This window comes from Lonchura striata, chromosome 27 (genome assembly GCF_050655825.1).
Source record: "Lonchura striata isolate lonStrDom1 chromosome 27, ASM5065582v1, whole genome shotgun sequence".
Lineage (NCBI taxonomy): Eukaryota > Metazoa > Chordata > Aves > Passeriformes > Estrildidae > Lonchura > Lonchura striata.
In genome coordinates, this window is record NC_140729.1 from 8,822,296 (window position 1) to 8,894,189 (window position 71,894).

Here is a 71,894-nt window from a genome sequence, read left to right on the forward strand (position 1 = left end):
AGCCCTTTATTTAGCTCTTAGCATTTTTCACATTTTGTGTGAAAAATGAATTAACTTTTAGGTAGATATTTTTAAAGAGGAAAAATGTATTTGTGCCTATTGATGCTGCAGTGATTTGTGGTTTTGAGACCCATCTTGCAAAATACCACATGCTGAGGCTGATTGTCATAGCTCTGAAGCCAGCCCTGGGTATGGAATGCTTTTCATTCTTTGGAGTGTTCATTCCAGGCAGTTCTGTGTAACGAGATCTTTACAGAGCATGGAAGATGCCTCTAGGGGAAGTCTCCATTTTGATTGCTGTGCCTAGACTAATTCTGATACTCCTGAGTTTGCTGTCAGGTTTTTACGATGCTGAAATGTGTGTTTTCCAGGTTCCTGTGTGGGCTATTTTTCACTAAGAATCTAGAAAATATCTTGGCTTTTCGTGGGGTTTAGTGCAAAATAGGTTTGACTGTAGGAACCACATTGTTGCAAAGATGAAGCATGCAATTAAAGTTCTTTCTAATAATTTGAGATGATTTAAATATATGTCAAATGAAATGCCATAGTCAAGGAACCAAAGCAGTCGAATGAATTGCCTATAAATTCCTTTGGCATGAAGCGTGTTGAGTGAAATGTTTATTTCTTCTAAGCAATAGGTCATAAGAGTGTTTAAATAAAGGTATAGTATATATAATGCACTGGAGCACAATCCATGGATTAGAGTGAAATTTCAACACTCAGTTCCTTTACTTAGAGAAGTCCACCTATGCCCAGATGGATTAATTAATTGTAGTGGTAGAAAATACAGGGTGTAAAACACAGCTGACTGTTGAGCTTAGTATATCACTATGTTGTAGAGAAACTCAAGAATCAAGAAAATTCTAAATAAGTAAATGCTAATTTGTCATGCAGTACTATGGTATTTTCAGGCAGCTAATCAAGAAAATTTGAATTGGAAGACCGTCAAACTTGTTTCATACAATAAAACTCTGAGAGACTTATCTACAAATAGAAACACAAGGAGCATCCTTTTTTGTACTCAGCAAAGAGCTGGAGTATGTTGTGCTGTTACGGAGGTTTATTTTTATAAACTACTCCAATGAATTTTATAAGCATGTAAAAGATTGTAAGTGCCCTGAAACATGTTTATTCTTGGACTGGCAATTACATACATGGATTCAGTTTTGATTTTCTTTAAAATAAAAATAAAAATATTTCTCTGGAGTAATTTGCTCTCGGTAACAAGAGTCATCTGCAAGAGAAATATCCAAACCAATTTCTGGGCAGTGGAAGTAGCTTTATTTTTTATAACATTCTTAGTACCTGTGACCAGGGTTGGTAGAGTGCCAGTCCTGCCAGCTTTAAGGAGCTGCATGTAAGTGTACCCTCGTTTCCTCAGAATCCCAGGGATGTGGACATTTCTTTGAGATGAGCTTTTAGGAAGCCCCAGAACATCTGGTGGTGTGACATCTTCCTGCATGCTCTGTTTCTGCACGTGATGTTTTCCAGTGCTTTCAAACATCCCTTCCCTTCTGTTTTTTCAGATGGTTATTTAGACCTATCTTGAGAGCTACTCTCTTCAGCCTCAGCTTTATCCAAGATACAATATGGTTATTATATAACCTAGTATTTTTTCATTTTACTTACATTTCATTACATAACCTAGTATTTTACATTGTTACTTGCACAGCAGAATAACTGCAGAACTCTGCTCGATCCAGGTTATACTGAAAACTAAAAAAAATGCTATTTTTACATGCCTGACATTTTTCTTGCATATTTGAGCTTAGGTATTATGTTTGCTCATTTCAGGAGTGCTTCTGAACCACAGTCCAGAAAGAAGAAAAATCTTCTTGGTTGAAGTTGAACATTTGTCTCTAAGAGTAAGAACAAAGCCATGCCAGTGCTTTCAGAAGACTCAGGTAATTCAGCTGCATGCTTTCAACAGAGCAGTGACTGAAATCTTGTCATACCTGTTTCACACATAAAAATAATTTAAATAGGAGTAAAATGTAATAGAATTAAGATAATTCAACTGAAGTTTCTGAGCAATTACCTACAAGAAGGAAGGTGGAATGTAAAAGGTGAAAATTAATAAAGTTTGTCAGGATCAGTTTCCTACTAACCCTAGAGCACCCAAATATACTCTGATAGACCTGAATATACTCTGATAGACTTGAATATATTCTGATAGATCTGAATATATTCTGATAGACCTGAATATATTCTGATAGGCAGAATTGGACCCCTCAGTGTAACAGTGCCTTCTACATGTGCTTACTAAAGATCAGCCCATATATCTCTGCTGCTTGCTGTGTCATTTCTTAATATTTTCTGAACAGGGGTTGATAAACATTGTAAATATCCTTCCTTTTAACTTAAAATAAGTGTCTTTGTTCAAGGCTACTTTACTAGCTTCTCCAGTATGCTGCCCAGGAGAAGTCACAGATAATAAATGATGCTTAGGCTTAAAGCAGGAGTGAGTTTGAGTCTCCTGGATCAAAATCCACTCTAAGGTTCGTGGAGAGAATAGCCACAGGAATAGATTTGAACCCCCTCCACCTTTTTATATTTCCTGTTTTGTTTTGGTCCTGTGTTCCCAGACATGGTTCACCGGGAAAAATCTGGCCTTTGTCTGGCTCTGTGTGTTGCAAAATTGGGATATTTAAATATTTTTTTAGAAAACTAGCCACAAGCTTTGATTCCACCACAATGGAAATCTACACTTTATCCTTTCTTCCTCTGGTCAGGCCTGGCTTTTTATAGGTGCCTCAGAGTGGAAGGGGCAGGATAACACTTGTAAGCAAAGCTGCTGGGGAGGTAGAGCTGCTACCTGTGCAAAAAAAGGTCATTCAATCAGTTTGAGAGTCTGCTGTGGTACTAAAATTTCAAATTTGTAAGAGGGGAAACAAAGGGTTCTGGAAACAAGGAGTAATAAACATGAAGTGTTAAATGTGAAAGATAATTTCTTAAGAAATATATATTGCTTTGTTAGATTTTGCCTTAATATGATGGTGTGCTTGACACTTATGAGGGGAGTGTTGCAAAATGAGCTGTGGATAAACACGAGATAATCACAAGTCTCTGCAAATGTGATGATCATCAATGTGATACCCAAATAAATGTAGTGACTGTTAAGACTGCAGTAGAAGGTCCTGTGAGAAATGCTGTGTAGAATGTTTTTGTTCTGTCCTGAATCTAAATTTAGGGTTGCATGAAACTTTGGCCCTTTTGACATCTCAGCTAAGACCTGATTCAAATCATAAAGAGGAAATGGGATTCCTTAGGGATGTCTTCAGTGAAAGAAGTCTCAGCTACCTGATGAAGGTAAAAGTTTGTATTTATTTATGTACATTCTCCTTACAGTTTACTTTTTCTCTGTTCCCTTGATTTATCAACCATTTACTTTGCCAAACCTTTTTTTTAAGAATTCTGTACTGACCAAAGCATATGTGTGCTTAAGAACAAACACTAATAATGTTTGACAATTAATATGTTGAACATATTAAAACCGAGATCAAGGAGTAGAATGTTGCTGGCAGAGGTTCCAAAAAGTGCAAGAGGCTCCAGGGAATGGGGAAAATATGCAGATGGGATAGAAAACCTAATATCCCATTGAGTATGGGATAGAAAACTTCATATATGGGATAGAAAACCTCACATGCCATTGAATATGGGACAGAAACCCTCACATATGGGATAGAAAACCTCACATTCCATTGCATATGGGATAGAAAACCTAACACCCAACCTATAATAAAATCCCCTAATATAACTTTAGTTGCCAAGTATTGGTTATGCAAAAGCCAGATGATGCCTCTTCACAGAGATAATCTAGTTTATGAATGTATGGGAAATTAATTCAATAGTCCAGTTTTAATTTTTTAATGTGGAGGTGGGTTTTTTTGGGGGTGTTATTTGGTGGGGGTGTTTTGTTTTAATTTTGGTTCTGAGTTTCTTTGGGGTGGGTGTGCTAGGGAAGAAGTAAAGGGTTTGGGTTTGGGTGTTTGCTTTCCAGCCTTAGCACAGGGATGTGGCTTCCTCAGAGAGGGTGGTAAGGATGCTCAGTAGGGGAACATGAGGCACTTTGCCAAAATATTCCTTATGTCTTTGACAGATGTGGAGTCAGTCTGAGTGCCAGCAGTGTCTGCAGGGGAGCTGTGGACAGTTCATCTATCACAACACTGGGGGTGGCACAAAGCTCTTCTGGTCTGCCCACTGCTCAGAAATCCTTGCTCCTGGCTGTGGAACTTCTGGCTGTGGAACTCCTCCTCAGCCTGTGTCCGGCCAATCTTCAGCCTTGAGACTTTCTAGAACGGTGTTCCCTGAGTCATGAGAGTTGAGTTTCAAGTCCCGCACCCAGGGATTCCACTGCTGGGCAGCATAAAACAGTGTTCCCAACTGCTGTCCTCAAGAGCTGTAGCCCCCTGTGACCTGTGTCCCTTCTCCCATCAGAGCTTTGTTTTGCTGGTGCCTGGCTTGGGAGTCCTTGCCTTGCACAGGAGACTGGACTGGACTACAAACACATGCTAACAGTGGTAACAGGCAACTTTATTTACACAACTAAATAAATTTCAGCATTTGTGCATGCAGAGGAGGAAGATTGGCAGGACAGAGGACGCCTTTGACCTGAGGCTGCCTTTGGACGAGCAGGCACTGCCCCAGTATGTAATGGTCATGGTCCACTGCAGCCTGCAGTGGATCCTGTTCATCCTGCTGCCCATGTCTTTTTTCTCATGAGGCCCAGCAGTATCTGGTGCACCCGAGTTAAGAATTTCACCACTATCTGGTATGGATGTGGAGCAGGCAAGAGAGGTTGCATTGACATTGGCTCCTCAGAGGGGTTTGAGGTCGACTCTGGCTCTGGTGTGGCTGTTGCAGTTGAGTGATCAGGAGTGGGAGTACAGCAGCCTGACTCTGTTGGTGCTGACTCTGGCTGCTCCAAGGGGGCTGAGCTGAAGGTTGGCTCTGGTCTTGGAGTAGCTGTTTCAGCTGACTCAGGATATGGAGTGGGAGTAGAGCAGCCTGACTCTGTTGGTGTTGGCTCTGGCTGCTCAAAAGAGGTTGAGCTGAAGGTTGGCTCTGGTGCTGGAGTGGCTGTTTCAGCTGACTCTGGACATGGAGTGGGAGTAGAGCAGCCTGACTCTGTTGGTGTTGGCTCTGGCTGCTCAAAAGGGGTTGAGCTGAAGGTTGGCTCTGGTGCTGGAGTGGCTGTTTCAGCTGACTCTGGACATGGAGTGGGAGTGGAGCAGCCTGACTCTGTTGGTGTTGGCTCTGGCTGCTCAAAAGAGGTTGAGCTGAAGGTTGGCTCTGGTGCTGGAGTGGCTGTTTCAGCTGACTCTGGACATGGAGTGGGAGTAGAGCAGCCTGACTCTGTTGGTGCTGACTCTGGCTGCTCCAAGGGGGCTGAGCTGAAGGTTGGCTCTGGTCTTGGAGTAGCTGTTTCAGCTGACTCAGGATATGGAGTGGGAGTAGAGCAGTTTGACTCTGTCAGTGTTGGCTCTGGCTGCTCAAGAGGGGTTGAGATGTAGGTTGTCTCTGGTGCTAGAGTGTCTGTTCCAGGTGGACGCATGCCCATCTGAATCAGGATCCAGTTGTAGAAGTACTGAGTGGAGGTGTAGACTCCCGGGCGTTTTGTTCTGACACAGCCTTTTCCCCAGCTGGTCACTCCAACAAGCCAAAAGTAGCCAGCATGGTTATCTTTGCACACCAGAGGCCCTCCACTGTCACCCTGCAACAGAGGAAAGAGGATTAGGGTGCTGTTGGGTGGCTGCTGTCAGCACTAGAGGCCTGTTTCTCTCTTGCAGCCCCTGCCACAGCTGTATTCATGGTACAAAAAGGCTTTGCTCAGGTGCTGGAGTCTCAAGAACCTTAGCTGGGAACAGGGTGGGTGTCTGTGAAGGCCCCCTTTTGTATCTGCACAGTGATCCTGGATGGGCAGAGCATAGATCATCCAGAATCTGGATCTGTGGGCTGCTGAGAACACTGGATGGGCTTTCTGGGCAGAGGGGCAGGCCTGGGGAACACGGTCACTTGGCAAGGAAACTCCAGCAGTGGAGGAAAAGTGGTTTGCCAGACAAAGCCCATGGTGACGGGGTACCTTCGCTGCTGGCTCCCAGCACTCATACCTGGCAGGTGTCCATGCCACCCCGTGGGTAGCCAGCACACAGGTTGTGGGTGTGGATGGCCCCAGCGTACCGACGGCTGCTGTTAACCAGCCGGATATCCAGGAGACGGACCTTGGCTTCCTGCAGGACATCACTCGGACCCTGAGCTGCAAGCACAGGAAGGAATGGGCACCCAGCAGCTCTTTGCCAGTTCCACTCCCCTGTCTGGGGGTGAACTCATTCCCTAGGGCTTGGCTTTGCCTCTGGAGCAGTTGTTGAAGCGCTGTGTCCTTTCTGTCTGCCTTTGGGGAGCAGGCCAGGCCCAGCTCTCCAGAGGCATACATCCTACAGCCTGACTTTGGTTTGTGCTGTCAGGAAGCCAAACCCATCTTGCTGGTGTGCCCAGCTCACCCTCAGGGCCCTTTTTGGGAACTCACCTTTTGCAGTGGCAGAACCCCAGCCAGCAATGTAGCAGGTTTTCAGCTCTGACACTGTGAGCGAGGCGTTGGGCACGCAGGCAAGCTGGACGTAGTCACTGCACTCCACGGGCTTGTCCAGCTCCAGCAGGGCGATGTCGTTCTGCTGGGAATCAGCCGTGTACTCCTGGTGGGCCAGGAGCCGCTTGATGTGGCGCACCTGAGTTTCAGGGCCCAGATGGGTCAGCTTGGTGGCCCCGATCAGCACACGCCACATGGTGACATTCCTGCAAGGCAGAGAGGGGTCTGAGGAAGAGCAGAGCCGTGTGCTGTTGATGCCTTAGGATTTTAGCTTTTGTATTTTTCATCCATTTGTAATCCTGCAGTTTTTTACTGTATAACTAAATTCTGCACACAGTGTGAGCTGCTGCTGCTTTCCCATTCTGGTCACAAAAATTCCTCTCCAGGCCTGGCAATCAAGGATACCTCACTGCCTCAGGCCTCGAGAGATGGAAACAAAAGTGAGTTGAGGGGAGCAAACTGGGGGTAAATGACTTCATTACCTGAAGCTGTAATTAGAAGATTAACCCTAAATATGCAAATGGACCAAATTTATAGGTGTGAAAACCTTTGACCCGTGGTCAATTTTGGGTTGTAGCACTTGGGGGGGGTCTTTTGTTTTGCCTAAAATGGACCTGGAGGCCCTTCAATAAATATAATCACTTTTTATTCCTTGTCTGGCCTGTTTTTAGGTAGTCCTGAAAAGGCATCACTGTGGCAGCTCAGCACTTCCCTTCCTTCTGCTTCTCAAGGCAGAGAGGAAAGCAGGGCAATGAGGAGTGTGACTGCCCTAGCATGCCTTAGGCTCCAGGAATGCCACACTGGAGGCTGCTGGGCAGCAGTGGCACGAGCCCAGCCTTCTGAGCAGTCCCTCAGTTGGGCCCCGTAGTATTGAGGTGCTGCAGGCTGGGCAACTGTTTGTGTGGTGAGGATACCCTCATTCCCTGCTCCTCCTTACCTGGCCTGGAGGAAGCAATGGGCTGCTGTGAGGACCCACTGTGGGCTGATGAGGGACCCTCCACATGTATGGCCGGTGCCTATTTTCCTGGGGTCCTGGATGCTGACAATCCAGGGCCAGGCCCCTGGCAGGGCACCTGTGCCAGTCACAATTCGGTAGTCAGCATCTATGGAGTTGTAGTCAGAAGCCATGGGCCGGAGCCCACAGGTCCCTCTGGAAGCACAAAATCATTACTGCCCTTCTGTTCCAGTACCTGGGTGCTGGCAAGGAGGCTCCCACATGGGGTTTGGGGTGTGGCAATGGGGGACAAGCACCCTCCTAGAGCCTGGGGCCATACCTGCAGTTGCCCCAGGTACCATGTGCAGGTCTGTACACAGCCAGCAGGATGAAGAGGTACAGGTACAGAAGATTCATCGCTGTCAGCAGCATCTGTCAGCTGAAAGAGACAAAAGCTTGTCTCTTCCAGTGCAGTCTCTGACGAGTGCTGCAGCAACTGCACTGTCCATGGCACCTGGGGCTGATGTCACAGAGTGGGTGGTTCCAGGTTCTGGGCACAGTGTCCTCAGAGGGCAGGGAAAGGCCACAGCCTCACAGAACCACAGAATGGTTTGGGCTGGAAGGGACCTTGAAGGTTGTGAAAGGCAAAAGGGGTCCCTTGCCTCGCACATGCAAAACGACACCATGGGCAGACAAATCTGGCACAGAGGGAAAGTCACTCCAAAGGCAGTGTTTGGTCAGAGAGGGTGCTCAGAGCCACCACACGATGGAGAAAACTAGCACATCAAAGCTAGAAAGAGGACAGGAAGGAACAATGCCATGTGCAAACTACTTGGGGGGATGCTTCAAGGCACATAAGCCTTAGCTGATGGAACAAACCTGGAAACTCCTGAGTGTTGCAAGAGGAATTGCTGACCATGGCAGAGTGCGAGAAGCTGACAGGAGTTTCAATGCCATGAGGAAGCCCTTCTGAGTCTGTTTATACATTCTCCATGTCTGGAGCAGGGTGAGTACTGCAAATGCCTCAGTGCTGCCTCTTGCTTTGGAGACTGGTGCTGGAGGTCATGGCTGCAGAAAACAAGGGACTGAGATGGAGAGTGCTCATGCACTCACTTTTGTGGTTTGGGAATGGCATTCCCCAGTCTGGTGTTTCCACTGGAACACTGCAAACCACTGCTCCTCACTCCCTTCTCCCTCTCCCCTCCCTTCTCTGGTGGGCTTGAGAATAGAACTGGAAGCACAAAAGTTAAAGACTGTGGGTTGAGACAAGAACAATATAATGGAAACAGCAATGAAACAAGAAAATGAGCAGTAACCGCAACAATATTAATAATGGACTGGGACAATTCACATGCAACCATCCACCCCATAGAGCCTGGCAGTACCCAACCAGGCTGTCATGCATGTTATCCAGCGGAGATTTCTTCCCCTGTCCCTGGAAAATGTTGTGGAGTGGTTCAGAACAACCTCCACGTCCTGGCCATGCCCTGTCCTGGTTATGGCAAAAATTTACCCCATCCTGGCCAGAACCAGGACATTCACCCTCATGATCTGCCCCACAGCTTTGGAATCTGTGCCAGAGGGTCTGGCAGGGCAGGGAGGGCAGTCACCAGGGATTGGCAGACGTTGGAAACTCCTTATCCCTCTCTCTGGCCCCTGGTTTTCCTTGTTTTATGGAATGGAAGAACACATGTCCAACTCCTCCCAGTATCTCCTTCACTGGAAATCCTCCGTGCTTTGATTCCTTCTCTGACATTCTGCTGCACCTGGGGAATGCAGTGGGAAAACCCAAGGCTTTGTGTGAAGGTCACTCCCTCAGCACTTCACCTGAGGTGCACAGGAAGGCTGCCCTGGCTCTACCACACCTCATCCAGAACACCTGGAAGCTCTTCCCTCCCCATTCACACACTCCCCTGCCTTGTCCTCCTCATCCCACAGGGATGCACAGAGGGGCTACCACACTTCACGGTTTGGTAGCCCTGATACCACACTCCTGACTGGAATGGGGTGACCCTGGGGCAGTTTTGGCCTGCATCAGTTCCATGTCCTGCCTCAGCACACCCAGGTTCTCTGTTGGCGTCTGTGCTCATCTCTGCAGCTTTGCTGTCCTGCACCAGGAGTTTGCTGAATAAAATCATCCTCTAGAAAGGACATGTGACACAAGCCCAGGAGTAAGCAGCACCATGGGAGAGTTCAGCAAGGTGCCCTGGGGACAGCCAGGCCAGGCAGGGGAAGGTGGGGGGACCACGGCCTCACTGAAGCAGCCACATTGTACAGCACAAAAAATAAAGCTAAATAAATGCTGGGATGAAATACAGCACTGCTGGGACTGCTCCATTTAGCAAATAACAGTTGTGGGGGAGATTTACAGATGTACTGGGTACATCTGGGAACTGGGGCTCCTGCTGGAAGTCTTCAATCTTGAAGCTCCCAGTTCCCAAAGCTGGTAAATCCTTCCCAGCAATGGCTCCTGAGGCAGGGAGAGGGGTGGAAAGCCAAGGATGGGGCAGAGATCAGAAGGAGCTGGGGAGCTCAGAGAGGTCTTCAAGGGGAAGAGGATTTGTCTGAAAGGCCCTCACTTTTCTGGTCATCTTGGCAACTCTGGCAGGTTTAACAGGAGGTTTGTCTGGAAACAAGACAGGGACATATTGGCATGATGGGTGCTGGCATATTCCAGTCTTAGGCTTTGCAGAGAGAGATTTGCTGTTTCCCCATAGGCCACAGAGGATTTTAATATGAGGTGAACTCCCCAAGCTTGCATCCACCCTGTTCCATGGCCTCTGGCTCTGAGAAATGCTCTCCTGTGCACCCTGCTTCATTCCCTCAGATCAATGGCTGATGTGCCAGCAGCTCCTGCTCCAGAAGGGCAGCACATGATGAAGGTGCCACCCCTGCAGCTGAAAAGAAGGTTCCTTTTGCCATGGCATTCCAGGAGGTCATAAGACACATCATCAATGGAGTCTGAAAAAAAGAAAAATTAGAAGTTGAGGCAGCTGCATTTACCAGTGTGGGCAGTCCAGAGAGAACTGCCTGGACCTGACCCAGTTTGTGGATCAGAGCCAGAAATAGGTTCCCTTAGCTAGAAATGAGACCTCTCTACCCAGAGAGCCAGCTGCTTGCCATTCCATTGCTCCCTGGCCACAAGCAGCACTTCATCCATGAGCTCTCACCCCACAGAGCCCCTAGGTAACCCTGAAAAGACTCCTTCAGTATCAGGGGCTGCAAGAGACCTCTAGATGAGCAGCTAGAGGATTAGGTGAGGAGAAGAACTGAAATAAAATGCGTGTTTTTCCCTGGATTTGTGGAAGACAACAAGAAAGAAATACAGGACCCCAAAAAACAAACCCACTCGATGGGAGAGGCAGGTGAGCACCTCTGGTTCAGGAATTACAGAATGCACTCAACTGCAGCTTGCAGACAAGGATCCTGGCACGTTCCAGCAGCCAGCACTGCCACCTGATCCCAGCATCCCTCTGCCCCATGGATTTACACAGGACCCCAAAGCCCCAGTGGTCAGTGAAAGGAAAACATCCAACTGTCCACACTTGGCAACCTACTCCTGGGTTCTGCAGCCTGTGGAGAAAGACAAATTCCCTCACTAGAAAACTAAGCAGGTTTGAGCTGGGCTTTCTCAAAGCACACTAAAGGCAGAGGTGGGCTTCTCCGTGCTGTTTGGGAAGTGGCACATGAACCACACGGGAATCAGAGAGAGATTATCAACTCCAGAGGCACTGCTGAGCGCAGCCTCTCCTGACTCCAGCTGGGCTCCAGCCCCGAGGTGACCTGTGCCTCCAAACAGAGGGGCCAGAGTGACCTGCACTGACCAGGCCGGCCACAGCTCCGTGTCACACTGACCACTGCAGCGTCCAGCCAGTCCCTCCAGAGGCTCTTCCAATCTCCACCTCCACCTTACAGGGGCATGGAACGCCGCTGATCACACCCGCTGCTCCCTGACCTGCAGCCAGAGGAAGATTTCCTCATTTGCTGCTGTGGCCAGTGGCACCTCTCTGTAGCAGGTTTTGCGTCCTGCTCGGTGCCCCAGTGCTCCAGACAGGCTGGCTCCGTGCTGCTGGGCCTCTCCCGGTCCCTCTGAGCAGGGCTGCAGCCGAGTCTTCAGAACAGCCCCAATTCCCCAAAACAGCCCCCAAAACAGCCCGGCGCTGTCTGTGTGGGGAACATCAAACCCACACCAAGGAATGGCTTTGCCCAGTGCCCCGGGATGGAGCAGCCCCGGCCTGCTCCACCAGAGCCCAGGGCGGCTCTGGGAGCCCTGAGGGCACGAGAGAAGGAAACTTCAGCGTGAGGGTCTGCAGCGGCCAGGGGAACACCAGCGCCTCCGAGCCGCCCTGCCAGACACGTACGGCCCTCCACCACCCTCGCAGTGGTGCGGGAATGTGCTCGCTGCTGAGGGCGGCCTCGCGGCTCGGCGAGCAGCTCGGGCAGGGCCGCCGCTGTCCGCTCCGTGCGGAGCGCAGCCTCCTCCGGACGCGGCCGTGAGGCGGTCTGGGCCCTCGGGTGTCGCCTCCGGCAGAATCAGCGGCTCGGTGGAGCTCACACGAAGCTCTCCCTGGGGCGGGACAGCCCTTGCCCGTGGGGTGTCGGGCGGGCCCCGGGCCGGCCGAGGGTTGCCCGGCTGAGCCCGGGGCCGCCCCTGACGTGGGGCTCTGGGGCAGAGTCCGGCCCGCGGTGCCCAGCAGGGATGCGCGGTTCTGTCTGTGCTCGGGCAGCACCAGAGTAGAGTTTTTCCCTGCTACAGTACCTACGCTACCCCGCGAAAGAGCATCGCTCAGGTTTGACAGGAGGAGAAATCTGTGTGGCCGTCAGCTATCACCTATGGCCCGGTCAGGATACTGATGGATTTTCTGACCTATTCGCTAGGGTCGTGTAAAATGTTAAACTGCAGATGCTTTCTGAAAGCAACTAGTGCTTTGAATGGTACAATCTGGATTACAGAAGCTTTATGTAGTGTTAGGCTGTGAACCACAATAGGTTTATTCTACAAGTTAATAGGGATATGCCAGATCATGTTACACTTCTGTTTTATCTTCTGTTTTGACCCTATGGCAAGCATCAGTTGGGTTTATTTAGCTCTTTATTAGCCCTTTATTTAGCTCTTAGCATTTTTCACATTTTGTGTGAAAAATGAATTAACTTTTAGGTAGATATTTTTAAAGAGGAAAAATGTATTTGTGCCTATTGATGCTGCAGTGATTTGTGGTTTTGAGACCCATCTTGCAAAATACCACATGCTGAGGCTGATTGTCATAGCTCTGAAGCCAGCCCTGGGTATGGAATGCTTTTCATTCTTTGGAGTGTTCATTCCAGGCAGTTCTGTGTAACGAGATCTTTACAGAGCATGGAAGATGCCTCTAGGGGAAGTCTCCATTTTGATTGCTGTGCCTAGACTAATTCTGATACTCCTGAGTTTGCTGTCAGGTTTTTACGATGCTGAAATGTGTGTTTTCCAGGTTCCTGTGTGGGCTATTTTTCACTAAGAATCTAGAAAATATCTTGGCTTTTCGTGGGGTTTAGTGCAAAATAGGTTTGACTGTAGGAACCACATTGTTGCAAAGATGAAGCATGCAATTAAAGTTCTTTCTAATAATTTGAGATGATTTAAATATATGTCAAATGAAATGCCATAGTCAAGGAACCAAAGCAGTCGAATGAATTGCCTATAAATTCCTTTGGCATGAAGCGTGTTGAGTGAAATGTTTATTTCTTCTAAGCAATAGGTCATAAGAGTGTTTAAATAAAGGTATAGTATATATAATGCACTGGAGCACAATCCATGGATTAGAGTGAAATTTCAACACTCAGTTCCTTTACTTAGAGAAGTCCACCTATGCCCAGATGGATTAATTAATTGTAGTGGTAGAAAATACAGGGTGTAAAACACAGCTGACTGTTGAGCTTAGTATATCACTATGTTGTAGAGAAACTCAAGAATCAAGAAAATTCTAAATAAGTAAATGCTAATTTGTCATGCAGTACTATGGTATTTTCAGGCAGCTAATCAAGAAAATTTGAATTGGAAGACCGTCAAACTTGTTTCATACAATAAAACTCTGAGAGACTTATCTACAAATAGAAACACAAGGAGCATCCTTTTTTGTACTCAGCAAAGAGCTGGAGTATGTTGTGCTGTTACGGAGGTTTATTTTTATAAACTACTCCAATGAATTTTATAAGCATGTAAAAGATTGTAAGTGCCCTGAAACATGTTTATTCTTGGACTGGCAATTACATACATGGATTCAGTTTTGATTTTCTTTAAAATAAAAATAAAAATATTTCTCTGGAGTAATTTGCTCTCGGTAACAAGAGTCATCTGCAAGAGAAATATCCAAACCAATTTCTGGGCAGTGGAAGTAGCTTTATTTTTTATAACATTCTTAGTACCTGTGACCAGGGTTGGTAGAGTGCCAGTCCTGCCAGCTTTAAGGAGCTGCATGTAAGTGTACCCTCGTTTCCTCAGAATCCCAGGGATGTGGACATTTCTTTGAGATGAGCTTTTAGGAAGCCCCAGAACATCTGGTGGTGTGACATCTTCCTGCATGCTCTGTTTCTGCACGTGATGTTTTCCAGTGCTTTCAAACATCCCTTCCCTTCTGTTTTTTCAGATGGTTATTTAGACCTATCTTGAGAGCTACTCTCTTCAGCCTCAGCTTTATCCAAGATACAATATGGTTATTATATAACCTAGTATTTTTTCATTTTACTTACATTTCATTACATAACCTAGTATTTTACATTGTTACTTGCACAGCAGAATAACTGCAGAACTCTGCTCGATCCAGGTTATACTGAAAACTAAAAAAAATGCTATTTTTACATGCCTGACATTTTTCTTGCATATTTGAGCTTAGGTATTATGTTTGCTCATTTCAGGAGTGCTTCTGAACCACAGTCCAGAAAGAAGAAAAATCTTCTTGGTTGAAGTTGAACATTTGTCTCTAAGAGTAAGAACAAAGCCATGCCAGTGCTTTCAGAAGACTCAGGTAATTCAGCTGCATGCTTTCAACAGAGCAGTGACTGAAATCTTGTCATACCTGTTTCACACATAAAAATAATTTAAATAGGAGTAAAATGTAATAGAATTAAGATAATTCAACTGAAGTTTCTGAGCAATTACCTACAAGAAGGAAGGTGGAATGTAAAAGGTGAAAATTAATAAAGTTTGTCAGGATCAGTTTCCTACTAACCCTAGAGCACCCAAATATACTCTGATAGACCTGAATATACTCTGATAGACTTGAATATATTCTGATAGATCTGAATATATTCTGATAGACCTGAATATATTCTGATAGGCAGAATTGGACCCCTCAGTGTAACAGTGCCTTCTACATGTGCTTACTAAAGATCAGCCCATATATCTCTGCTGCTTGCTGTGTCATTTCTTAATATTTTCTGAACAGGGGTTGATAAACATTGTAAATATCCTTCCTTTTAACTTAAAATAAGTGTCTTTGTTCAAGGCTACTTTACTAGCTTCTCCAGTATGCTGCCCAGGAGAAGTCACAGATAATAAATGATGCTTAGGATTAAAGCAGGAGTGAGTTTGAGTCTCCTGGATCAAAATCCACTCTAAGGTTCGTGGAGAGAATAGCCACAGGAATAGATTTGAACCCCCTCCACCTTTTTATATTTCCTGTTTTGTTTTGGTCCTGTGTTCCCAGACATGGTTCACCGGGAAAAATCTGGCCTTTGTCTGGCTCTGTGTGTTGCAAAATTGGGATATTTAAATATTTTTTTAGAAAACTAGCCACAAGCTTTGATTCCACCACAATGGAAATCTACACTTTATCCTTTCTTCCTCTGGTCAGGCCTGGCTTTTTATAGGTGCCTCAGAGTGGAAGGGGCAGGATAACACTTGTAAGCAAAGCTGCTGGGGAGGTAGAGCTGCTACCTGTGCAAAAAAAGGTCATTCAATCAGTTTGAGAGTCTGCTGTGGTACTAAAATTTCAAATTTGTAAGAGGGGAAACAAAGGGTTCTGGAAACAAGGAGTAATAAACATGAAGTGTTAAATGTGAAAGATAATTTCTTAAGAAATATATATTGCTTTGTTAGATTTTGCCTTAATATGATGGTGTGCTTGACACTTATGAGGGGAGTGTTGCAAAATGAGCTGTGGATAAACACGAGATAATCACAAGTCTCTGCAAATGTGATGATCATCAATGTGATACCCAAATAAATGTAGTGACTGTTAAGACTGCAGTAGAAGGTCCTGTGAGAAATGCTGTGTAGAATGTTTTTGTTCTGTCCTGAATCTAAATTTAGGGTTGCATGAAACTTTGGCCCTTTTGACATCTCAGCTAAGACCTGATTCAAATCATAAAGAGGAAATGGGATTCCTTAGGGATGTCTTCAGTGAAAGAAGTCTCAGCTACCTGATGAAGGTAAAAGTTTGTATTTATTTATGTACATTCTCCTTACAGTTTACTTTTTCTCTGTTCCCTTGATTTATCAACCATTTACTTTGCCAAACCTTTTTTTTAAGAATTCTGTACTGACCAAAGCATATGTGTGCTTAAGAACAAACACTAATAATGTTTGACAATTAATATGTTGAACATATTAAAACCGAGATCAAGGAGTAGAATGTTGCTGGCAGAGGTTCCAAAAAGTGCAAGAGGCTCCAGGGAATGGGGAAAATATGCAGATGGGATAGAAAACCTAATATCCCATTGAGTATGGGATAGAAAACTTCATATATGGGATAGAAAACCTCACATGCCATTGAATATGGGACAGAAACCCTCACATATGGGATAGAAAACCTCACATTCCATTGCATATGGGATAGAAAACCTAACACCCAACCTATAATAAAATCCCCTAATATAACTTTAGTTGCCAAGTATTGGTTATGCAAAAGCCAGATGATGCCTCTTCACAGAGATAATCTAGTTTATGAATGTATGGGAAATTAATTCAATAGTCCAGTTTTAATTTTTTAATGTGGAGGTGGGTTTTTTTGGGGGTGTTATTTGGTGGGGGTGTTTTGTTTTAATTTTGGTTCTGAGTTTCTTTGGGGTGGGTGTGCTAGGGAAGAAGTAAAGGGTTTGGGTTTGGGTGTTTGCTTTCCAGCCTTAGCACAGGGATGTGGCTTCCTCAGAGAGGGTGGTAAGGATGCTCAGTAGGGGAACATGAGGCACTTTGCCAAAATATTCCTTATGTCTTTGACAGATGTGGAGTCAGTCTGAGTGCCAGCAGTGTCTGCAGGGGAGCTGTGGACAGTTCATCTATCACAACACTGGGGGTGGCACAAAGCTCTTCTGGTCTGCCCACTGCTCAGAAATCCTTGCTCCTGGCTGTGGAACTTCTGGCTGTGGAACTCCTCCTCAGCCTGTGTCCGGCCAATCTTCAGCCTTGAGACTTTCTAGAACGGTGTTCCCTGAGTCATGAGAGTTGAGTTTCAAGTCCCGCACCCAGGGATTCCACTGCTGGGCAGCATAAAACAGTGTTCCCAACTGCTGTCCTCAAGAGCTGTAGCCCCCTGTGACCTGTGTCCCTTCTCCCATCAGAGCTTTGTTTTGCTGGTGCCTGGCTTGGGAGTCCTTGCCTTGCACAGGAGACTGGACTGGACTACAAACACATGCTAACAGTGGTAACAGGCAACTTTATTTACACAACTAAATAAATTTCAGCATTTGTGCATGCAGAGGAGGAAGATTGGCAGGACAGAGGACGCCTTTGACCTGAGGCTGCCTTTGGACGAGCAGGCACTGCCCCAGTATGTAATGGTCATGGTCCACTGCAGCCTGCAGTGGATCCTGTTCATCCTGCTGCCCATGTCTTTTTTCTCATGAGGCCCAGCAGTATCTGGTGCACCCGAGTTAAGAATTTCACCACTATCTCGTATGGATGTGGAGCAGGCAAGAGAGGTTGCATTGACATTGGCTCCTCAGAGGGGTTTGAGGTCGACTCTGGCTCTGGTGTGGCTGTTGCAGTTGAGTGATCAGGAGTGGGAGTACAGCAGCCTGACTCTGTTGGTGTTGGCTCTGGCTGCTCAAAAGGGGTTGAGCTGAAGGTTGGCTCTGGTGCTGGAGTGGCTGTTTCAGCTGACTCTGGACATGGAGTGGGAGTAGAGCAGCCTGACTCTGTTGGTGCTGACTCTGGCTGCTCCAAGGGGGCTGAGCTGAAGGTTGGCTCTGGTGCTGGAGTGGCTGTTTCAGCTGACTCTGGACATGGAGTGGGAGTAGAGCAGCCTGACTCTGTCAGTGTTGGCTCTGGCTGCTCAAGAGGGGTTGAGATGTAGGTTGTCTCTGGTGCTAGAGTGTCTGTTCCAGGTGGACGCATGCCCATCTGAATCAGGATCCAGTTGTAGAAGTACTGAGTGGAGGTGTAGACTCCCGGGCGTTTTGTTCTGACACAGCCTTTTCCCCAGCTGGTCACTCCAACAAGCCAAAAGTAGCCAGCATGGTTATCTTTGCACACCAGAGGCCCTCCACTGTCACCCTGCAACAGAGGAAAGAGGATTAGGGTGCTGTTGGGTGGCTGCTGTCAGCACTAGAGGCCTGTTTCTCTCTTGCAGCCCCTGCCACAGCTGTATTCATGGTACAAAAAGGCTTTGCTCAGGTGCTGGAGTCTCAAGAACCTTAGCTGGGAACAGGGTGGGTGTCTGTGAAGGCCCCCTTTTGTATCTGCACAGTGATCCTGGATGGGCAGAGCATAGATCATCCAGAATCTGGATCTGTGGGCTGCTGAGAACACTGGATGGGCTTTCTGGGCAGAGGGGCAGGCCTGGGGAACACGGTCACTTGGCAAGGAAACTCCAGCAGTGGAGGAAAAGTGGTTTGCCAGACAAAGCCCATGGTGACGGGGTACCTTCGCTGCTGGCTCCCAGCACTCATACCTGGCAGGTGTCCATGCCACCCCGTGGGTAGCCAGCACACAGGTTGTGGGTGTGGATGGCCCCAGCGTACCGACGGCTGCTGTTAACCAGCCGGATATCCAGGAGACGGACCTTGGCTTCCTGCAGGACATCACTCGGACCCTGAGCTGCAAGCACAGGAAGGAATGGGCACCCAGCAGCTCTTTGCCAGTTCCACTCCCCTGTCTGGGGGTGAACTCATTCCCTAGGGCTTGGCTTTGCCTCTGGAGCAGTTGTTGAAGCGCTGTGTCCTTTCTGTCTGCCTTTGGGGAGCAGGCCAGGCCCAGCTCTCCAGAGGCATACATCCTACAGCCTGACTTTGGTTTGTGCTGTCAGGAAGCCAAACCCATCTTGCTGGTGTGCCCAGCTCACCCTCAGGGCCCTTTTTGGGAACTCACCTTTTGCAGTGGCAGAACCCCAGCCAGCAATGTAGCAGGTTTTCAGCTCTGACACTGTGAGCGAGGCGTTGGGCACGCAGGCAAGCTGGACGTAGTCACTGCACTCCACGGGCTTGTCCAGCTCCAGCAGGGCGATGTCGTTCTGCTGGGAATCAGCCGTGTACTCCTGGTGGGCCAGGAGCCGCTTGATGTGGCGCACCTGAGTTTCAGGGCCCAGATGGGTCAGCTTGGTGGCCCCGATCAGCACACGCCACATGGTGACATTCCTGCAAGGCAGAGAGGGGTCTGAGGAAGAGCAGAGCCGTGTGCTGTTGATGCCTTAGGATTTTAGCTTTTGTATTTTTCATCCATTTGTAATCCTGCAGTTTTTTACTGTATAACTAAATTCTGCACACAGTGTGAGCTGCTGCTGCTTTCCCATTCTGGTCACAAAAATTCCTCTCCAGGCCTGGCAATCAAGGATACCTCACTGCCTCAGGCCTCGAGAGATGGAAACAAAAGTTAGTTGAGGGGAGCAAACTGGGGGTAAATGACTTCATTACCTGAAGCTGTAATTAGAAGATTAACCCTAAATATGCAAATGGACCAAATTTATAGGTGTGAAAACCTTTGACCCGTGGTCAATTTTGGGTTGTAGCACTTGGGGGGGTCTTTTGTTTTGCCTAAAATGGACCTGGAGGCCCTTCAATAAATATAATCACTTTTTATTCCTTGTCTGGCCTGTTTTTAGGTAGTCCTGAAAAGGCATCACTGTGGCAGCTCAGCACTTCCCTTCCTTCTGCTTCTCAAGGCAGAGAGGAAAGCAGGGCAATGAGGAGTGTGACTGCCCTAGCATGCCTTAGGCTCCAGGAATGCCACACTGGAGGCTGCTGGGCAGCAGTGGCACGAGCCCAGCCTTCTGAGCAGTCCCTCAGTTGGGCCCCGTAGTATTGAGGTGCTGCAGGCTGGGCAACTGTTTGTGTGGTGAGGATACCCTCATTCCCTGCTCCTCCTTACCTGGCCTGAAGGAAGCAATGGGCTGCTGTGAGGACCCACTGTGGGCTGATGAGGGACCCTCCACATGTATGGCCGGTGCCTATTTTCCTGGGGTCCTGGATGCTGACAATCCAGGGCCAGGCCCCTGGCAGGGCACCTGTGCCAGTCACAATTCGGTAGTCAGCATCTATGGAGTTGTAGTCAGAAGCCATGGGCCGGAGCCCACAGGTCCCTCTGGAAGCACAAAATCATTACTGCCCTTCTGTTCCAGTACCTGGGTGCTGGCAAGGAGGCTCCCACATGGGGTTTGGGGTGTGGCAATGGGGGACAAGCACCCTCCTAGAGCCTGGGGCCATACCTGCAGTTGCCCCAGGTACCATGTGCAGGTCTGTACACAGCCAGCAGGATGAAGAGGTACAGGTACAGAAGATTCATCGCTGTCAGCAGCATCTGTCAGCTGAAAGAGACAAAAGCTTGTCTCTTCCAGTGCAGTCTCTGACGAGTGCTGCAGCAACTGCACTGTCCATGGCACCTGGGGCTGATGTCACAGAGTGGGTGGTTCCAGGTTCTGGGCACAGTGTCCTCAGAGGGCAGGGAAAGGCCACAGCCTCACAGAACCACAGAATGGTTTGGGCTGGAAGGGACCTTGAAGGTTGTGAAAGGCAAAAGGGGTCCCTTGCCTCGCACATGCAAAACGACACCATGGGCAGACAAATCTGGCACAGAGGGAAAGTCACTCCAAAGGCAGTGTTTGGTCAGAGAGGGTGCTCAGAGCCACCACACGATGGAGAAAACTAGCACATCAAAGCTAGAAAGAGGACAGGAAGGAACAATGCCATGTGCAAACTACTTGGGGGGATGCTTCAAGGCACATAAGCCTTAGCTGATGGAACAAACCTGGAAACTCCTGAGTGTTGCAAGAGGAATTGCTGACCATGGCAGAGTGCGAGAAGCTGACAGGAGTTTCAATGCCATGAGGAAGCCCTTCTGAGTCTGTTTATACATTCTCCATGTCTGGAGCAGGGTGAGTACTGCAAATGCCTCAGTGCTGCCTCTTGCTTTGGAGACTGGTGCTGGAGGTCATGGCTGCAGAAAACAAGGGACTGAGATGGAGAGTGCTCATGCACTCACTTTTGTGGTTTGGGAATGGCATTCCCCAGTCTGGTGTTTCCACTGGAACACTGCAAACCACTGCTCCTCACTCCCTTCTCCCTCTCCCCTCCCTTCTCTGGTGGGCTTGAGAATAGAACTGGAAGCACAAAAGTTAAAGACTGTGGGTTGAGACAAGAACAATATAATGGAAACAGCAATGAAACAAGAAAATGAGCAGTAACCGCAACAATATTAATAATGGACTGGGACAATTCACATGCAACCATCCACCCCATAGAGCCTGGCAGTACCCAACCAGGCTGTCATGCATGTTATCCAGCGGAGATTTCTTCCCCTGTCCCTGGAAAATGTTGTGGAGTGGTTCAGAACAACCTCCACGTCCTGGCCATGCCCTGTCCTGGTTATGGCAAAAATTTACCCCATCCTGGCCAGAACCAGGACATTCACCCTCATGATCTGCCCCACAGCTTTGGAATCTGTGCCAGAGGGTCTGGCAGGGCAGGGAGGGCAGTCACCAGGGATTGGCAGACGTTGGAAACTCCTTATCCCTCTCTCTGGCCCCTGGTTTTCCTTGTTTTATGGAATGGAAGAACACATGTCCAACTCCTCCCAGTATCTCCTTCACTGGAAATCCTCCGTGCTTTGATTCCTTCTCTGACATTCTGCTGCACCTGGGGAATGCAGTGGGAAAACCCAAGGCTTTGTGTGAAGGTCACTCCCTCAGCACTTCACCTGAGGTGCACAGGAAGGCTGCCCTGGCTCTACCACACCTCATCCAGAACACCTGGAAGCTCTTCCCTCCCCATTCACACACTCCCCTGCCTTGTCCTCCTCATCCCACAGGGATGCACAGAGGGGCTACCACACTTCACGGTTTGGTAGCCCTGATACCACACTCCTGACTGGAATGGGGTGACCCTGGGGCAGTTTTGGCCTGCATCAGTTCCATGTCCTGCCTCAGCACACCCAGGTTCTCTGTTGGCGTTTGTGCTCATCTCTGCAGCTTTGCTGTCCTGCACCAGGAGTTTGCTGAATAAAATCATCCTCTAGAAAGGACATGTGACACAAGCCCAGGAGTAAGCAGCACCATGGGAGAGTTCAGCAAGGTGCCCTGGGGACAGCCAGGCCAGGCAGGGGAAGGTGGGGGGACCACGGCCTCACTGAAGCAGCCACATTGTACAGCACAAAAAATAAAGCTAAATAAATGCTGGGATGAAATACAGCACTGCTGGGACTGCTCCATTTAGCAAATAACAGTTGTGGGGGAGATTTACAGATGTACTGGGTACATCTGGGAACTGGGGCTCCTGCTGGAAGTCTTCAATCTTGAAGCTCCCAGTTCCCAAAGCTGGTAAATCCTTCCCAGCAATGGCTCCTGAGGCAGGGAGAGGGGTGGAAAGCCAAGGATGGGGCAGAGATCAGAAGGAGCTGGGGAGCTCAGAGAGGTCTTCAAGGGGAAGAGGATTTGTCTGAAAGGCCCTCACTTTTCTGGTCATCTTGGCAACTCTGGCAGGTTTAACAGGAGGTTTGTCTGGAAACAAGACAGGGACATATTGGCATGATGGGTGCTGGCATATTCCAGTCTTAGGCTTTGCAGAGAGAGATTTGCTGTTTCCCCATAGGCCACAGAGGATTTTAATATGAGGTGAACTCCCCAAGCTTGCATCCACCCTGTTCCATGGCCTCTGGCTCTGAGAAATGCTCTCCTGTGCACCCTGCTTCATTCCCTCAGATCAATGGCTGATGTGCCAGCAGCTCCTGCTCCAGAAGGGCAGCACATGATGAAGGTGCCACCCCTGCAGCTGAAAAGAAGGTTCCTTTTGCCATGGCATTCCAGGAGGTCATAAGACACATCATCAATGGAGTCTGAAAAAAAGAAAAATTAGAAGTTGAGGCAGCTGCATTTACCAGTGTGGGCAGTCCAGAGAGAACTGCCTGGACCTGACCCAGTTTGTGGATCAGAGCCAGAAATAGGTTCCCTTAGCTAGAAATGAGACCTCTCTACCCAGAGAGCCAGCTGCTTGCCATTCCATTGCTCCCTGGCCACAAGCAGCACTTCATCCATGAGCTCTCACCCCACAGAGCCCCTAGGTAACCCTGAAAAGACTCCTTCAGTATCAGGGGCTGCAAGAGACCTCTAGATGAGCAGCTAGAGGATTAGGTGAGGAGAAGAACTGAAATAAAATGCGTGTTTTTCCCTGGATTTGTGGAAGACAACAAGAAAGAAATACAGGACCCCAAAAAACAAACCCACTCGATGGGAGAGGCAGGTGAGCACCTCTGGTTCAGGAATTACAGAATGCACTCAACTGCAGCTTGCAGACAAGGATCCTGGCACGTTCCAGCAGCCAGCACTGCCACCTGATCCCAGCATCCCTCTGCCCCATGGATTTACACAGGACCCCAAAGCCCCAGTGGTCAGTGAAAGGAAAACATCCAACTGTCCACACTTGGCAACCTACTCCTGGGTTCTGCAGCCTGTGGAGAAAGACAAATTCCCTCACTAGAAAACTAAGCAGGTTTGAGCTGGGCTTTCTCAAAGCACACTAAAGGCAGAGGTGGGCTTCTCCGTGCTGTTTGGGAAGTGGCACATGAACCACACGGGAATCAGAGAGAGATTATCAACTCCAGAGGCACTGCTGAGCGCAGCCTCTCCTGACTCCAGCTGGGCTCCAGCCCCGAGGTGACCTGTGCCTCCAAACAGAGGGGCCAGAGTGACCTGCACTGACCAGGCCGGCCACAGCTCCGTGTCACACTGACCACTGCAGCGTCCAGCCAGTCCCTCCAGAGGCTCTTCCAATCTCCACCTCCACCTTACAGGGGCATGGAACGCCGCTGATCACACCCGCTGCTCCCTGACCTGCAGCCAGAGGAAGATTTCCTCATTTGCTGCTGTGGCCAGTGGCACCTCTCTGTAGCAGGTTTTGCGTCCTGCTCGGTGCCCCAGTGCTCCAGACAGGCTGGCTCCGTGCTGCTGGGCCTCTCCCGGTCCCTCTGAGCAGGGCTGCAGCCGAGTCTTCAGAACAGCCCCAATTCCCCAAAACAGCCCCCAAAACAGCCCGGCGCTGTCTGTGTGGGGAACATCAAACCCACACCAAGGAATGGCTTTGCCCAGTGCCCCGGGATGGAGCAGCCCCGGCCTGCTCCACCAGAGCCCAGGGCGGCTCTGGGAGCCCTGAGGGCACGAGAGAAGGAAACTTCAGCGTGAGGGTCTGCAGCGGCCAGGGGAACACCAGCGCCTCCGAGCCGCCCTGCCAGACACGTACGGCCCTCCACCACCCTCGCAGTGGTGCGGGAATGTGCTCGCTGCTGAGGGCGGCCTCGCGGCTCGGCGAGCAGCTCGGGCAGGGCCGCCGCTGTCCGCTCCGTGCGGAGCGCAGCCTCCTCCGGACGCGGCCGTGAGGCGGTCTGGGCCCTCGGGTGTCGCCTCCGGCAGAATCAGCGGCTCGGTGGAGCTCACACGAAGCTCTCCCTGGGGCGGGACAGCCCTTGCCCGTGGGGTGTCGGGCGGGCCCCGGGCCGGCCGAGGGTTGCCCGGCTGAGCCCGGGGCCGCCCCTGACGTGGGGCTCTGGGGCAGAGTCCGGCCCGCGGTGCCCAGCAGGGATGCGCGGTTCTGTCTGTGCTCGGGCAGCACCAGAGTAGAGTTTTTCCCTGCTACAGTACCTACGCTACCCCGCGAAAGAGCATCGCTCAGGTTTGACAGGAGGAGAAATCTGTGTGGCCGTCAGCTATCACCTATGGCCCGGTCAGGATACTGATGGATTTTCTGACCTATTCGCTAGGGTCGTGTAAAATGTTAAACTGCAGATGCTTTCTGAAAGCAACTAGTGCTTTGAATGGTACAATCTGGATTACAGAAGCTTTATGTAGTGTTAGGCTGTGAACCACAATAGGTTTATTCTACAAGTTAATAGGGATATGCCAGATCATGTTACACTTCTGTTTTATCTTCTGTTTTGACCCTATGGCAAGCATCAGTTGGGTTTATTTAGCTCTTTATTAGCCCTTTATTTAGCTCTTAGCATTTTTCACATTTTGTGTGAAAAATGAATTAACTTTTAGGTAGATATTTTTAAAGAGGAAAAATGTATTTGTGCCTATTGATGCTGCAGTGATTTGTGGTTTTGAGACCCATCTTGCAAAATACCACATGCTGAGGCTGATTGTCATAGCTCTGAAGCCAGCCCTGGGTATGGAATGCTTTTCATTCTTTGGAGTGTTCATTCCAGGCAGTTCTGTGTAACGAGATCTTTACAGAGCATGGAAGATGCCTCTAGGGGAAGTCTCCATTTTGATTGCTGTGCCTAGACTAATTCTGATACTCCTGAGTTTGCTGTCAGGTTTTTACGATGCTGAAATGTGTGTTTTCCAGGTTCCTGTGTGGGCTATTTTTCACTAAGAATCTAGAAAATATCTTGGCTTTTCGTGGGGTTTAGTGCAAAATAGGTTTGACTGTAGGAACCACATTGTTGCAAAGATGAAGCATGCAATTAAAGTTCTTTCTAATAATTTGAGATGATTTAAATATATGTCAAATGAAATGCCATAGTCAAGGAACCAAAGCAGTCGAATGAATTGCCTATAAATTCCTTTGGCATGAAGCGTGTTGAGTGAAATGTTTATTTCTTCTAAGCAATAGGTCATAAGAGTGTTTAAATAAAGGTATAGTATATATAATGCACTGGAGCACAATCCATGGATTAGAGTGAAATTTCAACACTCAGTTCCTTTACTTAGAGAAGTCCACCTATGCCCAGATGGATTAATTAATTGTAGTGGTAGAAAATACAGGGTGTAAAACACAGCTGACTGTTGAGCTTAGTATATCACTATGTTGTAGAGAAACTCAAGAATCAAGAAAATTCTAAATAAGTAAATGCTAATTTGTCATGCAGTACTATGGTATTTTCAGGCAGCTAATCAAGAAAATTTGAATTGGAAGACCGTCAAACTTGTTTCATACAATAAAACTCTGAGAGACTTATCTACAAATAGAAACACAAGGAGCATCCTTTTTTGTACTCAGCAAAGAGCTGGAGTATGTTGTGCTGTTACGGAGGTTTATTTTTATAAACTACTCCAATGAATTTTATAAGCATGTAAAAGATTGTAAGTGCCCTGAAACATGTTTATTCTTGGACTGGCAATTACATACATGGATTCAGTTTTGATTTTCTTTAAAATAAAAATAAAAATATTTCTCTGGAGTAATTTGCTCTCGGTAACAAGAGTCATCTGCAAGAGAAATATCCAAACCAATTTCTGGGCAGTGGAAGTAGCTTTATTTTTTATAACATTCTTAGTACCTGTGACCAGGGTTGGTAGAGTGCCAGTCCTGCCAGCTTTAAGGAGCTGCATGTAAGTGTACCCTCGTTTCCTCAGAATCCCAGGGATGTGGACATTTCTTTGAGATGAGCTTTTAGGAAGCCCCAGAACATCTGGTGGTGTGACATCTTCCTGCATGCTCTGTTTCTGCACGTGATGTTTTCCAGTGCTTTCAAACATCCCTTCCCTTCTGTTTTTTCAGATGGTTATTTAGACCTATCTTGAGAGCTACTCTCTTCAGCCTCAGCTTTATCCAAGATACAATATGGTTATTATATAACCTAGTATTTTTTCATTTTACTTACATTTCATTACATAACCTAGTATTTTACATTGTTACTTGCACAGCAGAATAACTGCAGAACTCTGCTCGATCCAGGTTATACTGAAAACTAAAAAAAATGCTATTTTTACATGCCTGACATTTTTCTTGCATATTTGAGCTTAGGTATTATGTTTGCTCATTTCAGGAGTGCTTCTGAACCACAGTCCAGAAAGAAGAAAAATCTTCTTGGTTGAAGTTGAACATTTGTCTCTAAGAGTAAGAACAAAGCCATGCCAGTGCTTTCAGAAGACTCAGGTAATTCAGCTGCATGCTTTCAACAGAGCAGTGACTGAAATCTTGTCATACCTGTTTCACACATAAAAATAATTTAAATAGGAGTAAAATGTAATAGAATTAAGATAATTCAACTGAAGTTTCTGAGCAATTACCTACAAGAAGGAAGGTGGAATGTAAAAGGTGAAAATTAATAAAGTTTGTCAGGATCAGTTTCCTACTAACCCTAGAGCACCCAAATATACTCTGATAGACCTGAATATACTCTGATAGACTTGAATATATTCTGATAGATCTGAATATATTCTGATAGACCTGAATATATTCTGATAGGCAGAATTGGACCCCTCAGTGTAACAGTGCCTTCTACATGTGCTTACTAAAGATCAGCCCATATATCTCTGCTGCTTGCTGTGTCATTTCTTAATATTTTCTGAACAGGGGTTGATAAACATTGTAAATATCCTTCCTTTTAACTTAAAATAAGTGTCTTTGTTCAAGGCTACTTTACTAGCTTCTCCAGTATGCTGCCCAGGAGAAGTCACAGATAATAAATGATGCTTAGGATTAAAGCAGGAGTGAGTTTGAGTCTCCTGGATCAAAATCCACTCTAAGGTTCGTGGAGAGAATAGCCACAGGAATAGATTTGAACCCCCTCCACCTTTTTATATTTCCTGTTTTGTTTTGGTCCTGTGTTCCCAGACATGGTTCACCGGGAAAAATCTGGCCTTTGTCTGGCTCTGTGTGTTGCAAAATTGGGATATTTAAATATTTTTTTAGAAAACTAGCCACAAGCTTTGATTCCACCACAATGGAAATCTACACTTTATCCTTTCTTCCTCTGGTCAGGCCTGGCTTTTTATAGGTGCCTCAGAGTGGAAGGGGCAGGATAACACTTGTAAGCAAAGCTGCTGGGGAGGTAGAGCTGCTACCTGTGCAAAAAAAGGTCATTCAATCAGTTTGAGAGTCTGCTGTGGTACTAAAATTTCAAATTTGTAAGAGGGGAAACAAAGGGTTCTGGAAACAAGGAGTAATAAACATGAAGTGTTAAATGTGAAAGATAATTTCTTAAGAAATATATATTGCTTTGTTAGATTTTGCCTTAATATGATGGTGTGCTTGACACTTATGAGGGGAGTGTTGCAAAATGAGCTGTGGATAAACACGAGATAATCACAAGTCTCTGCAAATGTGATGATCATCAATGTGATACCCAAATAAATGTAGTGACTGTTAAGACTGCAGTAGAAGGTCCTGTGAGAAATGCTGTGTAGAATGTTTTTGTTCTGTCCTGAATCTAAATTTAGGGTTGCATGAAACTTTGGCCCTTTTGACATCTCAGCTAAGACCTGATTCAAATCATAAAGAGGAAATGGGATTCCTTAGGGATGTCTTCAGTGAAAGAAGTCTCAGCTACCTGATGAAGGTAAAAGTTTGTATTTATTTATGTACATTCTCCTTACAGTTTACTTTTTCTCTGTTCCCTTGATTTATCAACCATTTACTTTGCCAAACCTTTTTTTTAAGAATTCTGTACTGACCAAAGCATATGTGTGCTTAAGAACAAACACTAATAATGTTTGACAATTAATATGTTGAACCTATTAAAACCGAGATCAAGGAGTAGAATGTTGCTGGCAGAGGTTCCAAAAAGTGCAAGAGGCTCCAGGGAATGGGGAAAATATGCAGATGGGATAGAAAACCTAATATCCCATTGAGTATGGGATAGAAAACTTCATATATGGGATAGAAAACCTCACATGCCATTGAATATGGGACAGAAACCCTCACATATGGGATAGAAAACCTCACATTCCATTGCATATGGGATAGAAAACCTAACACCCAACCTATAATAAAATCCCCTAATATAACTTTAGTTGCCAAGTATTGGTTATGCAAAAGCCAGATGATGCCTCTTCACAGAGATAATCTAGTTTATGAATGTATGGGAAATTAATTCAATAGTCCAGTTTTAATTTTTTAATGTGGAGGTGGGTTTTTTGGGGGGTGTTATTTGGTGGGGGTGTTTTGTTTTAATTTTGGTTCTGAGTTTCTTTGGGGTGGGTGTGCTAGGGAAGAAGTAAAGGGTTTGGGTTTGGGTGTTTGCTTTCCAGCCTTAGCACAGGGATGTGGCTTCCTCAGAGAGGGTGGTAAGGATGCTCAGTAGGGGAACATGAGGCACTTTGCCAAAATATTCCTTATGTCTTTGACAGATGTGGAGTCAGTCTGAGTGCCAGCAGTGTCTGCAGGGGAGCTGTGGACAGTTCATCTATCACAACACTGGGGGTGGCACAAAGCTCTTCTGGTCTGCCCACTGCTCAGAAATCCTTGCTCCTGGCTGTGGAACTTCTGGCTGTGGAACTCCTCCTCAGCCTGTGTCCGGCCAATCTTCAGCCTTGAGACTTTCTAGAACGGTGTTCCCTGAGTCATGAGAGTTGAGTTTCAAGTCCCGCACCCAGGGATTCCACTGCTGGGCAGCATAAAACAGTGTTCCCAACTGCTGTCCTCAAGAGCTGTAGCCCCCTGTGACCTGTGTCCCTTCTCCCATCAGAGCTTTGTTTTGCTGGTGCCTGGCTTGGGAGTCCTTGCCTTGCACAGGAGACTGGACTGGACTACAAACACATGCTAACAGTGGTAACAGGCAACTTTATTTACACAACTAAATAAATTTCAGCATTTGTGCATGCAGAGGAGGAAGATTGGCAGGACAGAGGACGCCTTTGACCTGAGGCTGCCTTTGGACGAGCAGGCACTGCCCCAGTATGTAATGGTCATGGTCCACTGCAGCCTGCAGTGGATCCTGTTCATCCTGCTGCCCATGTCTTTTTTCTCATGAGGCCCAGCAGTATCTGGTGCACCCGAGTTAAGAATTTCACCACTATCTGGTATGGATGTGGAGCAGGCAAGAGAGGTTGCATTGACATTGGCTCCTCAGAGGGGTTTGAGGTCGACTCTGGCTCTGGTGTGGCTGTTGCAGTTGAGTGATCAGGAGTGGGAGTACAGCAGCCTGACTCTGTTGGTGCTGACTCTGGCTGCTCCAAGGGGGCTGAGCTGAAGGTTGGCTCTGGTCTTGGAGTAGCTGTTTCAGCTGACTCAGGATATGGAGTGGGAGTAGAGCAGCCTGACTCTGTTGGTGTTGGCTCTGGCTGCTCAAAAGAGGTTGAGCTGAAGGTTGGCTCTGGTGCTGGAGTGGCTGTTTCAGCTGACTCTGGACATGGAGTGGGAGTAGAGCAGCCTGACTCTGTTGGTGTTGGCTCTGGCTGCTCAAAAGGGGTTGAGCTGAAGGTTGGCTCTGGTGCTGGAGTGGCTGTTTCAGCTGACTCTGGACATGGAGTGGGAGTGGAGCAGCCTGACTCTGTTGGTGTTGGCTCTGGCTGCTCAAAAGAGGTTGAGCTGAAGGTTGGCTCTGGTGCTGGAGTGGCTGTTTCAGCTGACTCTGGACATGGAGTGGGAGTAGAGCAGCCTGACTCTGTTGGTGCTGACTCTGGCTGCTCCAAGGGGGCTGAGCTGAAGGTTGGCTCTGGTCTTGGAGTAGCTGTTTCAGCTGACTCAGGATATGGAGTGGGAGTAGAGCAGTTTGACTCTGTCAGTGTTGGCTCTGGCTGCTCAAGAGGGGTTGAGATGTAGGTTGTCTCTGGTGCTAGAGTGTCTGTTCCAGGTGGACGCATGCCCATCTGAATCAGGATCCAGTTGTAGAAGTACTGAGTGGAGGTGTAGACTCCCGGGCGTTTTGTTCTGACACAGCCTTTTCCCCAGCTGGTCACTCCAACAAGCCAAAAGTAGCCAGCATGGTTATCTTTGCACACCAGAGGCCCTCCACTGTCACCCTGCAACAGAGGAAAGAGGATTAGGGTGCTGTTGGGTGGCTGCTGTCAGCACTAGAGGCCTGTTTCTCTCTTGCAGCCCCTGCCACAGCTGTATTCATGGTACAAAAAGGCTTTGCTCAGGTGCTGGAGTCTCAAGAACCTTAGCTGGGAACAGGGTGGGTGTCTGTGAAGGCCCCCTTTTGTATCTGCACAGTGATCCTGGATGGGCAGAGCATAGATCATCCAGAATCTGGATCTGTGGGCTGCTGAGAACACTGGATGGGCTTTCTGGGCAGAGGGGCAGGCCTGGGGAACACGGTCACTTGGCAAGGAAACTCCAGCAGTGGAGGAAAAGTGGTTTGCCAGACAAAGCCCATGGTGACGGGGTACCTTCGCTGCTGGCTCCCAGCACTCATACCTGGCAGGTGTCCATGCCACCCCGTGGGTAGCCAGCACACAGGTTGTGGGTGTGGATGGCCCCAGCGTACCGACGGCTGCTGTTAACCAGCCGGATATCCAGGAGACGGACCTTGGCTTCCTGCAGGACATCACTCGGACCCTGAGCTGCAAGCACAGGAAGGAATGGGCACCCAGCAGCTCTTTGCCAGTTCCACTCCCCTGTCTGGGGGTGAACTCATTCCCTAGGGCTTGGCTTTGCCTCTGGAGCAGTTGTTGAAGCGCTGTGTCCTTTCTGTCTGCCTTTGGGGAGCAGGCCAGGCCCAGCTCTCCAGAGGCATACATCCTACAGCCTGACTTTGGTTTGTGCTGTCAGGAAGCCAAACCCATCTTGCTGGTGTGCCCAGCTCACCCTCAGGGCCCTTTTTGGGAACTCACCTTTTGCAGTGGCAGAACCCCAGCCAGCAATGTAGCAGGTTTTCAGCTCTGACACTGTGAGCGAGGCGTTGGGCACACAGGCAAGCTGGACGTAGTCACTGCACTCCACGGGCTTGTCCAGCTCCAGCAGGGCGATGTCGTTCTGCTGGGAATCAGCCGTGTACTCCTGGTGGGCCAGGAGCCGCTTGATGTGGCGCACCTGAGTTTCAGGGCCCAGATGGGTCAGCTTGGTGGCCCCGATCAGCACACGCCACATGGTGACATTCCTGCAAGGCAGAGAGGGGTCTGAGGAAGAGCAGAGCCGTGTGCTGTTGATGCCTTAGGATTTTAGCTTTTGTATTTTTCATCCATTTGTAATCCTGCAGTTTTTTACTGTATAACTAAATTCTGCACACAGTGTGAGCTGCTGCTGCTTTCCCATTCTGGTCACAAAAATTCCTCTCCAGGCCTGGCAATCAAGGATACCTCACTGCCTCAGGCCTCGAGAGATGGAAACAAAAGTTAGTTGAGGGGAGCAAACTGGGGGTAAATGACTTCATTACCTGAAGCTGTAATTAGAAGATTAACCCTAAATATGCAAATGGACCAAATTTATAGGTGTGAAAACCTTTGACCCGTGGTCAATTTTGGGTTGTAGCACTTGGGGGGGGTCTTTTGTTTTGCCTAAAATGGACCTGGAGGCCCTTCAATAAATATAATCACTTTTTATTCCTTGTCTGGCCTGTTTTTAGGTAGTCCTGAAAAGGCATCACTGTGGCAGCTCAGCACTTCCCTTCCTTCTGCTTCTCAAGGCAGAGAGGAAAGCAGGGCAATGAGGAGTGTGACTGCCCTAGCATGCCTTAGGCTCCAGGAATGCCACACTGGAGGCTGCTGGGCAGCAGTGGCACGAGCCCAGCCTTCTGAGCAGTCCCTCAGTTGGGCCCCGTAGTATTGAGGTGCTGCAGGCTGGGCAACTGTTTGTGTGGTGAGGATACCCTCATTCCCTGCTCCTCCTTACCTGGCCTGGAGGAAGCAATGGGCTGCTGTGAGGACCCACTGTGGGCTGATGAGGGACCCTCCACATGTATGGCCGGTGCCTATTTTCCTGGGGTCCTGGATGCTGACAATCCAGGGCCAGGCCCCTGGCAGGGCACCTGTGCCAGTCACAATTCGGTAGTCAGCATCTATGGAGTTGTAGTCAGAAGCCATGGGCCGGAGCCCACAGGTCCCTCTGGAAGCACAAAATCATTACTGCCCTTCTGTTCCAGTACCTGGGTGCTGGCAAGGAGGCTCCCACATGGGGTTTGGGGTGTGGCAATGGGGGACAAGCACCCTCCTAGAGCCTGGGGCCATACCTGCAGTTGCCCCAGGTACCATGTGCAGGTCTGTACACAGCCAGCAGGATGAAGAGGTACAGGTACAGAAGATTCATCGCTGTCAGCAGCATCTGTCAGCTGAAAGAGACAAAAGCTTGTCTCTTCCAGTGCAGTCTCTGACGAGTGCTGCAGCAACTGCACTGTCCATGGCACCTGGGGCTGATGTCACAGAGTGGGTGGTTCCAGGTTCTGGGCACAGTGTCCTCAGAGGGCAGGGAAAGGCCACAGCCTCACAGAACCACAGAATGGTTTGGGCTGGAAGGGACCTTGAAGGTTGTGAAAGGCAAAAGGGGTCCCTTGCCTCGCACATGCAAAACGACACCATGGGCAGACAAATCTGGCACAGAGGGAAAGTCACTCCAAAGGCAGTGTTTGGTCAGAGAGGGTGCTCAGAGCCACCACACGATGGAGAAAACTAGCACATCAAAGCTAGAAAGAGGACAGGAAGGAACAATGCCATGTGCAAACTACTTGGGGGGATGCTTCAAGGCACATAAGCCTTAGCTGATGGAACAAACCTGGAAACTCCTGAGTGTTGCAAGAGGAATTGCTGACCATGGCAGAGTGCGAGAAGCTGACAGGAGTTTCAATGCCATGAGGAAGCCCTTCTGAGTCTGTTTATACATTCTCCATGTCTGGAGCAGGGTGAGTACTGCAAATGCCTCAGTGCTGCCTCTTGCTTTGGAGACTGGTGCTGGAGGTCATGGCTGCAGAAAACAAGGGACTGAGATGGAGAGTGCTCATGCACTCACTTTTGTGGTTTGGGAATGGCATTCCCCAGTCTGGTGTTTCCACTGGAACACTGCAAACCACTGCTCCTCACTCCCTTCTCCCTCTCCCCTCCCTTCTCTGGTGGGCTTGAGAATAGAACTGGAAGCACAAAAGTTAAAGACTGTGGGTTGAGACAAGAACAATATAATGGAAACAGCAATGAAACAAGAAAATGAGCAGTAACCGCAACAATATTAATAATGGACTGGGACAATTCACATGCAACCATCCACCCCATAGAGCCTGGCAGTACCCAACCAGGCTGTCATGCATGTTATCCAGCGGAGATTTCTTCCCCTGTCCCTGGAAAATGTTGTGGAGTGGTTCAGAACAACCTCCACGTCCTGGCCATGCCCTGTCCTGGTTATGGCAAAAATTTACCCCATCCTGGCCAGAACCAGGACATTCACCCTCATGATCTGCCCCACAGCTTTGGAATCTGTGCCAGAGGGTCTGGCAGGGCAGGGAGGGCAGTCACCAGGGATTGGCAGACGTTGGAAACTCCTTATCCCTCTCTCTGGCCCCTGGTTTTCCTTGTTTTATGGAATGGAAGAACACATGTCCAACTCCTCCCAGTATCTCCTTCACTGGAAATCCTCCGTGCTTTGATTCCTTCTCTGACATTCTGCTGCACCTGGGGAATGCAGTGGGAAAACCCAAGGCTTTGTGTGAAGGTCACTCCCTCAGCACTTCACCTGAGGTGCACAGGAAGGCTGCCCTGGCTCTACCACACCTCATCCAGAACACCTGGAAGCTCTTCCCTCCCCATTCACACACTCCCCTGCCTTGTCCTCCTCATCCCACAGGGATGCACAGAGGGGCTACCACACTTCACGGTTTGGTAGCCCTGATACCACACTCCTGACTGGAATGGGGTGACCCTGGGGCAGTTTTGGCCTGCATCAGTTCCATGTCCTGCCTCAGCACACCCAGGTTCTCTGTTGGCGTCTGTGCTCATCTCTGCAGCTTTGCTGTCCTGCACCAGGAGTTTGCTGAATAAAATCATCCTCTAGAAAGGACATGTGACACAAGCCCAGGAGTAAGCAGCACCATGGGAGAGTTCAGCAAGGTGCCCTGGGGACAGCCAGGCCAGGCAGGGGAAGGTGGGGGGACCACGGCCTCACTGAAGCAGCCACATTGTACAGCACAAAAAATAAAGCTAAATAAATGCTGGGATGAAATACAGCACTGCTGGGACTGCTCCATTTAGCAAATAACAGTTGTGGGGGAGATTTACAGATGTACTGGGTACATCTGGGAACTGGGGCTCCTGCTGGAAGTCTTCAATCTTGAAGCTCCCAGTTCCCAAAGCTGGTAAATCCTTCCCAGCAATGGCTCCTGAGGCAGGGAGAGGGGTGGAAAGCCAAGGATGGGGCAGAGATCAGAAGGAGCTGGGGAGCTCAGAGAGGTCTTCAAGGGGAAGAGGATTTGTCTGAAAGGCCCTCACTTTTCTGGTCATCTTGGCAACTCTGGCAGGTTTAACAGGAGGTTTGTCTGGAAACAAGACAGGGACATATTGGCATGATGGGTGCTGGCATATTCCAGTCTTAGGCTTTGCAGAGAGAGATTTGCTGTTTCCCCATAGGCCACAGAGGATTTTAATATGAGGTGAACTCCCCAAGCTTGCATCCACCCTGTTCCATGGCCTCTGGCTCTGAGAAATGCTCTCCTGTGCACCCTGCTTCATTCCCTCAGATCAATGGCTGATGTGCCAGCAGCTCCTGCTCCAGAAGGGCAGCACATGATGAAGGTGCCACCCCTGCAGCTGAAAAGAAGGTTCCTTTTGCCATGGCATTCCAGGAGGTCATAAGACACATCATCAATGGAGTCTGAAAAAAAGAAAAATTAGAAGTTGAGGCAGCTGCATTTACCAGTGTGGGCAGTCCAGAGAGAACTGCCTGGACCTGACCCAGTTTGTGGATCAGAGCCAGAAATAGGTTCCCTTAGCTAGAAATGAGACCTCTCTACCCAGAGAGCCAGCTGCTTGCCATTCCATTGCTCCCTGGCCACAAGCAGCACTTCATCCATGAGCTCTCACCCCACAGAGCCCCTAGGTAACCCTGAAAAGACTCCTTCAGTATCAGGGGCTGCAAGAGACCTCTAGATGAGCAGCTAGAGGATTAGGTGAGGAGAAGAACTGAAATAAAATGCGTGTTTTTCCCTGGATTTGTGGAAGACAACAAGAAAGAAATACAGGACCCCAAAAAACAAACCCACTCGATGGGAGAGGCAGGTGAGCACCTCTGGTTCAGGAATTACAGAATGCACTCAACTGCAGCTTGCAGACAAGGATCCTGGCACGTTCCAGCAGCCAGCACTGCCACCTGATCCCAGCATCCCTCTGCCCCATGGATTTACACAGGACCCCAAAGCCCCAGTGGTCAGTGAAAGGAAAACATCCAACTGTCCACACTTGGCAACCTACTCCTGGGTTCTGCAGCCTGTGGAGAAAGACAAATTCCCTCACTAGAAAACTAAGCAGGTTTGAGCTGGGCTTTCTCAAAGCACACTAAAGGCAGAGGTGGGCTTCTCCGTGCTGTTTGGGAAGTGGCACATGAACCACACGGGAATCAGAGAGAGATTATCAACTCCAGAGGCACTGCTGAGCGCAGCCTCTCCTGACTCCAGCTGGGCTCCAGCCCCGAGGTGACCTGTGCCTCCAAACAGAGGGGCCAGAGTGACCTGCACTGACCAGGCCGGCCACAGCTCCGTGTCACACTGACCACTGCAGCGTCCAGCCAGTCCCTCCAGAGGCTCTTCCAATCTCCACCTCCACCTTACAGGGGCATGGAACGCCGCTGATCACACCCGCTGCTCCCTGACCTGCAGCCAGAGGAAGATTTCCTCATTTGCTGCTGTGGCCAGTGGCACCTCTCTGTAGCAGGTTTTGCGTCCTGCTCGGTGCCCCAGTGCTCCAGACAGGCTGGCTCCGTGCTGCTGGGCCTCTCCCGGTCCCTCTGAGCAGGGCTGCAGCCGAGTCTTCAGAACAGCCCCAATTCCCCAAAACAGCCCCCAAAACAGCCCGGCGCTGTCTGTGTGGGGAACATCAAACCCACACCAAGGAATGGCTTTGCCCAGTGCCCCGGGATGGAGCAGCCCCGGCCTGCTCCACCAGAGCCCAGGGCGGCTCTGGGAGCCCTGAGGGCACGAGAGAAGGAAACTTCAGCGTGAGGGTCTGCAGCGGCCAGGGGAACACCAGCGCCTCCGAGCCGCCCTGCCAGACACGTACGGCCCTCCACCACCCTCGCAGTGGTGCGGGAATGTGCTCGCTGCTGAGGGCGGCCTCGCGGCTCGGCGAGCAGCTCGGGCAGGGCCGCCGCTGTCCGCTCCGTGCGGAGCGCAGCCTCCTCCGGACGCGGCCGTGAGGCGGTCTGGGCCCTCGGGTGTCGCCTCCGGCAGAATCAGCGGCTCGGTGGAGCTCACACGAAGCTCTCCCTGGGGCGGGACAGCCCTTGCCCGTGGGGTGTCGGGCGGGCCCCGGGCCGGCCGAGGGTTGCCCGGCTGAGCCCGGGGCCGCCCCTGACGTGGGGCTCTGGGGCAGAGTCCGGCCCGCGGTGCCCAGCAGGGATGCGCGGTTCTGTCTGTGCTCGGGCAGCACCAGAGTAGAGTTTTTCCCTGCTACAGTACCTACGCTACCCCGCGAAAGAGCATCGCTCAGGTTTGACAGGAGGAGAAATCTGTGTGGCCGTCAGCTATCACCTATGGCCCGGTCAGGATACTGATGGATTTTCTGACCTATTCGCTAGGGTCGTGTAAAATGTTAAACTGCAGATGCTTTCTGAAAGCAACTAGTGCTTTGAATGGTACAATCTGGATTACAGAAGCTTTATGTAGTGTTAGGCTGTGAACCACAATAGGTTTATTCTACAAGTTAATAGGGATATGCCAGATCATGTTACACTTCTGTTTTATCTTCTGTTTTGACCCTATGGCAAGCATCAGTTGGGTTTATTTAGCTCTTTATTAGCCCTTTATTTAGCTCTTAGCATTTTTCACATTTTGTGTGAAAAATGAATTAACTTTTAGGTAGATATTTTTAAAGAGGAAAAATGTATTTGTGCCTATTGATGCTGCAGTGATTTGTGGTTTTGAGACCCATCTTGCAAAATACCACATGCTGAGGCTGATTGTCATAGCTCTGAAGCCAGCCCTGGGTATGGAATGCTTTTCATTCTTTGGAGTGTTCATTCCAGGCAGTTCTGTGTAACGAGATCTTTACAGAGCATGGAAGATGCCTCTAGGGGAAGTCTCCATTTTGATTGCTGTGCCTAGACTAATTCTGATACTCCTGAGTTTGCTGTCAGGTTTTTACGATGCTGAAATGTGTGTTTTCCAGGTTCCTGTGTGGGCTATTTTTCACTAAGAATCTAGAAAATATCTTGGCTTTTCGTGGGGTTTAGTGCAAAATAGGTTTGACTGTAGGAACCATGAAGAGAGCCTGACAGAGGAATGGTTGAACGACAAGGGACATGATACTGTAAAATTAATCCAAATAGGGAGGGCTACGTGACTGCTGCAAAGTTTGCATGGCCCTGAAGAGTAGATAGTGTGCAGAAAACAGGACATTGAAACTGCTTGGTATGTAGAAGTAGATAGAGAAGAACAAAAGAGTACTAAGCTGTTCTAACTGCAAGGCCAGCTGGACAGGCATGTATCGATCATAAAGATACTTTTAAGATAATAGTACAAGTCACATAGCAACCAATCATGAGCTTGGCTTTTGCAATATGTATGAGCTAATTAACGAACATATATAAACTGTGTAATCTGTCACAATAAACTGAGACTTGATGATCATGATATCATGAGTCTTGTCTCCCGCGGCATTTTCCCTCTAACAACTGGCGCCCGAAAGCAGGGACCTGATCCGAGCCTAAGGCGAGAGGGGTGCTGCGTTGGAGTGCGGGTCCTGCGGCTGGAAGGACGGCGAAAATAAAGAGAAGAGGCGAAACGCTCTGCTCCGCGCCCTGAGTGACCGTAGAAGCGGGCTCAGCCGATACGTGCTGCCGAAGCCTGAAGGAGCCAGCAACGGTACGGACGTAATCATGGAAAGGCAAGCAGCATATGATTTATTTAGTGCTTCTCTTAGAAAAAGGCAGATTAGGGGGATTGACTTAGATAAGGATCTCCCTTCGCTATTGCATCATGCTGAGTCTTACGGCTTTTTCGTTAACCCCCATAGTGTTCATAAACTTTCAAAATGGAGAAGATATAGGGATAAGTTGTGGGAATTAGTGTTAGATGAGGATAAACCGGGCAAGAAAATGAGTAAACTTTGGAGAGTGGTTGATAACGAATTGTTAATGTGTCAGGCAGAAAAGAGGGCGGTGGAAGTGATACGGACAGCTCTGGAGAAAAATAAGGAATGTAAACCCTCGCTTCTCTCCAGTGAGCCAAACCCTCCGGTTCTCACAAATTTTCCCATTCCCATCTCTGCTTCTGAAATGCCTGTACCTCCCATAGACACTAGTAGCATTGAGGTGCTGGAAATTGAGATCCAAATTGCTTTATGGCAACGGGACTGGGATCCCAAATTCACTTTTTGTGAACGGGAATCAGGTAGAACGGAGCGGGCGCGGGGCCAGACAGAGCGGGGCCGGCCAGCACCGAGCCGGAGGCGAGCCCGGGGCGGAGCGGACATCAGCCGAGAGACGGAAGGCTCCTTGCTGCCGAGCAGCAGCGCAAGGGGGGAGAGGGGCGTTCCTGGGGCTCAGCCGCGCTGGAGCCGGAGCAGGCGGGGCGCGGCCGTGGCGGGGGTGTCTCTTCTCCCATCCACAAGGTGACACAACAAGGACGGGAGCGAGGCGGCGCCGCCCCTCATCTCCCCGCAGCGCCCAGCAATGGCGGCGGAGATGGCGGCACAGTCCTGGTTGCCATGGCAGCGACAACGCCGAGAGCAGCAGCGCCACCGGTGGCGGGATCGCAACACTACAGCAAAAATTTCAACAGCATCTTCCCAATTTCTTACAAGAGTCAGAGACGTAATGAAAAAGTACAGCAATACCGAGTGTTTTCCAAGATACCAAGAAGGATGAACATTATGTGAATCAATGTTATTTCAAATATGATATAGATAAAAATCACTGTATAAAGATAGAAATTTTAGTAATTATTTAATTACCAAAAATGTCTCTGAAAACAAAGAGTTAAGAAAATGTCATCTGATGGAATTTTAGTATTGAGTTTGTAATCTCCGTCTTTGGGTTTTTATAGATAATAATATAAGTAATAGTAATTTTTAAGTTTTATAGATAATACGATAAATAGTGATTGTTAAGTTTTTGTAAGTAATGATAAGTAGTGATTGTTACTAATTTTATATGAGTGCTTTAAAAGGATTGTCTTAAACTATTTTAAACATTTCTTGTTAATAGGTTGATCATAAAATGCGAGTTGTCTGATTTTTGTGATAAGAATTATTATTAAGGTATTAAGGTATTAAGGTGTTGTTATAGTATTTACAGTCAGTTTTCATATGTTTTATTGTCTCTTTAGGTGATTGATTACAAGATATTTTTTCAGGATCCTGTGTTTTTGATTTTTTAACTACTCATGTGTTTTCTTTATCCAATATTTTATGCAGCTGCAATTCATCTTCCTTTAAAAATTCATTGTCCAAATTTTAGTTCAAGATTTCAGACTTCAAATTTTCAGATTTCTGAAGAAAGGGTTTGTTGTATTTAGAGAATTTTTGTCTTGAAAGAGATTTTAGACAGGTTCAATTATTTGATAGTTTGATAAAGTTTTAATAATAAGGTTTTTTACTTATAACTGTTATTTCTAGGACTTTTGTTTTATAATGTGTTAAAACATATCCTCCAATTAGAGTTTGAGCTCTGGCCAAGCTCTGGCTCTACGTGGATGGTGTGATTGACCCAGGTGTTTTCTGCATCAAAAAGTATTCAAGTCCTTTTGGCTTGACAATTTGACCATGTAGGGCAGCTGAGCCTCAAAGGGAGTTTTGGAGAGACATGATCCGGACATGTTTTATCCAAATCTCTGTTGTTTTAAGGTTTATCAGCTGCTGCAGACTCTGGGATGACAATTTGATAGTGTAGCACTTGGTAACTGTGATTTTATATGTAATATTAATTGTGTATTATCTGATTGATTTTTATTTGTTGTTAGTTTCTTTACTATATGCATTGTTTTGTTCTTGATGTTTTTTCATGTTTATTATAAAGATGTTGATATTTCCATTTCTTCATGCAAATTTTAGGAAACAGAATTGAGAGAGGACCCTCCAGTCCCTGTGGGGAGTGTTGAGTTTGTTTGTGTTTTAGCAGGTGCAGAATCTGGATAGATTTCATTGAAGAATGTTAAACTTATCAATTTCAAGAGAACACTAATCTCTCCACAAGTAAATCAGAGGATGCACAGCAAAAGTGGATTGTGCAAAGATTTGTGTTTCACCCACAGAAAATTGTAGACTTTAGGTTTTTTCATAAGTGTGTTTTTAATTATGTTATAGACTTTTTTTACTAAGTTTTAATGAGTTTTAGTAATGCCTGTGATTTTTCTGTTCATTTTACCATTGCTTTTCAATGGCAAAAGAAAAAGAGGGACAATCAATTAAATAATCAAAAGCATAACATTAAGTTTATCATAAATATAGTTTGTATTTAGAATTAAGTTTGTTCCTTTCATGTTAAACAGAACAATCAAAACCATGAGAAATATGAAGTGGGGTGCACTTCTGTAATACTAACCTCATTTTTCACCCCACGAGTTGCTTCAGTGCAAGCTCTCACACAATTAAAAATCCTAGCCTACTGGACAGAAAAATAAATTAATATTTCATCTAAAATGTTAAGTGAGCTTGCCACAAATATAGGTAGTATCTGTCATGCAGTTCTGCAAAACAGAGCAGCTGCCACTAATTTACTTCTTCTAGCCCAAGGTCATAGTTGTGAAGAATTTGAAAGAATGTGCTGTATGAACTTATCTGATCACGCTACATCTATCCATAAGCAAATACGAAAATTGACCGAGCTAACTCAACAGTTAAAGGTAGAGGATAGATTAGGTTTAAAAAGATAGCTAAAAGGATTGGGGATCGGACCATAGTTAAGAGACATTATCAAATACGGCATAATAGTTCTAAGCATAATTGTGATACTTTTGCTTGTTTTGCCCTGTGTGTTTACTTGCTTGCAAGGCTTGATGCAGCAGCTTTTGCAGAAAATGCTGAATGCACACCTTCTTGTACAAAAGGAAAACGGGAGAGATGAAGAGAGCCTGACAGAGGAATGGTTGAACGACAAGGGACATGATACTGTAAAATTAATCCAAATAGGGAGGGCTACGTGACTGCTGCAAAGTTTGCATGGCCCTGAAGAGTAGATAGTGTGCAGAAAACAGGATATTGAAACTGCTTGGTATGTAGAAGTAGATAGAGAAGAACAAAAGAGTACTAAGCTGTTCTAACTGCAAGGCCAGCTGGACAGGCATGTATCGATCATAAAGATACTTTTAAGATAATAGTACAAGTCACATAGCAACCAATCATGAGCTTGGCTTTTGCAATATGTATGAGCTAATTAACGAACATATATAAACTGTGTAATCTGTCACAATAAACTGAGACTTGATGATCATGATATCATGAGTCTTGTCTCCCGCGGCATTTTCCCTCTAACAGAACCACATTGTTGCAAAGATGAAGCATGCAATTAAAGTTCTTTCTAATAATTTGAGATGATTTAAATATATGTCAAATGAAATGCTATAGTCAAGGAACCAAAGCAGTCGAATGAATTGCCTATAAATTCCTTTGGCATGAAGCGTGTTGAGTGAAATGTTTATTTCTTCTAAGCAATAGGTCATAAGAGTGTTTAAATAAAGGTATAGTATATATAATGCACTGGAGCACAATCCATGGATTAGAGTGAAATTTCAACACTCAGTTCCTTTACTTAGAGAAGTCCACCTATGCCCAGATGGATTAATTAATTGTAGTGGTAGAAAATACAGGGTGTAAAACACAGCTGACTGTTGAGCTTAGTATATCACTATGTTGTAGAGAAACTCAAGAATCAAGAAAATTCTAAATAAGTAAATGCTAATTTGTCATGCAGTACTATGGTATTTTCAGGCAGCTAATCAAGAAAATTTGAATTGGAAGACCGTCAAACTTGTTTCATACAATAAAACTCTGAGAGACTTATCTACAAATAGAAACACAAGGAGCATCCTTTTTTGTACTCAGCAAAGAGCTGGAGTATGTTGTGCTGTTACGGAGGTTTATTTTTATAAACTACTCCAATGAATTTTATAAGCATGTAAAAGATTGTAAGTGCCCTGAAACATGTTTATTCTTGGACTGGCAATTACATACATGGATTCAGTTTTGATTTTCTTTAAAATAAAAATAAAAATATTTCTCTGGAGTAATTTGCTCTCGGTAACAAGAGTCATCTGCAAGAGAAATATCCAAACCAATTTCTGGGCAGTGGAAGTAGCTTTATTTTTTATAACATTCTTAGTACCTGTGACCAGGGTTGGTAGAGTGCCAGTCCTGCCAGCTTTAAGGAGCTGCATGTAAGTGTACCCTCGTTTCCTCAGAATCCCAGGGATGTGGACATTTCTTTGAGATGAGCTTTTAGGAAGCCCCAGAACATCTGGTGGTGTGACATCTTCCTGCATGCTCTGTTTCTGCACGTGATGTTTTCCAGTGCTTTCAAACATCCCTTCCCTTCTGTTTTTTCAGATGGTTATTTAGACCTATCTTGAGAGCTACTCTCTTCAGCCTCAGCTTTATCCAAGATACAATATGGTTATTATATAACCTAGTATTTTTTCATTTTACTTACATTTCATTACATAACCTAGTATTTTACATTGTTACTTGCACAGCAGAATAACTGCAGAACTCTGCTCGATCCAGGTTATACTGAAAACTAAAAAAAATGCTATTTTTACATGCCTGACATTTTTCTTGCATATTTGAGCTTAGGTATTATGTTTGCTCATTTCAGGAGTGCTTCTGAACCACAGTCCAGAAAGAAGAAAAATCTTCTTGGTTGAAGTTGAACATTTGTCTCTAAGAGTAAGAACAAAGCCATGCCAGTGCTTTCAGAAGACTCAGGTAATTCAGCTGCATGCTTTCAACAGAGCAGTGACTGAAATCTTGTCATACCTGTTTCACACATAAAAATAATTTAAATAGGAGTAAAATGTAATAGAATTAAGATAATTCAACTGAAGTTTCTGAGCAATTACCTACAAGAAGGAAGGTGGAATGTAAAAGGTGAAAATTAATAAAGTTTGTCAGGATCAGTTTCCTACTAACCCTAGAGCACCCAAATATACTCTGATAGACCTGAATATACTCTGATAGACTTGAATATATTCTGACAGATCTGAATATATTCTGATAGACCTGAATATATTCTGATAGGCAGAATTGGACCCCTCAGTGTAACAGTGCCTTCTACATGTGCTTACTAAAGATCAGCCCATATATCTCTGCTGCTTGCTGTGTCATTTCTTAATATTTTCTGAACAGGGGTTGATAAACATTGTAAATATCCTTCCTTTTAACTTAAAATAAGTGTCTTTGTTCAAGGCTACTTTACTAGCTTCTCCAGTATGCTGCCCAGGAGAAGTCACAGATAATAAATGATGCTTAGGATTAAAGCAGGAGTGAGTTTGAGTCTCCTGGATCAAAATCCACTCTAAGGTTCGTGGAGAGAATAGCCACAGGAATAGATTTGAACCCCCTCCACCTTTTTATATTTCCTGTTTTGTTTTGGTCCTGTGTTCCCAGACATGGTTCACCGGGAAAAATCTGGCCTTTGTCTGGCTCTGTGTGTTGCAAAATTGGGATATTTAAATATTTTTTTAGAAAACTAGCCACAAGCTTTGATTCCACCACAATGGAAATCTACACTTTATCCTTTCTTCCTCTGGTCAGGCCTGGCTTTTTATAGGTGCCTCAGAGTGGAAGGGGCAGGATAACACTTGTAAGCAAAGCTGCTGGGGAGGTAGAGCTGCTACCTGTGCAAAAAAAGGTCATTCAATCAGTTTGAGAGTCTGCTGTGGTACTAAAATTTCAAATTTGTAAGAGGGGAAACAAAGGGTTCTGGAAACAAGGAGTAATAAACATGAAGTGTTAAATGTGAAAGATAATTTCTTAAGAAATATATATTGCTTTGTTAGATTTTGCCTTAATATGATGGTGTGCTTGACACTTATGAGGGGAGTGTTGCAAAATGAGCTGTGGATAAACACGAGATAATCACAAGTCTCTGCAAATGTGATGATCATCAATGTGATACCCAAATAAATGTAGTGACTGTTAAGACTGCAGTAGAAGGTCCTGTGAGAAATGCTGTGTAGAATGTTTTTGTTCTGTCCTGAATCTAAATTTAGGGTTGCATGAAACTTTGGCCCTTTTGACATCTCAGCTAAGACCTGATTCAAATCATAAAGAGGAAATGGGATTCCTTAGGGATGTCTTCAGTGAAAGAAGTCTCAGCTACCTGATGAAGGTAAAAGTTTGTATTTATTTATGTACATTCTCCTTACAGTTTACTTTTTCTCTGTTCCCTTGATTTATCAACCATTTACTTTGCCAAACCTTTTTTTTAAGAATTCTGTACTGACCAAAGCATATGTGTGCTTAAGAACAAACACTAATAATGTTTGACAATTAATATGTTGAACATATTAAAACCGAGATCAAGGAGTAGAATGTTGCTGGCAGAGGTTCCAAAAAGTGCAAGAGGCTCCAGGGAATGGGGAAAATATGCAGATGGGATAGAAAACCTAATATCCCATTGAGTATGGGATAGAAAACTTCATATATGGGATAGAAAACCTCACATGCCATTGAATATGGGACAGAAACCCTCACATATGGGATAGAAAACCTCACATTCCATTGCATATGGGATAGAAAACCTAACACCCAACCTATAATAAAATCCCCTAATATAACTTTAGTTGCCAAGTATTGGTTATGCAAAAGCCAGATGATGCCTCTTCACAGAGATAATCTAGTTTATGAATGTATGGGAAATTAATTCAATAGTCCAGTTTTAATTTTTTAATGTGGAGGTGGGTTTTTTTGGGGGTGTTATTTGGTGGGGGTGTTTTGTTTTAATTTTGGTTCTGAGTTTCTTTGGGGTGGGTGTGCTAGGGAAGAAGTAAAGGGTTTGGGTTTGGGTGTTTGCTTTCCAGCCTTAGCACAGGGATGTGGCTTCCTCAGAGAGGGTGGTAAGGATGCTCAGTAGGGGAACATGAGGCACTTTGCCAAAATATTCCTTATGTCTTTGACAGATGTGGAGTCAGTCTGAGTGCCAGCAGTGTCTGCAGGGGAGCTGTGGACAGTTCATCTATCACAACACTGGGGGTGGCACAAAGCTCTTCTGGTCTGCCCACTGCTCAGAAATCCTTGCTCCTGGCTGTGGAACTTCTGGCTGTGGAACTCCTCCTCAGCCTGTGTCCGGCCAATCTTCAGCCTTGAGACTTTCTAGAACGGTGTTCCCTGAGTCATGAGAGTTGAGTTTCAAGTCCCGCACCCAGGGATTCCACTGCTGGGCAGCATAAAACAGTGTTCCCAACTGCTGTCCTCAAGAGCTGTAGCCCCCTGTGACCTGTGTCCCTTCTCCCATCAGAGCTTTGTTTTGCTGGTGCCTGGCTTGGGAGTCCTTGCCTTGCACAGGAGACTGGACTGGACTACAAACACATGCTAACAGTGGTAACAGGCAACTTTATTTACACAACTAAATAAATTTCAGCATTTGTGCATGCAGAGGAGGAAGATTGGCAGGACAGAGGACGCCTTTGACCTGAGGCTGCCTTTGGACGAGCAGGCACTGCCCCAGTATGTAATGGTCATGGTCCACTGCAGCCTGCAGTGGATCCTGTTCATCCTGCTGCCCATGTCTTTTTTCTCATGAGGCCCAGCAGTATCTGGTGCACCCGAGTTAAGAATTTCACCACTATCTGGTATGGATGTGGAGCAGGCAAGAGAGGTTGCCTTGACATTGGCTCCTCAGAGGGGTTTGAGGTCGACTCTGGCTCTGGTGTGGCTGTTGCAGTTGAGTGATCAGGAGTGGGAGTACAGCAGCCTGACTCTGTTGGTGCTGACTCTGGCTGCTCCAAGGGGGCTGAGCTGAAGGTTGGCTCTGGTCTTGGAGTAGCTGTTTCAGCTGACTCAGGATATGGAGTGGGAGTAGAGCAGCCTGACTCTGTTGGTGTTGGCTCTGGCTGCTCAAAAGAGGTTGAGCTGAAGGTTGGCTCTGGTGCTGGAGTGGCTGTTTCAGCTGACTCTGGACATGGAGTGGGAGTAGAGCAGCCTGACTCTGTTGGTGCTGACTCTGGCTGCTCCAAGGGGGCTGAGCTGAAGGTTGGCTCTGGTCTTGGAGTAGCTGTTTCAGCTGACTCAGGATATGGAGTGGGAGTAGAGCAGTTTGACTCTGTCAGTGTTGGCTCTCTCTGCTCAAGAGGGGTTGAGATGTAGGTTGTCTCTGGTGCTAGAGTGTCTGTTCCAGGTGGACGCATGCCCATCTGAATCAGGATCCAGTTGTAGAAGTACTGAGTGGAGGTGTAGACTCCCGGGCGTTTTGTTCTGACACAGCCTTTTCCCCAGCTGGTCACTCCAACAAGCCAAAAGTAGCCAGCATGGTTATCTTTGCACACCAGAGGCCCTCCACTGTCACCCTGCAACAGAGGAAAGAGGATTAGGGTGCTGTTGGGTGGCTGCTGTCAGCACTAGAGGCCTGTTTCTCTCTTGCAGCCCCTGCCACAGCTGTATTCATGGTACAAAAAGGCTTTGCTCAGGTGCTGGAGTCTCAAGAACCTTAGCTGGGAACAGGGTGGGTGTCTGTGAAGGCCCCCTTTTGTATCTGCACAGTGATCCTGGATGGGCAGAGCATAGATCATCCAGAATCTGGATCTGTGGGCTGCTGAGAACACTGGATGGGCTTTCTGGGCAGAGGGGCAGGCCTGGGGAACACGGTCACTTGGCAAGGAAACTCCAGCAGTGGAGGAAAAGTGGTTTGCCAGACAAAGCCCATGGTGACGGGGTACCTTCGCTGCTGGCTCCCAGCACTCATACCTGGCAGGTGTCCATGCCACCCCGTGGGTAGCCAGCACACAGGTTGTGGGTGTGGATGGCCCCAGCGTACCGACGGCTGCTGTTAACCAGCCGGATATCCAGGAGACGGACCTTGGCTTCCTGCAGGACATCACTCGGACCCTGAGCTGCAAGCACAGGAAGGAATGGGCACCCAGCAGCTCTTTGCCAGTTCCACTCCCCTGTCTGGGGGTGAACTCATTCCCTAGGGCTTGGCTTTGCCTCTGGAGCAGTTGTTGAAGCGCTGTGTCCTTTCTGTCTGCCTTTGGGGAGCAGGCCAGGCCCAGCTCTCCAGAGGCATACATCCTACAGCCTGACTTTGGTTTGTGCTGTCAGGAAGCCAAACCCATCTTGCTGGTGTGCCCAGCTCACCCTCAGGGCCCTTTTTGGGAACTCACCTTTTGCAGTGGCAGAACCCCAGCCAGCAATGTAGCAGGTTTTCAGCTCTGACACTGTGAGCGAGGCGTTGGGCACGCAGGCAAGCTGGACGTAGTCACTGCACTCCACGGGCTTGTCCAGCTCCAGCAGGGCGATGTCGTTCTGCTGGGAATCAGCCGTGTACTCCTGGTGGGCCAGGAGCCGCTTGATGTGGCGCACCTGAGTTTCAGGGCCCAGATGGGTCAGCTTGGTGGCCCCGATCAGCACACGCCACATGGTGACATTCCTGCAAGGCAGAGAGGGGTCTGAGGAAGAGCAGAGCCATGTGCTGTTGATGCCTTAGGATTTTAGCTTTTGTATTTTTCATCCATTTGTAATCCTGCAGTTTTTTACTGTATAACTAAATTCTGCACACAGTGTGAGCTGCTGCTGCTTTCCCATTCTGGTCACAAAAATTCCTCTCCAGGCCTGGCAATCAAGGATACCTCACTGCCTCAGGCCTCGAGAGATGGAAACAAAAGTGAGTTGAGGGGAGCAAACTGGGGGTAAATGACTTCATTACCTGAAGCTGTAATTAGAAGATTAACCCTAAATATGCAAATGGACCAAATTTATAGGTGTGAAAACCTTTGACCCGTGGTCAATTTTGGGTTGTAGCACTTGGGGGGGGTCTTTTGTTTTGCCTAAAATGGACCTGGAGGCCCTTCAATAAATATAATCACTTTTTATTCCTTGTCTGGCCTGTTTTTAGGTAGTCCTGAAAAGGCATCACTGTGGCAGCTCAGCACTTCCCTTCCTTCTGCTTCTCAAGGCAGAGAGGAAAGCAGGGCAATGAGGAGTGTGACTGCCCTAGCATGCCTTAGGCTCCAGGAATGCCACACTGGAGGCTGCTGGGCAGCAGTGGCACGAGCCCAGCCTTCTGAGCAGTCCCTCAGTTGGGCCCCGTAGTATTGAGGTGCTGCAGGCTGGGCAACTGTTTGTGTGGTGAGGATACCCTCATTCCCTGCTCCTCCTTACCTGGCCTGGAGGAAGCAATGGGCTGCTGTGAGGACCCACTGTGGGCTGATGAGGGACCCTCCACATGTATGGCCGGTGCCTATTTTCCTGGGGTCCTGGATGCTGACAATCCAGGGCCAGGCCCCTGGCAGGGCACCTGTGCCAGTCACAATTCGGTAGTCAGCATCTATGGAGTTGTAGTCAGAAGCCATGGGCCGGAGCCCACAGGTCCCTCTGGAAGCACAAAATCATTACTGCCCTTCTGTTCCAGTACCTGGGTGCTGGCAAGGAGGCTCCCACATGGGGTTTGGGGTGTGGCAATGGGGGACAAGCACCCTCCTAGAGCCTGGGGCCATACCTGCAGTTGCCCCAGGTACCATGTGCAGGTCTGTACACAGCCAGCAGGATGAAGAGGTACAGGTACAGAAGATTCATCGCTGTCAGCAGCATCTGTCAGCTGAAAGAGACAAAAGCTTGTCTCTTCCAGTGCAGTCTCTGACGAGTGCTGCAGCAACTGCACTGTCCATGGCACCTGGGGCTGATGTCACAGAGTGGGTGGTTCCAGGTTCTGGGCACAGTGTCCTCAGAGGGCAGGGAAAGGCCACAGCCTCACAGAACCACAGAATGGTTTGGGCTGGAAGGGACCTTGAAGGTTGTGAAAGGCAAAAGGGGTCCCTTGCCTCGCACATGCAAAACGACACCATGGGCAGACAAATCTGGCACAGAGGGAAAGTCACTCCAAAGGCAGTGTTTGGTCAGAGAGGGTGCTCAGAGCCACCACACGATGGAGAAAACTAGCACATCAAAGCTAGAAAGAGGACAGGAAGGAACAATGCCATGTGCAAACTACTTGGGGGGATGCTTCAAGGCACATAAGCCTTAGCTGATGGAACAAACCTGGAAACTCCTGAGTGTTGCAAGAGGAATTGCTGACCATGGCAGAGTGCGAGAAGCTGACAGGAGTTTCAATGCCATGAGGAAGCCCTTCTGAGTCTGTTTATACATTCTCCATGTCTGGAGCAGGGTGAGTACTGCAAATGCCTCAGTGCTGCCTCTTGCTTTGGAGACTGGTGCTGGAGGTCATGGCTGCAGAAAACAAGGGACTGAGATGGAGAGTGCTCATGCACTCACTTTTGTGGTTTGGGAATGGCATTCCCCAGTCTGGTGTTTCCACTGGAACACTGCAAACCACTGCTCCTCACTCCCTTCTCCCTCTCCCCTCCCTTCTCTGGTGGGCTTGAGAATAGAACTGGAAGCACAAAAGTTAAAGACTGTGGGTTGAGACAAGAACAATATAATGGAAACAGCAATGAAACAAGAAAATGAGCAGTAACCGCAACAATATTAATAATGGACTGGGACAATTCACATGCAACCATCCACCCCATAGAGCCTGGCAGTACCCAACCAGGCTGTCATGCATGTTATCCAGCGGAGATTTCTTCCCCTGTCCCTGGAAAATGTTGTGGAGTGGTTCAGAACAACCTCCACGTCCTGGCCATGCCCTGTCCTGGTTATGGCAAAAATTTACCCCATCCTGGCCAGAACCAGGACATTCACCCTCATGATCTGCCCCACAGCTTTGGAATCTGTGCCAGAGGGTCTGGCAGGGCAGGGAGGGCAGTCACCAGGGATTGGCAGACGTTGGAAACTCCTTATCCCTCTCTCTGGCCCCTGGTTTTCCTTGTTTTATGGAATGGAAGAACACATGTCCAACTCCTCCCAGTATCTCCTTCACTGGAAATCCTCCGTGCTTTGATTCCTTCTCTGACATTCTGCTGCACCTGGGGAATGCAGTGGGAAAACCCAAGGCTTTGTGTGAAGGTCACTCCCTCAGCACTTCACCTGAGGTGCACAGGAAGGCTGCCCTGGCTCTACCACACCTCATCCAGAACACCTGGAAGCTCTTCCCTCCCCATTCACACACTCCCCTGCCTTGTCCTCCTCATCCCACAGGGATGCACAGAGGGGCTACCACACTTCACGGTTTGGTAGCCCTGATACCACACTCCTGACTGGAATGGGGTGACCCTGGGGCAGTTTTGGCCTGCATCAGTTCCATGTCCTGCCTCAGCACACCCAGGTTCTCTGTTGGCGTCTGTGCTCATCTCTGCAGCTTTGCTGTCCTGCACCAGGAGTTTGCTGAATAAAATCATCCTCTAGAAAGGACATGTGACACAAGCCCAGGAGTAAGCAGCACCATGGGAGAGTTCAGCAAGGTGCCCTGGGGACAGCCAGGCCAGGCAGGGGAAGGTGGGGGGACCACGGCCTCACTGAAGCAGCCACATTGTACAGCACAAAAAATAAAGCTAAATAAATGCTGGGATGAAATACAGCACTGCTGGGACTGCTCCATTTAGCAAATAACAGTTGTGGGGGAGATTTACAGATGTACTGGGTACATCTGGGAACTGGGGCTCCTGCTGGAAGTCTTCAATCTTGAAGCTCCCAGTTCCCAAAGCTGGTAAATCCTTCCCAGCAATGGCTCCTGAGGCAGGGAGAGGGGTGGAAAGCCAAGGATGGGGCAGAGATCAGAAGGAGCTGGGGAGCTCAGAGAGGTCTTCAAGGGGAAGAGGATTTGTCTGAAAGGCCCTCACTTTTCTGGTCATCTTGGCAACTCTGGCAGGTTTAACAGGAGGTTTGTCTGGAAACAAGACAGGGACATATTGGCATGATGGGTGCTGGCATATTCCAGTCTTAGGCTTTGCAGAGAGAGATTTGCTGTTTCCCCATAGGCCACAGAGGATTTTAATATGAGGTGAACTCCCCAAGCTTGCATCCACCCTGTTCCATGGCCTCTGGCTCTGAGAAATGCTCTCCTGTGCACCCTGCTTCATTCCCTCAGATCAATGGCTGATGTGCCAGCAGCTCCTGCTCCAGAAGGGCAGCACATGATGAAGGTGCCACCCCTGCAGCTGAAAAGAAGGTTCCTTTTGCCATGGCATTCCAGGAGGTCATAAGACACATCATCAATGGAGTCTGAAAAAAAGAAAAATTAGAAGTTGAGGCAGCTGCATTTACCAGTGTGGGCAGTCCAGAGAGAACTGCCTGGACCTGACCCAGTTTGTGGATCAGAGCCAGAAATAGGTTCCCTTAGCTAGAAATGAGACCTCTCTACCCAGAGAGCCAGCTGCTTGCCATTCCATTGCTCCCTGGCCACAAGCAGCACTTCATCCATGAGCTCTCACCCCACAGAGCCCCTAGGTAACCCTGAAAAGACTCCTTCAGTATCAGGGGCTGCAAGAGACCTCTAGATGAGCAGCTAGAGGATTAGGTGAGGAGAAGAACTGAAATAAAATGCGTGTTTTTCCCTGGATTTGTGGAAGACAACAAGAAAGAAATACAGGACCCCAAAAAACAAACCCACTCGATGGGAGAGGCAGGTGAGCACCTCTGGTTCAGGAATTACAGAATGCACTCAACTGCAGCTTGCAGACAAGGATCCTGGCACGTTCCAGCAGCCAGCACTGCCACCTGATCCCAGCATCCCTCTGCCCCATGGATTTACACAGGACCCCAAAGCCCCAGTGGTCAGTGAAAGGAAAACATCCAACTGTCCACACTTGGCAACCTACTCCTGGGTTCTGCAGCCTGTGGAGAAAGACAAATTCCCTCACTAGAAAACTAAGCAGGTTTGAGCTGGGCTTTCTCAAAGCACACTAAAGGCAGAGGTGGGCTTCTCCGTGCTGTTTGGGAAGTGGCACATGAACCACACGGGAATCAGAGAGAGATTATCAACTCCAGAGGCACTGCTGAGCGCAGCCTCTCCTGACTCCAGCTGGGCTCCAGCCCCGAGGTGACCTGTGCCTCCAAACAGAGGGGCCAGAGTGACCTGCACTGACCAGGCCGGCCACAGCTCCGTGTCACACTGACCACTGCAGCGTCCAGCCAGTCCCTCCAGAGGCTCTTCCAATCTCCACCTCCACCTTACAGGGGCATGGAACGCCGCTGATCACACCCGCTGCTCCCTGACCTGCAGCCAGAGGAAGATTTCCTCATTTGCTGCTGTGGCCAGTGGCACCTCTCTGTAGCAGGTTTTGCGTCCTGCTCGGTGCCCCAGTGCTCCAGACAGGCTGGCTCCGTGCTGCTGGGCCTCTCCCGGTCCCTCTGAGCAGGGCTGCAGCCGAGTCTTCAGAACAGCCCCAATTCCCCAAAACAGCCCCCAAAACAGCCCGGCGCTGTCTGTGTGGGGAACATCAAACCCACACCAAGGAATGGCTTTGCCCAGTGCCCCGGGATGGAGCAGCCCCGGCCTGCTCCACCAGAGCCCAGGGCGGCTCTGGGAGCCCTGAGGGCACGAGAGAAGGAAACTTCAGCGTGAGGGTCTGCAGCGGCCAGGGGAACACCAGCGCCTCCGAGCCGCCCTGCCAGACACGTACGGCCCTCCACCACCCTCGCAGTGGTGCGGGAATGTGCTCGCTGCTGAGGGCGGCCTCGCGGCTCGGCGAGCAGCTCGGGCAGGGCCGCCGCTGTCCGCTCCGTGCGGAGCGCAGCCTCCTCCGGACGCGGCCGTGAGGCGGTCTGGGCCCTCGGGTGTCGCCTCCGGCAGAATCAGCGGCTCGGTGGAGCTCACACGAAGCTCTCCCTGGGGCGGGACAGCCCTTGCCCGTGGGGTGTCGGGCGGGCCCCGGGCCGGCCGAGGGTTGCCCGGCTGAGCCCGGGGCCGCCCCTGACGTGGGGCTCTGGGGCAGAGTCCGGCCCGCGGTGCCCAGCAGGGATGCGCGGTTCTGTCTGTGCTCGGGCAGCACCAGAGTAGAGTTTTTCCCTGCTACAGTACCTACGCTACCCCGCGAAAGAGCATCGCTCAGGTTTGACAGGAGGAGAAATCTGTGTGGCCGTCAGCTATCACCTATGGCCCGGTCAGGATACTGATGGATTTTCTGACCTATTCGCTAGGGTCGTGTAAAATGTTAAACTGCAGATGCTTTCTGAAAGCAACTAGTGCTTTGAATGGTACAATCTGGATTACAGAAGCTTTATGTAGTGTTAGGCTGTGAACCACAATAGGTTTATTCTACAAGTTAATAGGGATATGCCAGATCATGTTACACTTCTGTTTTATCTTCTGTTTTGACCCTATGGCAAGCATCAGTTGGGTTTATTTAGCTCTTTATTAGCCCTTTATTTAGCTCTTAGCATTTTTCACATTTTGTGTGAAAAATGAATTAACTTTTAGGTAGATATTTTTAAAGAGGAAAAATGTATTTGTGCCTATTGATGCTGCAGTGATTTGTGGTTTTGAGACCCATCTTGCAAAATACCACATGCTGAGGCTGATTGTCATAGCTCTGAAGCCAGCCCTGGGTATGGAATGCTTTTCATTCTTTGGAGTGTTCATTCCAGGCAGTTCTGTGTAACGAGATCTTTACAGAGCATGGAAGATGCCTCTAGGGGAAGTCTCCATTTTGATTGCTGTGCCTAGACTAATTCTGATACTCCTGAGTTTGCTGTCAGGTTTTTACGATGCTGAAATGTGTGTTTTCCAGGTTCCTGTGTGGGCTATTTTTCACTAAGAATCTAGAAAATATCTTGGCTTTTCGTGGGGTTTAGTGCAAAATAGGTTTGACTGTAGGAACCATGAAGAGAGCCTGACAGAGGAATGGTTGAACGACAAGGGACATGATACTGTAAAATTAATCCAAATAGGGAGGGCTACGTGACTGCTGCAAAGTTTGCATGGCCCTGAAGAGTAGATAGTGTGCAGAAAACAGGACATTGAAACTGCTTGGTATGTAGAAGTAGATAGAGAAGAACAAAAGAGTACTAAGCTGTTCTAACTGCAAGGCCAGCTGGACAGGCATGTATCGATCATAAAGATACTTTTAAGATAATAGTACAAGTCACATAGCAACCAATCATGAGCTTGGCTTTTGCAATATGTATGAGCTAATTAACGAACATATATAAACTGTGTAATCTGTCACAATAAACTGAGACTTGATGATCATGATATCATGAGTCTTGTCTCCCGCGGCATTTTCCCTCTAACAACTGGCGCCCGAAAGCAGGGACCTGATCCGAGCCTAAGGCGAGAGGGGTGCTGCGTTGGAGTGCGGGTCCTGCGGCTGGAAGGACGGCGAAAATAAAGAGAAGAGGCGAAACGCTCTGCTCCGCGCCCTGAGTGACCGTAGAAGCGGGCTCAGCCGATACGTGCTGCCGAAGCCTGAAGGAGCCAGCAACGGTACGGACGTAATCATGGAAAGGCAAGCAGCATATGATTTATTTAGTGCTTCTCTTAGAAAAAGGCAGATTAGGGGGATTGACTTAGATAAGGATCTCCCTTCGCTATTGCATCATGCTGAGTCTTACGGCTTTTTCGTTAACCCCCATAGTGTTCATAAACTTTCAAAATGGAGAAGATATAGGGATAAGTTGTGGGAATTAGTGTTAGATGAGGATAAACCGGGCAAGAAAATGAGTAAACTTTGGAGAGTGGTTGATAACGAATTGTTAATGTGTCAGGCAGAAAAGAGGGCGGTGGAAGTGATACGGACAGCTCTGGAGAAAAATAAGGAATGTAAACCCTCGCTTCTCTCCAGTGAGCCAAACCCTCCGGTTCTCACAAATTTTCCCATTCCCATCTCTGCTTCTGAAATGCCTGTACCTCCCATAGACACTAGTAGCATTGAGGTGCTGGAAATTGAGATCCAAATTGCTTTATGGCAACGGGACTGGGATCCCAAATTCACTTTTTGTGAACGGGAATCAGGTAGAACGGAGCGGGCGCGGGGCCAGACAGAGCGGGGCCGGCCAGCACCGAGCCGGAGGCGAGCCCGGGGCGGAGCGGACATCAGCCGAGAGACGGAAGGCTCCTTGCTGCCGAGCAGCAGCGCAAGGGGGGAGAGGGGCGTTCCTGGGGCTCAGCCGCGCTGGAGCCGGAGCAGGCGGGGCGCGGCCGTGGCGGGGGTGTCTCTTCTCCCATCCACAAGGTGACACAACAAGGACGGGAGCGAGGCGGCGCCGCCCCTCATCTCCCCGCAGCGCCCAGCAATGGCGGCGGAGATGGCGGCACAGTCCTGGTTGCCATGGCAGCGACAACGCCGAGAGCAGCAGCGCCACCGGTGGCGGGATCGCAACACTACAGCAAAAATTTCAACAGCATCTTCCCAATTTCTTACAAGAGTCAGAGACGTAATGAAAAAGTACAGCAATACCGAGTGTTTTCCAAGATACCAAGAAGGATGAACATTATGTGAATCAATGTTATTTCAAATATGATATAGATAAAAATCACTGTATAAAGATAGAAATTTTAGTAATTATTTAATTACCAAAAATGTCTCTGAAAACAAAGAGTTAAGAAAATGTCATCTGATGGAATTTTAGTATTGAGTTTGTAATCTCCGTCTTTGGGTTTTTATAGATAATAATATAAGTAATAGTAATTTTTAAGTTTTATAGATAATACGATAAATAGTGATTGTTAAGTTTTTGTAAGTAATGATAAGTAGTGATTGTTACTAATGTTATATGAGTGCTTTAAAAGGATTGTCTTAAACTATTTTAAACATTTCTTGTTAATAGGTTGATCATAAAATGCGAGTTGTCTGATTTTTGTGATAAGAATTATTATTAAGGTATTAAGGTATTAAGGTGTTGTTATAGTATTTACAGTCAGTTTTCATATGTTTTATTGTCTCTTTAGGTGATTGATTACAAGATATTTTTTCAGGATCCTGTGTTTTTGATTTTTTAACTACTCATGTGTTTTCTTTATCCAATATTTTATGCAGCTGCAATTCATCTTCCTTTAAAAATTCATTGTCCAAATTTTAGTTCAAGATTTCAGACTTCAAATTTTCAGATTTCTGAAGAAAGGGTTTGTTGTATTTAGAGAATTTTTGTCTTGAAAGAGATTTTAGACAGGTTCAATTATTTGATAGTTTGATAAAGTTTTAATAATAAGGTTTTTTACTTATAACTGTTATTTCTAGGACTTTTGTTTTATAATGTGTTAAAACATATCCTCCAATTAGAGTTTGAGCTCTGGCCAAGCTCTGGCTCTACGTGGATGGTGTGATTGACCCAGGTGTTTTCTGCATCAAAAAGTATTCAAGTCCTTTTGGCTTGACAATTTGACCATGTAGGGCAGCTGAGCCTCAAAGGGAGTTTTGGAGAGACATGATCCGGACATGTTTTATCCAAATCTCTGTTGTTTTAAGGTTTATCAGCTGCTGCAGACTCTGGGATGACAATTTGATAGTGTAGCACTTGGTAACTGTGATTTTATATGTAATATTAATTGTGTATTATCTGATTGATTTTTATTTGTTGTTAGTTTCTTTACTATATGCATTGTTTTGTTCTTGATGTTTTTTCATGTTTATTATAAAGATGTTGATATTTCCATTTCTTCATGCAAATTTTAGGAAACAGAATTGAGAGAGGACCCTCCAGTCCCTGTGGGGAGTGTTGAGTTTGTTTGTGTTTTAGCAGGTGCAGAATCTGGATAGATTTCATTGAAGAATGTTAAACTTATCAATTTCAAGAGAACACTAATCTCTCCACAAGTAAATCAGAGGATGCACAGCAAAAGTGGATTGTGCAAAGATTTGTGTTTCACCCACAGAAAATTGTAGACTTTAGGTTTTTTCATAAGTGTGTTTTTAATTATGTTATAGACTTTTTTTACTAAGTTTTAATGAGTTTTAGTAATGCCTGTGATTTTTCTGTTCATTTTACCATTGCTTTTCAATGGCAAAAGAAAAAGAGGGACAATCAATTAAATAATCAAAAGCATAACATTAAGTTTATCATAAATATAGTTTGTATTTAGAATTAAGTTTGTTCCTTTCATGTTAAACAGAACAATCAAAACCATGAGAAATATGAAGTGGGGTGCACTTCTGTAATACTAACCTCATTTTTCACCCCACGAGTTGCTTCAGTGCAAGCTCTCACACAATTAAAAATCCTAGCCTACTGGACAGAAAAATAAATTAATATTTCATCTAAAATGTTAAGTGAGCTTGCCACAAATATAGGTAGTATCTGTCATGCAGTTCTGCAAAACAGAGCAGCTGCCACTAATTTACTTCTTCTAGCCCAAGGTCATAGTTGTGAAGAATTTGAAAGAATGTGCTGTATGAACTTATCTGATCACGCTACATCTATCCATAAGCAAATACGAAAATTGACCGAGCTAACTCAACAGTTAAAGGTAGAGGATAGATTAGGTTTAAAAAGATAGCTAAAAGGATTGGGGATCGGACCATAGTTAAGAGACATTATCAAATACGGCATAATAGTTCTAAGCATAATTGTGATACTTTTGCTTGTTTTGCCCTGTGTGTTTACTTGCTTGCAAGGCTTGATGCAGCAGCTTTTGCAGAAAATGCTGAATGCACACCTTCTTGTACAAAAGGAAAACGGGAGAGATGAAGAGAGCCTGACAGAGGAATGGTTGAACGACAAGGGACATGATACTGTAAAATTAATCCAAATAGGGAGGGCTACGTGACTGCTGCAAAGTTTGCATGGCCCTGAAGAGTAGATAGTGTGCAGAAAACAGGATATTGAAACTGCTTGGTATGTAGAAGTAGATAGAGAAGAACAAAAGAGTACTAAGCTGTTCTAACTGCAAGGCCAGCTGGACAGGCATGTATCGATCATAAAGATACTTTTAAGATAATAGTACAAGTCACATAGCAACCAATCATGAGCTTGGCTTTTGCAATATGTATGAGCTAATTAACGAACATATATAAACTGTGTAATCTGTCACAATAAACTGAGACTTGATGATCATGATATCATGAGTCTTGTCTCCCGCGGCATTTTCCCTCTAACAGAACCACATTGTTGCAAAGATGAAGCATGCAATTAAAGTTCTTTCTAATAATTTGAGATGATTTAAATATATGTCAAATGAAATGCCATAGTCAAGGAACCAAAGCAGTCGAATGAATTGCCTATAAATTCCTTTGGCATGAAGCGTGTTGAGTGAAATGTTTATTTCTTCTAAGCAATAGGTCATAAGAGTGTTTAAATAAAGGTATAGTATATATAATGCACTGGAGCACAATCCATGGATTAGAGTGAAATTTCAACACTCAGTTCCTTTACTTAGAGAAGTCCACCTATGCCCAGATGGATTAATTAATTGTAGTGGTAGAAAATACAGGGTGTAAAACACAGCTGACTGTTGAGCTTAGTATATCACTATGTTGTAGAGAAACTCAAGAATCAAGAAAATTCTAAATAAGTAAATGCTAATTTGTCATGCAGTACTATGGTATTTTCAGGCAGCTAATCAAGAAAATTTGAATTGGAAGACCGTCAAACTTGTTTCATACAATAAAACTCTGAGAGACTTATCTACAAATAGAAACACAAGGAGCATCCTTTTTTGTACTCAGCAAAGAGCTGGAGTATGTTGTGCTGTTACGGAGGTTTATTTTTATAAACTACTCCAATGAATTTTATAAGCATGTAAAAGATTGTAAGTGCCCTGAAACATGTTTATTCTTGGACTGGCAATTACATACATGGATTCAGTTTTGATTTTCTTTAAAATAAAAATAAAAATATTTCTCTGGAGTAATTTGCTCTCGGTAACAAGAGTCATCTGCAAGAGAAATATCCAAACCAATTTCTGGGCAGTGGAAGTAGCTTTATTTTTTATAACATTCTTAGTACCTGTGACCAGGGTTGGTAGAGTGCCAGTCCTGCCAGCTTTAAGGAGCTGCATGTAAGTGTACCCTCGTTTCCTCAGAATCCCAGGGATGTGGACATTTCTTTGAGATGAGCTTTTAGGAAGCCCCAGAACATCTGGTGGTGTGACATCTTCCTGCATGCTCTGTTTCTGCACGTGATGTTTTCCAGTGCTTTCAAACATCCCTTCCCTTCTGTTTTTTCAGATGGTTATTTAGACCTATCTTGAGAGCTACTCTCTTCAGCCTCAGCTTTATCCAAGATACAATATGGTTATTATATAACCTAGTATTTTTTCATTTTACTTACATTTCATTACATAACCTAGTATTTTACATTGTTACTTGCACAGCAGAATAACTGCAGAACTCTGCTCGATCCAGGTTATACTGAAAACTAAAAAAAATGCTATTTTTACATGCCTGACATTTTTCTTGCATATTTGAGCTTAGGTATTATGTTTGCTCATTTCAGGAGTGCTTCTGAACCACAGTCCAGAAAGAAGAAAAATCTTCTTGGTTGAAGTTGAACATTTGTCTCTAAGAGTAAGAACAAAGCCATGCCAGTGCTTTCAGAAGACTCAGGTAATTCAGCTGCATGCTTTCAACAGAGCAGTGACTGAAATCTTGTCATACCTGTTTCACACATAAAAATAATTTAAATAGGAGTAAAATGTAATAGAATTAAGATAATTCAACTGAAGTTTCTGAGCAATTACCTACAAGAAGGAAGGTGGAATGTAAAAGGTGAAAATTAATAAAGTTTGTCAGGATCAGTTTCCTACTAACCCTAGAGCACCCAAATATACTCTGATAGACCTGAATATACTCTGATAGACTTGAATATATTCTGATAGATCTGAATATATTCTGATAGACCTGAATATATTCTGATAGGCAGAATTGGACCCCTCAGTGTAACAGTGCCTTCTACATGTGCTTACTAAAGATCAGCCCATATATCTCTGCTGCTTGCTGTGTCATTTCTTAATATTTTCTGAACAGGGGTTGATAAACATTGTAAATATCCTTCCTTTTAACTTAAAATAAGTGTCTTTGTTCAAGGCTACTTTACTAGCTTCTCCAGTATGCTGCCCAGGAGAAGTCACAGATAATAAATGATGCTTAGGATTAAAGCAGGAGTGAGTTTGAGTCTCCTGGATCAAAATCCACTCTAAGGTTCGTGGAGAGAATAGCCACAGGAATAGATTTGAACCCCCTCCACCTTTTTATATTTCCTGTTTTGTTTTGGTCCTGTGTTCCCAGACATGGTTCACCGGGAAAAATCTGGCCTTTGTCTGGCTCTGTGTGTTGCAAAATTGGGATATTTAAATATTTTTTTAGAAAACTAGCCACAAGCTTTGATTCCACCACAATGGAAATCTACACTTTATCCTTTCTTCCTCTGGTCAGGCCTGGCTTTTTATAGGTGCCTCAGAGTGGAAGGGGCAGGATAACACTTGTAAGCAAAGCTGCTGGGGAGGTAGAGCTGCTACCTGTGCAAAAAAAGGTCATTCAATCAGTTTGAGAGTCTGCTGTGGTACTAAAATTTCAAATTTGTAAGAGGGGAAACAAAGGGTTCTGGAAACAAGGAGTAATAAACATGAAGTGTTAAATGTGAAAGATAATTTCTTAAGAAATATATATTGCTTTGTTAGATTTTGCCTTAATATGATGGTGTGCTTGACACTTATGAGGGGAGTGTTGCAAAATGAGCTGTGGATAAACACGAGATAATCACAAGTCTCTGCAAATGTGATGATCATCAATGTGATACCCAAATAAATGTAGTGACTGTTAAGACTGCAGTAGAAGGTCCTGTGAGAAATGCTGTGTAGAATGTTTTTGTTCTGTCCTGAATCTAAATTTAGGGTTGCATGAAACTTTGGCCCTTTTGACATCTCAGCTAAGACCTGATTCAAATCATAAAGAGGAAATGGGATTCCTTAGGGATGTCTTCAGTGAAAGAAGTCTCAGCTACCTGATGAAGGTAAAAGTTTGTATTTATTTATGTACATTCTCCTTACAGTTTACTTTTTCTCTGTTCCCTTGATTTATCAACCATTTACTTTGCCAAACCTTTTTTTTAAGAATTCTGTACTGACCAAAGCATATGTGTGCTTAAGAACAAACACTAATAATGTTTGACAATTAATATGTTGAACATATTAAAACCGAGATCAAGGAGTAGAATGTTGCTGGCAGAGGTTCCAAAAAGTGCAAGAGGCTCCAGGGAATGGGGAAAATATGCAGATGGGATAGAAAACCTAATATCCCATTGAGTATGGGATAGAAAACTTCATATATGGGATAGAAAACCTCACATGCCATTGAATATGGGACAGAAACCCTCACATATGGGATAGAAAACCTCACATTCCATTGCATATGGGATAGAAAACCTAACACCCAACCTATAATAAAATCCCCTAATATAACTTTAGTTGCCAAGTATTGGTTATGCAAAAGCCAGATGATGCCTCTTCACAGAGATAATCTAGTTTATGAATGTATGGGAAATTAATTCAATAGTCCAGTTTTAATTTTTTAATGTGGAGGTGGGTTTTTTTGGGGGTGTTATTTGGTGGGGGTGTTTTGTTTTAATTTTGGTTCTGAGTTTCTTTGGGGTGGGTGTGCTAGGGAAGAAGTAAAGGGTTTGGGTTTGGGTGTTTGCTTTCCAGCCTTAGCACAGGGATGTGGCTTCCTCAGAGAGGGTGGTAAGGATGCTCAGTAGGGGAACATGAGGCACTTTGCCAAAATATTCCTTATGTCTTTGACAGATGTGGAGTCAGTCTGAGTGCCAGCAGTGTCTGCAGGGGAGCTGTGGACAGTTCATCTATCACAACACTGGGGGTGGCACAAAGCTCTTCTGGTCTGCCCACTGCTCAGAAATCCTTGCTCCTGGCTGTGGAACTTCTGGCTGTGGAACTCCTCCTCAGCCTGTGTCCGGCCAATCTTCAGCCTTGAGACTTTCTAGAACGGTGTTCCCTGAGTCATGAGAGTTGAGTTTCAAGTCCCGCACCCAGGGATTCCACTGCTGGGCAGCATAAAACAGTGTTCCCAACTGCTGTCCTCAAGAGCTGTAGCCCCCTGTGACCTGTGTCCCTTCTCCCATCAGAGCTTTGTTTTGCTGGTGCCTGGCTTGGGAGTCCTTGCCTTGCACAGGAGACTGGACTGGACTACAAACACATGCTAACAGTGGTAACAGGCAACTTTATTTACACAACTAAATAAATTTCAGCATTTGTGCATGCAGAGGAGGAAGATTGGCAGGACAGAGGACGCCTTTGACCTGAGGCTGCCTTTGGACGAGCAGGCACTGCCCCAGTATGTAATGGTCATGGTCCACTGCAGCCTGCAGTGGATCCTGTTCATCCTGCTGCCCATGTCTTTTTTCTCATGAGGCCCAGCAGTATCTGGTGCACCCGAGTTAAGAATTTCACCACTATCTGGTATGGATGTGGAGCAGGCAAGAGAGGTTGCCTTGACATTGGCTCCTCAGAGGGGTTTGAGGTCGACTCTGGCTCTGGTGTGGCTGTTGCAGTTGAGTGATCAGGAGTGGGAGTACAGCAGCCTGACTCTGTTGGTGCTGACTCTGGCTGCTCCAAGGGGGCTGAGCTGAAGGTTGGCTCTGGTCTTGGAGTAGCTGTTTCAGCTGACTCAGGATATGGAGTGGGAGTAGAGCAGCCTGACTCTGTTGGTGTTGGCTCTGGCTGCTCAAAAGAGGTTGAGCTGAAGGTTGGCTCTGGTGCTGGAGTGGCTGTTTCAGCTGACTCTGGACATGGAGTGGGAGTAGAGCAGCCTGACTCTGTTGGTGTTGGCTCTGGCTGCTCAAAAGAGGTTGAGCTGAAGGTTGGCTCTGGTGCTGGAGTGGCTGTTTCAGCTGACTCTGGACATGGAGTGGGAGTAGAGCAGCCTGACTCTGTTGGTGTTGGCTCTGGCTGCTCAAAAGAGGTTGAGCTGAAGGTTGGCTCTGGTGCTGGAGTAGCTGTTTCAGCTGACTCTGGACATGGAGTGGGAGTAGAGCAGCCTGACTCTGTTGGTGTTGGCTCTGGCTGCTCAAAAGGGGTTGAGCTGAAGGTTGGCTCTGGTGCTGGAGTGGCTGTTTCAGCTGACTCTGGACATGGAGTGGGAGTAGAGCAGCCTGACTCTGTTGGTGTTGGCTCTGGCTGCTCAAAAGGGGTTGAGCTGAAGGTTGGCTCTGGTGCTGGAGTGGCTGTTTCAGCTGACTCTGGACATGGAGTGGGAGTGGAGCAGCCTGACTCTGTTGGTGTTGGCTCTGGCTGCTCAAAAGGGGTTGAGCTGAAGGTTGGCTCTGGTGCTGGAGTGGCTGTTTCAGCTGACTCTGGACATGGAGTGGGAGTAGAGCAGTTTGACTCTGTTGGTGTTGGCTCTGGCTGCTCAAAAGAGGTTGAGCTGAAGGTTGGCTCTGGTGCTGGAGTGGCTGTTTCAGCTGACTCTGGACATGGAGTGGGAGTGGAGCAGCCTGACTCTGTTGGTGTTGGCTCTGGCTGCTCAAAAGGGGTTGAGCTGAAGGTTGGCTCTGGTGCTGGAGTGGCTGTTTCAGCTGACTCTGGACATGGAGTGGGAGTAGAGCAGTTTGACTCTGTTGGTGCTGACTCTGGCTGCTCCAAGGGGGCTGAGCTGAAGGTTGGCTCTGGTCTTGGAGTAGCTGTTTCAGCTGACTCTGGACATGGAGTGGGAGTAGAGCAGCCTGACTCTGTTGGTGCTGACTCTGGCTGCTCCAAGGGGGCTGAGCTGAAGGTTGGCTCTGGTCTTGGAGTAGCTGTTTCAGCTGACTCAGGATATGGAGTGGGAGTAGAGCAGTTTGACTCTGTCAGTGTTGGCTCTGGCTGCTCAAGAGGGGTTGAGATGTAGGTTGTCTCTGGTGCTAGAGTGTCTGTTCCAGGTGGACGCATGCCCATCTGAATCAGGATCCAGTTGTAGAAGTACTGAGTGGAGGTGTAGACTCCCGGGCGTTTTGTTCTGACACAGCCTTTTCCCCAGCTGGTCACTCCAACAAGCCAAAAGTAGCCAGCATGGTTATCTTTGCACACCAGAGGCCCTCCACTGTCACCCTGCAACAGAGGAAAGAGGATTAGGGTGCTGTTGGGTGGCTGCTGTGCCGCGCTCCCGCCCCGGTTCCCTTTGTCTCAGCCCCGGCTAGCTCTCATCCTGGGGCGAGGGCGGGCGATGGAGGCACCCTCCGCCGCTCCCAGCTGGGGTTTGGAGAGTGCCTTTGTGGGTTCTGGGCAGCGCTAGCAAGCCTCGCGGTGGTAAATGAAGAGCGGATCCTGCTGGGGGCTAAGTCCGAGTTTATTGTAGCCCAACGGGGCCAAATGTCCTAGAACGGTGCCAGCCAACAGGAACAAGCACAAGCTGCTTGCACTGGCTTATAAACTGTAAGGGAGGGGTATCCAACGACCAATGGGGATAGGGATAGGGGGTGGCTCCGGGATGGGGGGATATGGTGGGGTCCAATGGGGGAAGGATATGGGGGGAGCCCCAGGTCCTCGCCCAATCACCCGGTGCCCTGAGTGGAAGCTTCTGGATGGATGGGAAGGGACACCGAGTGATAGACAAGGCACCCGGGGGGGGGTAAAATGCCTCTTTCAGGGTGATGGATAGATACTGGGAAGGCGGGAAGGGCGGACAAGGCGGGAAAACTGGGGATAAACCAAGTTGCACACGGGGGTACAAAGGAATAAACCAATACATAATACAGGGATAATAAAACATATACATAACGCAACTCCACATCTCCTCCTTTTTTTGTTTAAAAAGAAAGAAAGGTGAAGAGGATAAAGTAAGTCTTTAAACGGGGGCTTCACAGTCACTGGGCTCATTTTGAAACTAGATGTTTCCTTTTTCTGGAAATTCTTCTTCTTGAAACCCTTCTTTGTTCAAGGGTTTCAGTTCATCACTATGTTAAAGCTTGTAATAAACACAATGAGTCCCAGCAGCAGCAAAAGTCCTGTTTCTTTAGAAAGTAACTGAAATTAATAGTTGAGGTAGGGGAGGTCTAACTCAAAGGGGAACAGAGAATCCCAGGAGCCAGGGAGGGAAGAGGGGGGACCAGGTGAGGGGGACCTTTTCCGCCGTCGGAGGGCGGCGTACCCAACTTGAGGACTGTCCGGTTTTTTCTTCTGGGTCTTAGGGACATATGGTCTGACGAATTTGGAAGGGACCCATCTCAGGCCTGAGGGCGTGGATACGCAAGCGTACCCCCGTCCCCAGGTGACCAAGTCATAGGGTCCTTCCTGCCGCCAGGTCTCAGGGTTTTTAATGAGAACTGGCGGCTTTTCCTTGACCTTGCTCTGCTCGTAGGAATTAAAGTGCCTCGCGATGGGGGGGTTGAGGCACTCGAAGGAACAGTTTAAGAAATTGATGGTAAAAAGGGCTCGCGCTAACTGAACCTGGGGGGACTCATTTTTAGCTGACGACTGTTGTTGTTTAAGCATCCTTTTGATGCTTTGACGAGTCCTCTCTACCACGGCTTGACCTGTCGGGGAATAGGCGATGCCAGTTTTATGTTCTATTCCCCATTGCTGCAGGAAGCCTGCGAATTCCTTGGATGTGTACCCGGGGGCATTGTCTGTTTTTATCTGTTTTGGGACGCCTAGCATGGAGAAGGCTTGTATCAGGTGTTTCTCTACTTCCTTGGCCTTCTCCCCTGTGTGGGCAGAGGCGAAAACTGCTCCAGAGAAGGTGTCCACGGAGACATGGACGTACTTCATCCTCCCGAAGGAGGGGATATGAGTAACGTCCATCTGCCACACCTCACAGGACTTTAGACCCCTAGGGTTAGCCCCTGCGCTCACCGATGGTAGTGGGAGCGACTTACAGGACGGGCATGTGGCCACAATGGCCTTGGCCTGGTCCCGGGTTAGATGGAACTGCCGGACCAGACCAGGCGCATTTTGATGGTAAAGCTGGTGGCTTATTTTGGCTTGCTGGAACTTGTCCGGGAGCGGCGCCAGCTGTGCGGGGGCGGCAGCGAGGGAATCGGCACGCCGATTGCCCTCGGCCAAGAACCCCGGCAGGTCGGTGTGTGACCTGATATGCATCACATAAAACGGTTGCTCTCGGTGGGAGACTAGCCTTATCAGCTTAGAGAGCAACTTGTTAAGGGCATCGTTGGAGACACCTTGCAGGATTGCATCCTGTGCTCTAGACACTACACCCGCTACATAGGCCGAATCAGTTACTAAATTAAAAGGTTCAGAGAACCGCTCAAAAGCTCGAACGACTGCGGCCAACTCAGCTACTTGAGGGGATCCTTCTACTTCAACAACATCTGCCTCCCACTGCTGAGTTTGAGGATCTTTCCAAGTCACTACTGACTTGTGGGACCCTCCGGACGCGTCTGTAAAAACTGTTAGAGCCTTTAAGGGTTTTTTGCTCTGAATTTGTTTTGTTGACAGAGTGAATTGGATTTCGGAATTGAAAATTTTGTGGGCCGGTCTCAAAACAGAAATTTTTCCGGTGTAGCTGTCCAGTGCAAACTGCAATGATTCATTCTCTTGCAGCAGGTGTTCTAACATTGCCTTTGTGAATTGGCCCGATTCTAATTTCAAAGGAATGTGGATGTGATCAAAGTCACACCCCGCCAGCTCCCGAATCCGCGTTCTCGCTTTGCGGATTAGCTCTGCCACCAGCTCTTGTGGCCGTGTCAACCTTTTGGATCGTGAATGACTCAGGAATACCCACTCTATGATGGAGAGTGGGTCCCTTTTGTCCTGATCCTTGCCCTTTCCTAGGGTGTCTGCCCATTGGAAGATGACACCGTGGAGGTGTGGCAGTCTGCCCAATATGATGAATCTGAAGGGCAGGCCCGGATCGTACCTGTGGGCCTGCCTGGCAGACATTGCCTCCTGAACCTTCTGCAAAGCAGCTTTGGCCTCTGGAGTGAGTTCCCTGGGAGAACTAGGCTCTTCCCCCCCTTTCAATAAATTGAAAAGAGGGGCTAGGTCTTCGTTGTTAATACCTAACCAGGGTCTCACCCAGTTTAAAGACCCACACAGCTGCTGTACGTCGGCTAGAGTCCGAATTGAATTTTTTATGGTCAATTTCTGCGGAACAATGGTCCGCTTGTTTATTTCTAAACCCAGGTACTTCCAAGGTGGCATTTTTTGAATCTTATCCTCTCGCAGCTCGAACCCTACAGCAACCAACGCACTGGTTGTCAGTTCAAGCGCGTGTGTAAGTAGATCGCTGTTGGGGGCACAAATAAGAATATCATCCATATAGTGCTGGATGATCACGCCCTCGGTGGCTGCACGCACAGGGGACAGCAATGAAGAGACGTACCACTGGCAAATGCTTGGGCTGACTTTCATGCCTTGGGGAAGAACTTTCCAGTGGTATCTCTCCATTGGGGCTTCTCGGTTGATGGAAGGAACCGAGAAGGCGAACCGTGGTGCGTCATCAGGGTGTAGGGGAATTTGGAAAAAACAATTTTTGATGTCAATGACAGCTAATTCCCAATTTTCTGGTAACATCGTGGGGGACGGCATCCCTGGCTGGAGAGGACCCATGTCTTCTATTACATTGTTGATGGCGCGAAGGTCATGAAGGAGGCGCCACTCGTGTTTGCCAGGTTTTTTCAGGACAAAGACAGGGGAATTCCAGGGGGATGTTGTTTCCTGGATATTTCCTTTGGCAAGTTGCTCCTTCACGAGCTCCCGAAGCGCTTTTAATTTCTGTTTATTGAGCGGCCACTGCTCTACCCACACTGGTGTATCTGTGAGCCAATTAAGTTTTCGGGTAGGACGCTTTTCAGTGACTGTTGCCCGAAAAACCTGGGGGGTCGGGATGTTAATTGTGACCCCCCACTGGGCCATCAGGTCTCTCCCCCATAAGGGTTCTGTGTAATCTAATACGAACGGGCGTAAATAGGCCGATTGTCCGTTCGGCCCCTCAAATTTTACGATGTTTTTTGATTGCTTTGCCAATTGAGAACCCCCTACACCTTGAATTTTCCCCGCCACGTTTTGCAATTCCCAGCGTGACGGCCAATCCCGTGCGGGAATGACTGTCACGTCTGCTCCTGTATCTAGGAGACCGCTTAGGTGTTTGTACTCCCCATCCTTCCGCATATAGCAGGAGAGCTTTGGTCTTTCCTTCCCTATGACCTGGGCCTGGCACACCTGGTAGCTTTTCTTCGCTGACTTCTTCCATAGATCCTCAGGGTGTGCCGGAGGCCCAGATGCTGGAATGGCTTGGGCGATGATTTGGCCCTTGGGAAGGAAGACTGGAGGATGGGGGCAGTGCAGCCACACTACTAATCGCTCGGTGTTCCTGGATGTCAGGGATGGTGCAATAGTGACTTCGAGAGGCGTGAATTTTGTGTCCCCAAGAACGATGTACTTACTGTGGAGGTTCCTCCAGGTTCCTGGGTCCTCTGTGTCGACAGCGATGGAGTGCCAGTCGCTGTCCCTTAGGTGCAGAGCCTCAGTCAGGGCCAACCTATATGGGGAGAAACCAGATACGATGTTAAGTATCGGCTTGGGCTGGTTCGGGCCTCGACCCAGCCAAGCAGTGGGAATGAAATCCACATCTTCTCTCATATAGGCTGGTTTGTCAGCCATAATCTGGTGTGTCAAGTCCAGTGAAATGTCCTTAGGTGGGCATTGCAGGTAGTCGTCCCTCCCCTCCTCTGATGTTATAGAACCCACCATATTTATGTCCTCGCGCAGGCAGGGACTGCGCTGATGACTCAGTTTTTTTGTTTTCCCCCCGAGTTGGGGGCACTCTTTTCTTGTCGCTGCTGTTTAAACCTAAAAAACTCGTCCCTCAGCGGGCATTGGGAAGCCCAATGTCCCTTCTGCCTACATAGATTGCAGGCCTGATGGTGCTGTTGTCCCCTCGGGGGTGCTCCTGTAGGGCGGCGATCTGGAGAAGGGGTGGCTGGCGGTGTCACGGCTTCAACGAAGGCTACTCTCTTTGTTGGTGGTTTAGGAGTTTCTGGAATGTCTTTAGCAGGAACTGTCACCTTCTTCGCACAGACTTGTAGCATGCTTTGAAGGGTAGGCTCAGGGTCCAGGGGCAGACTGAGGATTGCTTGCTGGCACGTGTCGTTAGCGTTCTGCCTCGCAACTGTGGCAAGCATCCCCTCTCGCAGCCTCTCGTCTGGGACCTGAGCCTCCATCGTGTAATGCAAGCGATCCACGAACGTGACAAAAGGTTCTAGGGATTCCTGCTTTAGGGACAAGAAGTTAATAACCGTACCGCTGGGTCTTAACTTAAAAAACGCCTTTTCTGCTGCCCTAGTGCTGACTTGCAGCGCCTCTCTGGGGATTTTTTCCGCCTGCTTGGTCCCCATTTTCCAATCCCCCTCCCCGCACAAGTGGTCTAGCGATATTACAGCCCCATCCTCATCCCTAGAGCTATCTGCATTGGCCCAGAGGTCAGGTAACACCTCTCTGATCTCCCGCTTCCACTCGGACTCCCAGATGAGGAATTCTCCGTGGGTAATTAAACAGGAGAAGAGAGTTCGCATGTCTGCTGGGACATATTCTTTGGAGGAGAGGGTTGCTTTTAATAAGTTTCGGAAGTATTCGCTTTCCATCCCGAACCCCTTCTTGGCCTTGCAGAGCTCTTTGATGGTCTGCTGGGGGATGGGGGACCACTGTGCAAGGGGCCTACCCCCCTGCCGCGGGGTACAGGTGACAGGTGCGGCCGAGAAGGCAGGTAGGGACTGGGGTGGATCGGGGTTCCCACGCTCCCCCCCCCCGGAACCGAAAGCGTGGGAACTGGAAGTGGGGTCGTGGGAACCAGGGGATGAGGCGTGGTCTGGAGCAGGGGGAGTGGTATGGTGGGGACTCCCCTCCCCGGGGGTGGAGCTGAGGGGTGGGGTGTTGAATAATTCAAGGAAGGGGGAGTTGACGGGGGGTGGAGGAGGGAGGTGGGCGGAGAAATCCGGGGAGCAGAAGGGGTTGGTCTGCCGGAAGGGATTATAGGAGGGGGGAGGACAGGGATCATGGGAAGAAGGAGCACGAGTGGCGGGAAAACCCACGCGGTCACCTCCATCTTGTGTCCTGGGGAAGGGGGAAGAAGGGGAGCCATTTCGTGGGGTTTGGGGATGGAGGATGGGGGATGAGGGATCTTCGGGGGTCTGGGATAACTGAAAACGAACGGAGTCTCTACGGGACGGGGCTGTACAGTGCGGGGAAGAAGGGGAACGGGTAGAAGCAGAGACAGTGCCTGCACCGCTCTGCGGGGTGTCTAGGGTATTCTCAGAGGGGCCAGAATCTGCCTGCGGGCAATGCCGGGATGCCTGTCTGATAATACCCGACTTCGGGAGAGAGGGAGAGTTTTGCCGCAGTTTTCCCGCAGCGCCCACCGCAGCCGCAGCCTCGGGAGCAGCGACAGCAGCTGCCCTGCACCCCGCCGCAGCGGCGGCCGCATCGTACTGCAGCGACCGGGCTGAGGGACAGGGAAGCGGAGTAGGGTTATATGAACTACCCGCCGAACTGGGGATCGGTTTGTTTGCGGCTGGCTGTGGCAGACTTTCGTAGCGATATTTAATTATATCGCGAATTTGGAGAGCCAAATGGGTGAATATGGAGAGAGAGAGATCTGACTGTCGCAGGATCTTCCCCGCTACCTGTTCCCAAAAAGGGGCTTGGTATAATTTAGCTGGCGAAATGTCAGGGAAAGTTTGCGACAACCACTGAACGAACCGTTTTACTTCAGATTTTTTAACCTTAATTCCCCCCACTAAAAGGATACCCACAACTTGGGAATAAATGCTCTTCTGTGGCACGGACAGCCTTGCACCCATGGCTGTTAGATGTTAAATCGTGCCGCAGCGCCTACGATTGGGAAAACACGAACGAAAAACAAAAGACCACACTTCCGGCTTTGTCGCGGTCCTTAAGCTTCCCGCCCGGAAAGGGAAGCACCAAAAACAGGAATTTTTTCCCCGAACCCCGGGGAAAAAGAAACCCACCAAAAAGGGATCCTTCCCCTAAAACCTAGGGGAAAGGAACCAACCAAAAAAAAAGGACCGGGAAAGCCCCAGGGGCCCCTATACTCACAAACCACAGGGGTCCGAGAGGGAAGGGTGGAAAAGAAAAACCAATCGCAGGGCTTCTCCGCGAGAGAATCGACTCCGGAGGTGCTTTCCAGAGCTGCCGATCCTGTCCCCAAGAGTGCCACCCACTAAAACGTGGGTCTGCTCTCGCCGGGGTAGCTGACGGCCAGGAGGACGATTCTTCAGGTCTGCGCGACCCTAAAAT